This window comes from Astatotilapia calliptera, chromosome 6 (genome assembly GCF_900246225.1).
Source record: "Astatotilapia calliptera chromosome 6, fAstCal1.2, whole genome shotgun sequence".
In the NCBI taxonomy this organism is placed as follows: Eukaryota; Metazoa; Chordata; class Actinopteri; order Cichliformes; family Cichlidae; genus Astatotilapia; species Astatotilapia calliptera.
In genome coordinates, this window is record NC_039307.1 from 40320758 (window position 1) to 40392846 (window position 72089).

Below are 72089 nucleotides of genomic sequence, written 5' to 3' on the forward strand. Positions count from 1 at the left end.
GTGAGCTGTTCCAGGCATGTCCCACCCGGGGGAGGCCCCGGGGCAGACCCAGGACACGCTGAAGAGATTATATCTCTCGGCTGGCCTGGGAACGCCTTGGTGTTCCCCCGGATAAGCTGGAGGTGGTGGCTGGGGAGAGGGAGGTCTGGGACTCTTTGCTTAGGCTGCTGCCCCGGTGACCCGGCCTCGGATAAAGCGGATGAAGATGGATGGATGGATGGATAGCATAATGATAATACTAGTTATTGTAAACTTCACGTACATAACCTAATGTCAGCTAGACCGAAATTAAAATTTAATATATTGTTAAAGTCACTAAAATGGCGCCTGAAGCCTGTTGTGGCGTGAGTTCTGTGTCTGCTCTAGAAACTCTGAAATTCTGTAGATCTGAGCCATACATTAAATACTCACATGAACCTGCACTTTGAATTCTGTATGAGCTGTATAAAATACAGCTATGCATAAGTGTTTTGAATGAATAATTAGATTAGATAACTCTTTATTGTCTAATATAGAAATGAATAGAAATGTGACATGAGAAGGTGTGTCTTTGTCTGTACCTGCATAACTTATTTTTGGACTAGTTGGCAAGTTATGCTCTGGTCATTTGATGTTTCCAAGCTAATGTTCTTTTGTAATATAGTTAAATTTTCTTTGTATATTTCATTTATCCACCATCATACATCATACATACAAGCTAAGAAGAGGTCGTTATACTAACAAGAGGTATCAACGCTGGGCCAAAGTTCAGCACATGGTTAAAGTTTGTAATCCAGCCAGGGTGTAAATATCACTCAGCAGCCAGAGCTGAAGCAGGTAGCATCAACACATAAATCTACTCTACCCGGCTTAAATCACAAGAGCACCTCTGACCAAAAAGCTGTAGATTTTTCTTGTTTGCACAAATTAATCCAGATTCACATTAATTGTGTTCACAGCTCCAACAAAATGAGGAAGAGGAGGGGGAGAAACACAATTAGGTTGAATTACAATTGTATGGAAGCTGAGGACAAGGAGAAGGAAGCTTAGGATGAGGAGGAAGAGAAGCAGCAGGAGCATCTTTAGGGATCCCTATGATGTCATTGAGGTTTGTTTCATTAATATGGTCCTCTCACAAAGAAAGATGACTTGTTTTAGTCCACCTACTTCCTGTATTAAATAGTGATGTGCAAAATGTTGTGAAAAACCATGGAGCAGGTACGTATAGTGCATCTGCAGGTAAATGAACATCAAATCTCTAAGACAGACTGAAATCTGTATATTTATCACCCTTATGATAAAACCCATGTCAGCCATTGGTTTATGGACTTTGTATTTTGAAGCCTCAACATTTGCTTTATTGCTGTTGCTATGTTGGGACCATATTAGGATGAGGGATCAGGATCTGGAGTCATGCAAACTATTGTTTCATTTAGTGTGTATCCATAAGATTCGTACAGCAGATCCAAGTTGTGCCTTGAAAACAGGAAAGTCGTCTGCATAGAGGAGAACTGTAATAGCAGGCTTGTACAAAGTGAGGCTTTGTGCACTCGTTTTACTTCTGTCACCCTGTTTTGATGCAGAATTCACTTGAAATCAGGCAAGAACTGGACTTTTTTTATGTGTTCTTGTGAATTGATTGTGTATCGCATATGTTTGATTTGACTTTCTGCAAGACAACAGTCGTCCGCTGGCCAAAAAAGTTTTCCAAATACCTCCACGTGATCTAGCCTGGATTTAGAAAAGAATAGCAAAAAAAATCTGCACCTCCTGCTTCAGATGCAATTTGTGTTTCTGTGTTCAGAGGCAGCGGCGAGAGGGGAGACCTCGGCTCATCCAGCTGTAGAGCCTGACCAGGAGGAGTCGAACATTAACTCAGCTCTTCCAGGGCACCCTGCAGACTCGGCTGTTGGCATCGGCGAGGGATGACGTGAACGCCAAACTGGAGTCCATCACAGGTCAACTGCAGGTATGCGAGTCAGACCTTCTGAGGAGGGTTTCACTTTTCTCTCTTCTTTATAATTGACTCTTTTCTCTCTCTTTCAGCTCCTTGTCTCAGAGTGGGAGGGATTTGAAGCACAAAGGGAGGAACTTGTCGTTTGGTTGGCTGATATGGATGTCCGCCTGAGTGAGGTTGACCAGCTGACAGGAAACACCTATGAAAAACTGAAACAACTGCAGGTGTGGGCTTGTTTTGATATGACATATATTTGATATGATACATACGTCAGAGACATTGTCCTAAACTGGACTAACAAAGGACCATGAGTACAACATGAAACGTACATTACATAGCATAAGGCTGAAGTTCATTGATCATTTTAATCATAAACTTGTTGTTGAAATGTTTTTACTGAACATGCAAACATCTGCTGATGAAAATGTGTTGATTTATTGGTCTGTTATGAAGCTATTGCTATTTCTAATGTGTTTTATCACTTTCTGATGTTTTATTAATTAAACAATATATGCATTAATTGTTGTGTTATCTGTAGATATAGTATTTATATATATTTATTTATAGTATAGCAAATATATTTAATTATTACTGTTTAAAACACTAATATGTGACGTGTATTAGTAGTGATGTTGTGCTGAGGGTTAAAATGCCTTTTTGTCTTTTGGTAACTGCAAAATGACAATAAACCATTAATATGTCTATGCTGTGCTCGTATTTATTTTTACCCTACTCAAATTCAATTTATGATACATTTTATTTTGAAAGATTTAAAATGTTTTTTAAAGAACCATTTGAAGGATCTTTTTAAAAATGGTCCCCACTGTCTTCCTGTCAGTTATTTTCAAGCTTTACTCTTCCCCCCATAACTGATGTATCTAATCTCATTAAAAAATCTAAGTCATCAACCTGTCAACTTGACCCTCTCCCTACTGTGTTAGTTAAAGCCTGTCTTCCCTCGTTAGCTCCTCTCATAACCAATATTATTCATTCCTCCCTGAACACTGGACTTGTTCCTGAAGCACTGAAAAAGGCTTCTGTTATCCTAACTCTCAAAAAGCCTGGTGCAGACCCCAATAACTTTGATCATCTTCGCCCAATATCAAATCTCCCCTTCATTTCAAAAATTCTTGAAAAAGTTGTCGCCGCCCAGCTTCATTTACATCTCAATGACCATAATCTCTATGAACGATTTCAATCTGGTTTCTGCCCCAATCACAGCACAGAAACTGCTTTGTTAAGGATTACCAATGACCTTCTGATGGCAGCTGATTCTGGTCTCCTATCCATCCTCATCCTTCTTGATCTTAGTGCGGCGTTTGATACCATTTCTCACAATATTCTCCTGAACCGGTTAGCTTCCATTGGTATTAGTCACACCCCCCTTGCCTGGTTTACCTCATATCTCTCAGACTGCACTCAGTTTATCCAATTTAAATCCCATTCTTCAACTCTCTATCCTGTGTCTGCTGGTGTGCCCCAGGGTTCAGTATTGGGACCTCTTTTATTCATTACTTACATGCTCCCTCTTGGTTATATATTCCGAAAATATAATATAAATTTTCACTGTTATGCTGATGACACCCAGCTCTACATTTCTTCTAAACCCAATTCATCCCTCCCACCTTCCTCCCTCTCAAACTGTCTTATTGAGATTAGACCCTGGTTCTCCTCCAATTTCCTCAAACTCAACAGTAATAAAACTGAAGTTTTACTTGTTGGTTCACCATCTATCTTATCCAAATCCCACAGTTTTTCCATTAACATTGAAAATTCTCCCACCCTTCCCTCCCCTCAGGTTAAGAGTTTGGGTGTCATACTTGATAATACTCTTTCATTCCAGTCTCACATTAATTACATAACCCATCTGCTTACTTCCACTTACGTAATATTAACCGACTCCGCCCCTTCCTTCCTCCCCATGCTGCTGCCGTCCTTGTCCATAGTCTTATTACGTCCCGTATTGATTACTGCAATTCCCTCCTATTTGGTCTCCCTAAAAAGTCCCTTCATAAACTCCAACTTCTTCAAAATTCTGCAGCTCGGGTCATAACTTGCACTCCGTTAAGTGTTCATATTCCCCCAGTTCTTCAGCAGCTTCACTGGTTGTCCGTAGAAGCCAGGATAAACTTTAAAATCTTACTTCTTACATACAAGTGTCTCCATAAATCTGCTCCTTCATATTTGTGTGACCTGCTCCATATCACCACTGTTTCCCGCCCTCTTAGATCATCATCTGCTATTCATCTTACTGTTCCATCCTCACATCTCATCACTGTGGGGAGCAGAGCTTTCAGTCGCTCTGCTCCTCGGCTCTGGAACTCTCTTCCTCCTGTACTAAGAAATATTGACTCCCTCTTCACATTTAAGACACAGCTCAAAGGACATCTGTTTGAACTGGTTTATTCGCTTTAATGCTGATTTTATCTGTTGTCACGCTCTGTTTTGTAATTTTAACTTATTTTATGTATTTTATGACTATTGTTCCTTTTATTAATTGTGTTTTTTGTAAGGTGACCTTGGGTTTCTGAAAGGTGCCCTCAAATAAAATGTATTATTATTATAATTATTACTATTTAACTAGATTTGTCTCATTACAATCAAAAACTCATATTCAATTTGACATATGTTCCCACATGTTTGCTGTTCCTCCTGAAATGAAGGTAAAAACAATAATAACATTTATCTAAGTAATGAAACTGGACACATTTTCTCAGTAATAGGATTAAAACCTTTTACAACATCACAATTTGATTCACACAGAAAATGTCCATCGTGCTCTGAGCAGAGACAGGAAGAGAGAGAGAGAGAGAGAGAGAGAGAGCGAGAGAGCGAGAGAGACAGAGCGAGAGAGAGCGAGAGAGAGAGAGAGAGAGAGAGAGGAAACGAGATTGGTATTTTGCATGAAGAGAGGAGTAATGGCATAGAAAGGCGCTGCTAAATGTGCTGCTCGTACTAATAACTCATTTTTCACGACACATGAAGCCTGAAGTAACGAGTGAAGAGGAGCAGCTGAAATTAAAAGTGACTGAGCTCCTTCACACAGTGATGAGCTGCAGCTCCTGCGTTCTGTCTTGGATCTAAATCTGTCGCTATCTTTCCTATTTTCAGATCATCTGGAGTCAACTTCCAGCTTTTTTTATTTCGATTCTTCACACAGTGGAATTATTTTTCTAACAAAGGCTTGTCAAGCACAAATACTGCCAGGATGTGGTCTTGCATCACAGACTTCTTCACCTATGAAACCACTAAGTCGGTGGTTGTGAAAAGTTGGACTATTGGAATCATCAACCGTGTTGTCCAGCTCCTCATCATCACTTACTTCATTGGGTGAGTGTTTGCTTGGACTTGGACAGTACCGACATTTATCTGGTTGAATAAAACATCATAACACAAACATGTATTTTAAAGGCTTTGCTGTTCAGTGTTCTGGATTAGTTGTTACATTAGGAAGGTTTAATTCTTCACTTTATTACTTTATATTTTATTATCTTTATAAAGCCACAGTTGTGTTGGTTAAATACATCGTTCATGTTTTACATAAAACCTCTTTGTTACTAGGAAAAGTAACCCATTCACTCAGCTGTAAAAGAAAGCTAACGAAGCATGCTTAATCATCCAAGTAAGGAAACCCCAAAAAGTTGATTTGGCTCATTTGAACGTAGCATTTTGAATGGTCATGATCATGAAACTGAGCTCACGAGCCATTGTTAGTCAGTGTACTAGGTTTGGTCTTCATACAGATGTACTGTAAATCTAACAAACCTTCATGTATTACTACAGTTTGTGGCTCTGAGAGTTAGTGTCTCAGTCCGAGTACTTAGGAATTACAACTGATTACTCGCTCTAATTTAAACGTCAGCAACTGGTGAAAAAATTGAAATTGAAACTTGATCCTTTTCGTCATTTGAGGCAAGAAAGATGTGATTTGTATGCATGCATGCTCTGCTTATGCTGGATTCTGTTCATCGTGAGCTTCCTTACACACTCTAAACCTCTTACTGTCGGGTTGGGTGGTTATGTCGTAGACTCAACCTCTGGTATGTTCTTATTTATCAGGCTATTCTTATTTACAAACTAGCACCCATCAAAAAAGTATGGGAAGCTACTGTTTTGGGTGCCAAGAATTGTTCTTCTTTCTCAGAGATTCACAGTAAATTTGGAAAAAGAGCATGCAGCTCCTTCCTCCTGGAATCAGCTGGGGAACCAACTGGTCTCACTCAATGAATTTAAAGTAAATGTAAACAACTTGAATGCAGTTAATTCAGGCTCTTTGACTGTGCTTTACTGTTGTATGGATATGCATGCTCTATTAGTTTATGCAACGCATGATTGTCCTGCTGTCCGTCTTGGCCAGGTAAAAGAGATTTTTAATGTGAAGAGTTTGTCGTTTTCCTGTTTTCATAAAGGTAAAAATAATAATAGCAATACTGTGGAGAACAGTCAGAATTGTTCTTTTGGTCCATAGCTGATGAAAAATGGAAATAGCTTCTTGGTCTGAAAGTACCTTGAACATGAATTATTTGTAGTAGCCAGCAGGGGGCAGAATCCTCTGGTTCTGAAAAGACTTGTACATATTTTCCTGTGACTGTAGAGGTCAACAAACAGGATTGTCCAGTCCCACTGGCTAATGTCTTGCAATTAAGAAGTAATTAGCCTCTGAGCATGTGGTGTCCACACTTACCCTGCCTTTTTTTAATCACAGTCTCCAACACTGAGGTGCTGATGTGAACATTCTGAGCTTAGCTTCCTCACTAATGCTTTTCCAACCAGTTACTGTGAGAAGCCACTTTTTTTATGCCCAATTTCTGTTGGAGTCTCTGTCATGCTGGAAGCTAGCCATGTTTCCTCCTTCAAGCACAGGCCGGGGAGGACTGGTGGCAGCTATCTTTTACTCCAGCTCATGAAATAACCAAAGACCCAGACAGGAAGCAGGAGTTTACATTTGGAAGCTTGACTCTAAGCCTCGAATACACTAATTAAAAAACTCTAAAAATAGTTTTGTTTGTTGCTTTCTGTTGCTTATCCCCTTTAATCAGAGTTTCTATTTGAATTCTCTTTTACCTGATTTAATGCTCATTTCAGATAAAATAATTATAGTGGGTGATTAAATTTTCGTATAGGTACTGAAATCAACAGCCTAAACACTGCATTTAATCTATTATTAGACCCAGTTGGCTTTAATCACACTCTGGGCCTCATTCTGACACAAGGCATAGGAAATGGACATTAGTGAATACTGTTTAATGTCTGATCTTTTCTTAATAAAGTTTACATGTGCAAAAATGGACTACAAGAAAAAAAAAAGAGAACCTCAAATCAGAAGTGCTTGACTTCCTTGTACAACTTACAGACACGGGCCTTAAAGCAGATAGCTCTAGAGAGCAAATGGCATCTCACTAATTTAGAAATTCGTTTTTTCTTTCTTTTTAAGGCCATCAGTGAAGATAGGACTTATTTATCACTGAGTGAAGTAAATGAGTACATCTCCAGGTTTCTCGTCAGAGCTGTAACCAGGCTGATGAAAACTCAGAGCGCTGTTCAGCCCAGCATTCCTTTATCCTTAAACAGTAACCACTCCATCAATTTCTTCACAGATAACATTTTAACCATTAAAGAAAGAAATATTGATGACCATCTCACAGACATTATGTCCAAAACTTTCATTACTACTGATATTTATTTAGACTCGTTTTCTTAGATTGTTTGAGTAATTTGATTACTTCCTCCAACATATCTTTTAGACCCCATTCCTACAAGACTGCTCAAAGACATCCCACCATTAACAGCAGGTGTTTCAATATTGACTCATCATATGTAAGAGAATATGCACAAAGCGAATTGTCAGGAAAGAGATGGCTGTTTGGAGACACACCCCTTTTATTAATATTTTGAAAAACAAGTTATGGGTACATATTTGCACATGTGCTGTGCTTCATAAATGAGTAACAAATGTAGTACATAACAGTAACCTACAGCACACCAGAAAAATAGATTCAGACTACCTTTTAGGCTCAGGTGCAGTGACACGGCTTTAACAAGAAGAAAAGTCAGTCATTCACCACCATCTTCCTGCGCACTAAAACCACCAAAGTCCTCTTCTCCAGTGTCGGAAACGAACAGGCTCAGGATGGCTTCGTCATCCACTCTCAGCTTCTTTCCTTCGTTGTCACTTTCAAAACCAAAGATAATCCTCATTGTCATTGTCAGTGTCGGAGTCGAACACCCTCTGAAGGGCCGTGGCGGTGTCCTCCTCTTCATCATGCAGCAGTCCAGCCCTTCGAAATCCGTTGGTGATCGTGGATGTTTAATCCCTTTATCTTAAATATGATCAAAATATCTTTACTCCCTAACTTCTCAATATCACGTGACCAGCTGTCTTATATATCTCTGACCTTCCTTTTATCAATTGTTGAACGAGTAGTTGTAAAACAACTGTTCATCTGTAGATATATGGTTTTGTTGAAGTCAGTCAGAGCTCATCACAGCACAGAAACAGCACTAGTGAAAATACTGAATAATCGTACGGCCTCTGACAGTGGACTCATGCCTGTGCATGTCCTGGTAGACCATCGCTGATCTCAACATTGTACTGCACAGATTAGAACATGCCGTGGGTATGAAGGCCACTGCAGTGGTTTGAATCATGTCTATGTAACAGACTCCAGTGTGTTTATGTAAATGTCTTCTTCACATACCGAGGTTAATTATGGAGTTCCACAGGGTTCTGTGCTGAGACCAGTTGTCTGGCCATCGTGGCTCAAGAGTTGGGAGTTCGCCTTGTAATCGGAAGGTTCTCGACAGTCTCGGTCGTTGTGTCCTTGGGCAAGACACTTCACCTGTTGCCTACTGGTGGTGGTCAGAGGGCCCAGTGGCGCCAGTGTCCGGCAGCCTCGCCTCTGTCAGTGCGCCCCAGGGTGGCTGTGGCTACAATGTAGCTTGCCATCACCAGTGTGTGAATGTGTGTGTGAATGGGTGGATGACTGGATGTGTAAAGCGCTTTGGGGTCCTTAGGGACTAGAAAAGCGCTATATAAATACAGGCCATATTTACATTATTTTACATTATTACTGCTATGCAGATGATACTCAGCTTTATCTGTACATGAAGCCATATGAGACACACCGATTAGTTAAACTACAGAAAAAAACACTAATAGATGAAGAAAACTGAACTGAATTGTTTATGCTAGCGATTCCTTCTTAGACTTAGTCTCTCCTACACCGATTGGCACATAGGATAACTAATGACTTCCAACGACTCCGGTCATTTGTGGTTAGCTCAGCTTCCCAGATGATGCCAACAATGTTCAGATCTTTAATGTCTTCACTTCAGTCTACGACATGGTTGCTCAGTAGCCACTGATGCCTGTCCCAAACCCAGAGGTTAGAAGGAATGGGCATGCACCCCGTAAAAAGTTATCTTGCTACAGAATCAGCTCATGATATCTCGATGTTAGGGATTAGTAGACTCCATTTCTAATTTGATATTAGCTGCTGCTGTTGACTGAAGCCAAAACTGAGCATGAGTATCACGTTCTGTTTTTATTTATTTATTTAACATAACACAAAAGGTTTTTAACCTCCTAAGACCCCAACTCTTCCATGACATGTATTTTTAATTTCTCTTTGATATTTGGACATATTTGGGCCCAATGAATGTAAAAACAAAGAATTACCAGATTCTTTTTTAACCTTATTTTTGTTTTTAAGAAAAATAAGAGCCACATATGAGGATATTCGTTTTAAATTTTGATAGAACAGTAGCAGTATAATGTCCTCGTAAGTGGATGTCAGGCCCATGTAGAGCAAAATTGAGTATTTTAGCCTAAAAACCCCAAAATGTGATGTCCACATATGTGGACGCCAGGTCCTAGGAGGTTAAGCGATGAAAAGGCCTGTACAAAGCATTTCAGAGGGTCGCCAGATTTTTTTTAAAGTTGAAAAATTCCAAACTCTCAGGTGACGTCTTGCAGTTCTGTAAGTAGAACATGCAATAAGTCCAAATGGCTTTGGTGGGAACGGACGCCCATAAACCATCCGTTCTAACATGCAGTCAAAACTGTGAAAGGGTTCATTTTAGACCTAAACAAGATGTTTTATTAAACTGACAGTTTTGCTGCACACACCACAGCAAACAAGCACCAAAGGTAAGAATCCAATAAACCTGAATACTTAGTGAACTCTGTCAGAAAACATGGTTTCCATTGGTAGTATGAATCCTGTTCTCCTGGCTGAAGTCTCACATTTAACAACTTCTGTTTCTTAATGTGGATTTTTGATCTTTATACTGCCTCACTAGAGGCTAAATCACACTGAGAATAATGAGAATAATATGAGAGTAATCACACTTGTCTGCTCTGCAAATTCTCATAGTGACTTCTCAATAGGTAATTCATTTCATTATTTATTTCCAATCAAAAGACCTCAACTCTTAATTATTCTGAAAAGAAAACTCTGAGCTAATGATCACAGATTAGCAGATCTAACTGAATTCCTTTGTAGTGTCTTACAGCGAGCATTTTCAGTGCACTATCCCTGATTGTAGCTAGTGGCAAGAAGGGTTGTTTTTTTAAGTATAATGATGCTTATGATTACATTTTGGCATGCGTCACTCTCTATGTAATGTTTCAGATGGGTGTTTCTCACTGAGAAGGCCTACCAGATTAGAGACACGGCGATTGAATCCTCTGTGATGACCAAGGTCAAAGGCTTTGGAATCTACAATAACAAGGTTATGGATGTAGCAGACTACGTCACTCCTACACAGGTGTGTGTGTATGGACGAATGTAAGGACTGACTGAGTGAAGATGAGATACTGACAGACTGCATTTGTATCTCCTGCAGGGAGCTTCGGTGTTCTGCATCATCACTAAACTGATTACTACAGAGAACCAAGTCCAAGGATACTGTCCTGACGTAAGTCATCATCACCACGACTAACAGATCATCACTCAGTCCTGGGGCTCATTTACTTTACAGATACACAAAGCCAATGTTGGCTACGTGCTAGTTGTAAACACAATGCTTTCCCTTTTGGAAAAAGCAATAGTATCTCACCCTGTACAAAAAAGGACAGCGCTCCATTACTTTAACCAGCTGCTGTGATGTGATATAAAGATATAAAGGAATTTGCTGCATTTCTAACTGAAGTCACGATAAAATATGACTCCTTTCTTATTGTTGGGGATTTTAATATTCATGTGTGCTGTCCAGATAAGCCCATGGTTAAAGACTTTTTGAATCTTACTGATTCTTTTAATTTAGTTCGATGTGTGTCTGCACCCACGCAACAGTGTGGCCACACTCTCGATCTGGTTTTAGCCTACTCATTGCCTGTTTTTAATCTGAAAGTCTCCGATCCTGTTTTCTCTGATCATATGCCGGTTCTGTTTGACATCTCTTTGTCTAGAAATGAATTCAGGGGGCTTGTCCCTGCAAAGACATCTCGTTTGTTAAATTCTTCCACGGCAGCACGGTTCTCCACCTGCTATAATCAGTTCTCCATTCCTGAGACACTCCAATATGTAGAGGAACTGAGTTTTTGGTTTCATACCACTTGTCAGACTGTCTTGGATATTGTTGCTCCTCTAAAAATTAAGCATCCTAAGACAAAGCTTGAACCCTGGTTGAATGATGAAACCCGTGCTGCGAGGCGTGAATGTCGTAGGGCTGAGCGGAGATGGAAAAAAGATAACTTACAGGTCTCTTTACAAAGTTTAAGAGAGTGCTGGGCCTTATATCAGCTTACAATAAAAGAAGCAAAGCGGAAACACTTTGCAAACATTATTATGGTGAATTATCAGAAACCACATATATTGTTTAAGTCAATTGAGACTATTTTAAGCTCTCCCTCTGCTCTTAGTTTTGAGCCTTCACTTGAAATGTGTGAAAGGTTTCTGCACTTCTTTATAAACAAGGTAGCCTCGGCTAGGGCGCAGATTATTTTGCCCACATCTGACCCCTCTGATCTTCCAGTTTGCTCAGCTGTCTTTCAACAGTTTGAGTCGGTTACTCTTGCTCAGCTACAGGAGGTGGTAGTTCATTTAAAGCCTGTAGGCTCACCTTATGATCCTATCCCTCCCCTTTTTCTGAAAGAAGTTTTTTCTACCATAGGTCCAACCATTTTAACCATTTTAAATAGCAGCCTTACTTCAGGTGTGGTTCCAAAGAATTTCAAAGATGCAATTGTGCAACCACTTCTTAAGAAACCTGGGCTAGATACAAACGCTGTTGAGAATTTTAGACCAATATCTAAGCTGCCCTTTTTATCTAAAGTCTTGGAAAAAATTGTATATGACCAATTGATCTCATACTTGAATGCACAAAATGTTCAGGAGATTTTTCAATCTGGTTTTAAAGCAATGCATAGCACTGAATCAGCACTTTTAAGAATTTTTAATGATATATTTTTATCATATGATTCTGGTGAAAGTGTCATTCTCATTTTACTCGATTTAACTGCTGCATTTGACACTGTAGACCATGAAATTTTAATCTCACGTTTGGAGCAGTGGGTCGGTATAACAGGTGTGGCTCTGAAATGGTTCAGGTCTTACTTAACAAACCGAACCTTTTCAGTTCGCTTAGGAAACTGTGAGTCCTCCCGAGCTCCGCTGTCTCATGGAGTACCACAGGGTTCCATTCTGGGCCCTATCCTGTTGTCACTTTATTTACTTCCATTGGGCTCAATTTTTAGAAAACACAGACTCTCGTTTCACTGTTATGCAGATGACTGCCAGATTTATGTTCCTCTTAAAAAGAAAGATGGGTCGTCTGTAAATCGTTTACAAACATGTCTGGAGGACGTCAAGTCGTGGTTGGCGCTAAACTTTCTTTGTTTTAATGGTTCTAAAACTGAAGTAATGGTGTTCAGACCTGCCTCCACTGCTGTTCTGTGTGTTGATTTGCAATCCCTGAAATCATTCTGTAAACCAGAGATTGTTAATCTGGGTTTTAAAATGGATCCTGAGCTTAAGCTTGAAAGCCAGATTGGGTTGGTTGTAAGGTCTAGTTTCTTTCATCTGAGGCAACTGGCCAAAATTAAGCACTTTCTTACGAGACAGCAATTTGAAACAGTAATCCACGCTTTTGTAACCGTTCGGCTGGATTACTGTAATTCTCTTTATTTTGGGGTGAGTCGGTCTTCTGTTTTTCGACTGCAGTTAGTCCAGAATGCTGCTGCACGCCTTTTAACTGGCACTCATAGATACGAGCATATCACCCCAGTTTTATATTCACTTCATTGGCTGCCCGTGCATTTTAGGATCCATTTTAAGATGCTTTTACTTGTTTTTAAATGTTTGTCCAATGCTGCCCCTGTGTACCTCTCTGAGCTTCTTCATCCATACATACCTTCCCGGTCCCTCAGGTCGGCAGACCATCTCCTCCTGAGTGTGCCCAGGACTAATCGTAAGCTCAGAGGGGATCGGGCGTTTGCTGTGGCAGCACCAAAATTGTGGAATGAGTTGCCTTTACATGTTAGACAGGCACCTTCCTTATCTGTTTTTAAATCACGTCTTAAAACATATTTATTTACCTTGGCTTTTAGCACAGCAGGACTTGTTGATGTCTCTTAATACGTTTCTTATTAATTATATTACTTTTAATTTTAAGATATTTTATATGTAATTTAAACTGTTTCTTCTCTGTTTTATATTTGTAGCACTTTGGTCAACATAGTTGGATGTAAAGTGCGTTATAAATAAAGATGCTATGCTATGCTATGCTATGTGAGTGGATTTAGAGAGACGTCGGTGTCAATACAACTGCTGCACATGATGAGAAAATTAAAAATTAATTATAAAATGTATGCACGTATTTGAGGGATGTAAAAAACCAAACACTGTACTGTAAAACAGCTGTGATGCAGCTTTAATGTTCTCTTCACATGTCACTGTATTTTATCCAGAGTGAAAAAAGAAAGTTTCTTTGTACAGACGACAGAAACTGCACAAAGCACATCAATAAGCCGGCAAGTTATGGTGAGATACTTTGTCTTTATCATGCAGTAACAATATTTCACGTTAAAATGATCTGTTGATGACTAGATTTATGTGCATTAATATGTTGAAGTGTTTTACTTTGGACCTTGTACCTGTATTTTCTTTTCTACTCAGGAATTGCTACAGGGAGGTGTGTTCCTTTTAATGCCATGATCAAGACGTGTGAGATTAAGGGTTGGTGTCCTGCTGAGATCGACACCATCAAGCCGTAAGATGATGCTCTGCATGTGGTAAAGAGCTTTTTAGTAGTGATGTGTCGGAAGTGAACGATGCTCCTTATCGCGAGCCGTGGGGTTTTTCTTTCTCTCTCTCTCGCACTTTTTTCCGCTTCACTCCGCATGCAAGCCGTGTGCTTTGCACTGGGCAGAGGGGGGAGGGGCAGTAGTTACACTCGCAGTAGCACAGGAACAGAGCGGGAGGGAAGGAGAGAGAAAGAGAGCCAGGGACAACAACGTCACATTAGAAAGGTATAGTAATCATCCACAACTATTTTCAGTTGCAGATGATAAAGGATTCAGAAAGTTTATTCATGCAGGCCCATATGAGAGAAAATGTGCATCTTCTTTTTGTTTTCATATTATAATTTATATTTAATTGTGTTGTGGTTTGCAGTGTTTTGTGTTGTTTCACTTTAAATTTGTTTAAAAGGAAAAAGCTGAAAATTTTAATAGTTAAAAGTTGAAATGTGAATAGTTGGTTTTTGTATTATATGATTTATTTATTACATTTTATGTGGATTGAATAAATAAAAGTATATTTACGGTACCCTAGAGACAAAGCACATACAAACTCCAAAACATGTAAAAACTGTACAAAAGACAACAGCGGTGCTCCAGAATGCTGGGCGCAGTGGTGAGCGTTTGTTACCTAGTGGCTACACAAGCCAGGAAGTACCAAGTTTGTACGTGCTTTTTGGAGTTTGTACGTGTTTTGTCTCTAGGGGGCACCGCATATATTTATATATAAACATACATAGATAAAACCACTTTTTCTTTTACATTAGTAATTCCTTTTGTGCAAAATTTTATATTATTGTTAATAATAAATTAATTAAAGCAACAAAACAACCTGAAGATCCGGTTCGGAGCTGAAAGAACCGGTTCTCTAAAAAGAGCCGAAAATCCCATCACTACCTTTTAGCAGGCTTTCCCATATGGAAAAGATATTTATAAATCTTATAAAGTTTGTATCTGTCTTGTGTGAAACTTGTACGAAAAGCATACAAGAGTGAAAACAGATATAAGATCCCTAGAAAAATTTGATAAATGAAACTTGTATGTTTTGGATACTTCCTGGAACAATATCTGAAAGTAATGAGAAAGTGGCCACATGAGTAAATCATATAAGCCTTATATGATTCACTATATGAAGTAGGCCACATCTGATGCAAGTTTTTACTATTCCTTTTCAATTCAATTCAATTCAATTTTATTTATATAGCGCCAAATCACAACAAAAGTCGCCTCAAGGCGCTTCATAGATACAGAGAAAAACCCAACAATCATATGACCCCCTATGAGCAGCACTTTGGCGACAGTGGGAAGAAAAAACTTAACAGGAAGAAACCTCCAGCAGAACCAGGCTCAGGGAGAGGCGGGGCCATCTGCTGTGATTGGTTGGGGTGAGAGAAGGAAGACAGGATAAAAGACATGCTGTGGAAGAGAGACAGAGATTAATAACAGATATGATTCAATGCAGAGAGGTCTGTTAATACATAGTGAGTGAGAAAGGTGACTGGAAAGGAAAAACTCAATGCATCATGGGAATCCCCCGGCAGCCTACGTCTATTGCAGCACAACTAAGGGAGGATTCAGGGTCACCTGGTCCAGCCCTAACTATATGCTTTAGCAAAAAGGAAAGTTTGAAGCCTAATCTTGAAAGTAGAGATAGTGTCTGTCTCCTGAATCCAAACTGGAAGCTGGTTCCACAGAAGAGGGGCCTGAAAACTGAAGGCTCTGCCTCCCATTCTACTTTTAAATACTCTAGGAACAACAAGTAGGCCTGCAGAGCGAGAGCGAAGTGCTCTAATAGGGTGATATGGTACTACAAGGTCATTAAGATAAGATGGGGCCTGATTATTTAAGACCTTGTATGTGAGGAGCAGGATTTTGAATTCTGGATTTAACAGGAAGCCAATGAAGGGAAGCCAAAACAGGAGAAATCTGCTCTCTCTTTCTAGTCCCTGTCAGGACTCTTGCTGCAGCATTTTGGATTGAAGGCTTTTCAGGGAGTTTTTAGGACTTTCTGATAATAATGAATTACAGTCGTCCAGCCTGAAAGTAATGAATGCATGAACTAGTTTTTCAGCATCACTCTGAGACAGGATATTTCTAATTTTAGAGATGTTGCACAAATGGAAGAAAGCAGTCTTACATATTTGTTTAATATGTGCGTTGAAGGACATGTCCTGGTCAAAAATGACTCCAAGGTTCCTCACAGTGTTACTGGAGGCCAAGGTAATGCCATCCAGAGTAAGAATCTGGTTAGATACCATATTTCTAAGCTTTTCATGGCCGAGTACAATAACCTCAGTTTGATCTGAATTAAGAAGCAGAAAGTTAGCGGCCATCCAGGTCTTTATGTCTTTAAGACATTCCTGCAGTTTAACTCATTGGTGTGTGTTATCTGGCTTCATGGACAGATAGAGCTGGGTGTCATCTGCATAGCAGTGTAAATGTATGCTATGTCTTCTGATGATGCTGCCTAAGGGAAGCATGTATAATCTAAACAGAATTGGTCCTAGCACTGAACCCTGAGGAACTCCATAATTAACCTCAGTGTGTGAAGAGGACTCTCCATTGACATGCACAAACTGGAGTCTATTAGATAGATATGATACAAACCACTGCAGCACAGTACCTGTAATACCTACAGCATGTTCTAATCGCTCTAATAGGATATTATGGTCGACAGTATCGAACGCTGCACTGAGGTCTAGCAGGACAAGCACAGAGATGAGTCCACTGTCAGAGGCCATAAGAAGATCATTTGTAACCTTCACTAAAGCTGTTTCTGTGCTGTGATGAGCTCTGAAACCTGACTGAAACTCTTCAAATAAACCTCTGCAGATGATCTGTTAGCTGTTTGACAACTACTCTTTCAAGGATGTTTGATATAAAGGAAGGTTGGAGATTGGCCTATAATTAGCTAAGACTGCTGGGTCTAGAGATGCTTTTTGAGTAAAGGTTTAACTACAGCCAGCTTGAAGGCCTGTGGTACATAGCCGATTATTAGAGATAGGTTGATCATATTTAAGATCGAAGCATTAATTAATGGCAGGACTTCTTTGAGCAGTTTTGTAGGAATGGGGTCTAAAAGACACGTTGATGGTTTGGAGGAAGTAATTATTGAAGTTAACTCAGAAAGATCAATTAGAGAAAAAGAGTCTAACTTAACATCAATGGTACTAAGAGTAGCTGTAGATAATATTACATCTGTGGGATGATTATTGGTAATTTTTTCTCTAATGATAAAAATGTTATTTGTGAAGAAGTTCATGAAGTCATTACTAGTTAACGTTAAAGGGATGGTTGGCTCAACAGAGCTCTGACTGTTTGTCAGCCTGGCTACAGTGCTGAAGAGAAACCTGGGGTTGTTCTTATTTTCTTCAATCAGTGATGAATAGTAAGATGTTCTGGCTTTGCGGAGGGCTTTCTTATAAAGCAACAAACTATTTCTCCAGGCTAAATGATGATCCTCTAAATTTGTGACATGCCATTTCCTCTCCAGATTACGAGTCGTCTGCTTTAGGCTACGTGTTTGAGAATTATTCCACAGAGTCAGGTACTTCTGATTAGAGACCTTAGTTTTCACCGGAGCTACAGTATCCAGAGTTGTACGTAGTGAGGAGGTGAAATTATTAACAAGATAATCGACCTCTGTTGGGGTAGCGTTCAGATAGCTGCTCTGCTCTGTGTTGGTACAGGGCATTGAAGATGATAACAGTGGGTGGATTATATTCTTAAACTTAGTTACAGCGCTTTCAGAAAGACATCTACTGTGATAAAGTCTACTTTCCACCACTGTGTAATCAATTATTGTAAATGTAAATGTTATCAGGAAATGATCAGACAGGAGAGGGTTTTCAGGAAACACTGTTAAATGTTCAGTTTCTATGCCATATGTTAAAACAAGATCTAGAGTGTGATTAAAGTGGTGGGTGGGTTCTTTTACATTTTGACAGAAGCCAATTGAGTCTAATAACAGATTAAATGCCATGTTGAGGCTGTCATTTTAGCATCTACATGGATGTTAAAATCACCCACAATAATTATTTTATCTGAGCTCAGAACTAAATTAGATATAAAGTCTGAGAAATCAGACAGAAACTCTGTGTAAGGCCCAGGTGGACGATAGATGATAACAAGTAAGACTGGTTTCTGAGTTTTACAGCTGGGGTGGACGAGGCTAAGCATCAGGCTTTCAAATGAATTAAAAGTCTGTCTTGGTCTTTCATTAATTAATAGGCTGGTGTGAAAAATTGCTGCCACACCTCCCCCTCGGTCTGTGCTTCGAGATTTCTGATAGTTAGAATGACTCGGGGGTGTTGATTCATTTAAACTAACATAATCATCCTGCTGCAACCAGGTTTCTGTAAGGCAGAGTAAATCGATTTGTTGATCAATTATTAAGTCATGTACTAACAGAGACTTGGAGGAGAGAGACCTAATATTTAATAATCCACATTTCACTGTTTTACTCTTTGGTACAGATGTGGATACTGTATTGTTCTTTCTTTGTAATTGTTTATGTTTAAGTTGTTTGTTGCTGGTTTTTAGTTTGTTTTTTGTCTGTTTGGGAGCTGACACAGTCTCTATGGAGATGGGTTTTTGGGGGGGTAGCAGGAGGAGAGAAGCTGCAGAGAGGCGTGTAAGACTGCAACTCTGCTTCCTGGTCCCAACTCTGGATAGTCATATTTTGGGGGGTTTAATAAATTTGTCCATATTTCTAGAAATGAGAGCTGCTCCATCCAAAGTGGGATGGATGCCGTCTCTCCTAACAAGACCAGGTTTCCTCCAGAAGGTTTGCCAATTATCTATGAAGCCCACATCGTTTCTGGGACACCACTCAGACAGCCAGCAATTTAAGGAGAACATGCGGCTAAACATGTCACTCCTGGTCTGATTGGGGAGGGGACCAGAGAAAACTACAGAGTCCGACATTGTTTTAGCAAAGTTACACACCGATTCAATATTGATTTTAGTGACCTCCGATTGGCGTAACCGGGTGTCGTTACTGCCGACGTGAATTATGATTTTACTGAATTTATGTTTACCCTTAGCCAGCAGTTTTAAATTTCCTTCAATGTCGCCTGCTCTGGCCCCTGGAAGACAATTGACTATGGTTGCCGGTGTCTCTAGCTTCACATGTCTGAGAACAGAATCACCAATTACCAGAGTTTGACCCCCGGCGGGTGTGTCGCCGAGTGGGGAAAAATGGTTAGACACATGAACGGGTTGGTGGTGTACCTGGGGCTTCTGTTTAGGACTATGCTTCCTCCTCACCGTCATCCAGCCGCCCTCTTTCCCCAGCTGCTTGGGGTCTGCCGGGAAACAGCTAGCGGGGCCTACGCTATCTTCGGCTGCACCAGCTACAGGGGCCTGGCTAGCTACGGGTGAATGAAGGGTTCGAATCAGAGTCTCCAATTCAGTAATCCTGGCCTCCAGAGCTGCAAATATGCTACATTTGTTACAGATATCATTACTGCTAAAGGAGGCCGAGGAGTAACTAAACATCTGACACAATGAGCAGGAAAGTGCAGGAGGGACAGGTGAAGTAGCCATGGTGCTAACGAGTCGGCTACGAGCTAAGCTAAGCTAGCGAAACACCAAAGACACAGTGAGCTGGTAGGCGTACACCCGCTCTGACTGCTATGCTTATAAAAACACTGACAGTGTGAGAGGTCGGATGATCTGATATCCTCGTGTTGGTGTTGTTCCCAGACCATCATGAAAATGTTGTTCCAGGTTCAACATTGCAAGTGACCAATCACATTGTTGTGACGTTATTCCTTTGCGCGCCAAGCCATTCGTGAATTTATGAAATTCCAATGTTGCAAGGACAATATTAATTCTGCTTACTGTTTATTAAAGGGTTACGGTTAGGGTTAGGGTCAGGGTCCGTTGATCGGCGGACAGAGGCGGTTTCACGCAGCTTAAGTACAGTTTTTTGTTTTACGCCGGTTTTTCCCGAAGTCACAAAGGTATGACGTCACAACATTCTGATTGGTCACTTGCAATGTTGATCCTGGAACAACATTTAGTATGATGATCTGGGAACAACACCAACACGAGGATATCAGATCAACCGTGAGAGGTCACAGTTATCCTGATAGCAAGAACAATTCTGCAACACTATGATCCATGACCAGTGAGACCAATGCTCACTGGTCAGTGTTGAAACTGACCTCCCAGCCCATTGTTCCTTCAGTGCTGCTAGTTTCAGTCATCATGCAAATGTCCCGTTTATAAGGTTGGAAACCTGCAGTCAGCTGAGACTGAAGATGAAACGTTTCTCAAACATCCAGATGAACAGAATCAGAGACAAGTTTTATAAATCACTAACTTTGGTCCACCAGTGTAAACGAGGGGGGAAAATAGACTTTTAAAAAAAATATTTCAGCACCCCTACTGTAGTGTCTGTAACACTATTAAACTGCAGTTTTGTGTATTATATTTTTCTAGCTTTATTTTTATAGAAATGCAGAGTTTTGTTGGCCGATTCTGTTTTCCAACGTTTTTGTTAGTGTGACCAACCAGTTTGTGTTTATACTGGTTTTCTTTCTAATAACTAGAAGGAAATATGCTTATCTTTAGTGTAAGGTATTATTTTCATAGCTAAAGTAATGATTAGAATTACAACTTTGCCAAACTGCAGCAGGTTATAGATTTTTCTGCTTTCATCCGTCTTATTTTACCTCACCCAACAAAAGCAGTTGCAGCAGATTTATGTAGCAACATTTGTATCACATACCTACAAGATGCCTTAAAAGATACCTGTTTCTCTTTTTCATTCGTGTCTTTCATTTTCCTCATAACTGGATCCTTTATCTCAGGGGCGGGGCAATCCACTGTCCTGCAGGTTTTAGATGTCCCCCTGGGACGGCACACCTGAGGCTTGGAGTTCCCCACACCTGCTTTATCTTATTGATTATTTGTGCTAGCCTGTGGCTGGCTTCAAGCTCCAGCTTTAGTTTTAGCCACTTTGCATTTTTTAGCAATTAAAATAACCATGTTCAGCTGCATGAGTATAATATCTGATTAGGTTTGTTCTTATGAACATTATCACAGTGGTTCCCCTGCATTTTACTTTGGTCTGTGCATCTTCACTCACAGTGAAGAGCTTCCACACTAAGGACATATCAGTGCGTGCACGGCTATTTGCATGGGCTGCTGTGTGGGTGCTGTGCATGCATGAAATGGATGAGCTAATAATTGGACAAGCATGATACAAGCGAGCCGGTCACCAGCCGAGAACATCGTCCGGTTCTCGTCCCCGGCAGTCAGTCGGTGCATTTTTTAATTAAATATATGTTAAGTAAATTCTGTCTTTCCTGTGACTCTGTGTGACGTTTTCATGTTTGTCTGTTCTCCCCTATGCAGCACACCAATGATGGAAACAGAAAATTTCACCATCTTCATCAAAAACAGCATCCGCTTCCCGACCTTCAACTACACCAAGTATCACACACCCTTATATGTTGACATTAAGGCTCGTCTGGAACATCTGTTTGTTTGTTTAACAAGGACAAATTATTCTGTTTTCACATTATTGCTCACTTTAATGAAGAAATGTTATATTCAGACTACTGAGTTGTGAAGAGAACGCTTTATCCCCGATAACTGTCACTCTGAATGCACTGGCACTAACACTGGAGTTGACATTTGCAAAGCATTCAATGCAAAACACTGTCAGCTCTGCATTCAAGCCAAGGATGCAAAATGAATATGAATCAGTGTTGATATAACTGCACAGTACCGCCAATTTAAAGGGAAAATTAAGGACTGTGAATAGATGGAGAGATCAGTTTCACTGAGCAGGAAAGGGTTCTGCTGTTTTTGCAGGGATGAAACCCCAACAGGTGACATTAATTAGCTAGCATTAGCATCTGTGTAATTCACTGTTTCACTCATGCTTCAATGTAAAGTGTAATGTTAGCCAAGCACCAGACTGAGCAACGGCAGCCTGCTCTGACAGGATGAGACACACTGGCTAATTCAGTTGAAAGCTGTTATGTCGTTATCACAGAGAAGTGTGTGCTACAGGAGGAGTCTCCATCTTTGTGCATACTTGTCACGTCTCAGATCATCAGACACATTTTATATTAGCCAAAGATAACTTGTGTGAATACAAAATGAGGTTTTTAATGATTGTTTCTTTTATAAATGTAACAAAACCGTTCAAAACTGGCCTGTGTGGAGAAAATCGCCCACTAAACCTAATAACTGGTTTTGCTACGTTGGCAGCAAGGCTTGGAATGAAGAGTTTGTGATAACTGGTCACACTAAAGCATCTCAATCTGGCAGAAGTCGGGAATTTGACTTGGTGTTCAGAGAATGACTTCCTGGTGTGTTTTGGATGTCCTGCTTGCACCGAGTGCACAGCTTGTTGGCTGAATAGTCTGCTTCAGGACTTTTTGGTAGTGACCAGACCATCACACCACCATCACCACTATGTTTGATGTGTATTTTACAAAATGCACATCATACCAAACCTTTAATGGGATGCAAACCTTCCAAAAGAAATACAATCTTTGCACCACCCCTTGAAAATTGCTTTGTAACCCTTTCCACACTGACAGATATCAATGACTTTGATTCTGAGCTGTTTCTTTAGGTACTGGCATGCTGCTGTTTGAGAACTCTTAGGCTACTTCACTTTGTTAGACAGGTAATCAGGTAATTTCTTGAATCAACAGTTCTGGCTTTAATCAGATTTGAGTCGAACAAAGTGAACTCTGCTTTCCAAAAGAAGCGGTTAACCACAGTAGTACATAATCGAACAACATTTATCCTCCGATTAATAAAATCATGACTTAAACAACACATTTTGTATTCAGTCAAGTTATGTTTGTCTAATATTACATTTTTTGATGATCCGAAACATGCAAGTGTGACAAATATGAAGCAACTTGAAAATAAGAAAGGGGGCAAATACTTTTTCATGTCACTGTATCTGTTCAGAGTTAAGCCACAATTATACTTTTGTAAAAGTCAATCTGAAAATGGCACAATTATAGTTCAGAGACGCTTTGGCATGTGGCCATTATGCACAGCTGTAGCATGTACTTTTTGGTGATCATTTGGTGACATTACTGAAGTCATTTGCAAACCACAACATGCAGTAATATTTTAGACATTTTCATTTAAGACAAAGGACTTTGTACCAGGCCAACTGAGAGGAAATGTACTTGTCCAAAGGGCAGGTGCCACAAAAGTTAGTGTCGAGCCCAGAAATGATTAAATCTTACTGTTAGAATGATTGTCATATTTAAGGCTGACATATTGATGTGTTTGTTGGCAGAGGGAACTTCCTTCCTAACATCACGAAAAAATATATCAGTGAGTGTAACTTTGACATGGTCAACAACACCTACTGCCCGATCTTCAGAGTGGGAGATGTCGTCCGCTACGCCCAGCAGAACTTCACTAATCTGGCAGAACATGTACAGACCAAGCCTGTGTGTGTGTGTGTGTGTGTGTGTGTGTGTGTGTGGGGGGGGTCCACTGGTTTTGGTGGGATTTTACCAGGATGGAAACTGACTTACGAGTGCTGGTTAGCTATTGCTTTACTTCAGTTTTATGCAGCCCTAACTATAAGCTTTATAAAGAAAAAACTTAATAAAGCCTAATTTTAGAAGCAGATGAGGGACTCTCTCCTGAACACAAACTGAAAGCTTGTTCCACAGGAGAAGAGCCTCATAGCTAACAGGTCTGCCTCCCATTTAACTTTTAGAAACTCTAGGAACCACAAGTCAGCCTCCAACCTGTTTGGTAGTGAATAGTCTTTAAGAGGCTTCATAGTTTCATAGTGCAAATGCAAACAGAAAGCAGACCTTAAAAGTAGTTCTTGGAGGAGCTGCTACCAGGTCGTTGCCCACAGGTGCTGCAGGGAGTCAGCTGAACTAACCCAGTGACTGAAAAGGAAGTCGTTTACATGTGTCAAAGTAGCAAGACTGGACCTGAAGTGATTGTGTCACTTACACAATAAAGCCTGTATGTACTTCTGTCAGGGAGGAGTGATTGGAATAAAGATCGGCTGGATGTGCGATCTGGACAAGTCGGATGACCACTGTAACCCCTCGTACTCATTCACCCGACTGGATGCTATGTCACAGAACAACACTGTCTCACCTGGCTACAATTTCAGGTATTAATGCCAAGAAATATGCAGACTCTGACTGACCATGAAACTCCACATTTACAGAGGAAATATGAGACTACTATAAATATCAGAAAAATCAAAATCTCTGATTTTCTCAGCTGCAATTATAATCAATCAATCAATCAATCAATCAATCAATCAATCTTTATTTATAAAGCACTTTTCATACAAAAAATGTAACACAAAGTGCTTTACATAGTTAAAAGCAGCCCACCCCACCCTCCAACTCACTCCCCACACTCTCATTAACATAAATGATGTGAATACACACATATCTCCCCCCCCCACCCCACCCACCCACACACACACACACACACACACACACACACACTTAGAGAGTGAAATTGGGCTGGGCACATATGAGCCAGGTGAGGAAACACTATCACAGGGAGCCGTCTGCACCGGGAGCCGGTCACAGACCTCCAGGCTGGGCACACAGCAGGAGGGAGGTGCAGGAGCCCCCCAGCCAGGCTGAGAGAACCCCCAGAGCCCCAGCAGCCACGGTCGATCACAGCCCCGGTGCAGAGAGCCCCCTCCGAGGAAACACTGGAGATATGCCACAATAGGATATATACAGGGTAAAATGATAAAATAAATAAGAACAGGATACAATATAAATATAAATATAAATAGAGTAAGAAGATAAAAAAATGGATAAGAATAAAATCAATAAATATTAGGTAAAGCCTGAATTAATAATAGAATAACCGGATAGAATAAATAAGCATAAAATAAATAAACGCTAAGTAAAAGCTAAATTAAAAAGGTGGGTCTTGAGCCTGTTCTTAAAAACATGTACGTTCTCTGCGGCCCTGAGCTCCTCCGGCAGGCTGTTCCACAGACGAGGACCATACCACTGAAAAGCTGCCTCTCCGTGAGTATGTGTCCTGACTTTAGGGACAATCAAAAGGCCAGTACCAGAGGACCTCAGGGTCCGCGAGGGCTCATATGGTAAAAGCAGATCTGAGAGATAAGAAGGCCCAAGACCATTAAGACATTTAAAAACCAATAAAAGAACTTTAAAATCGATCCTGAAACACACGGGGAGCCAGTGCAGCAATTCTAAAACCGGTGTAATGTGGGCCCGCCCTCTGGTCTTCGTCAGCACACGAGCTGCAGAGTTTTGCAAAAGTTGTAAAGTTGAAATATTCTTCTTAGGAAGACCAGAGAGCAGGGCATTACAGTAATCAATGCGACTGGTAATAAAAGCATGCATCAGCATCTCCGTGTTGCCCCGAGAGAGAATAGGGCGGACTCTGGCTATATTTTTTAGATGATAAAATCCAATTTTGGTCACATGTTTAATATGTGGGATAAAACCAAGCTCAGAGTCAAAAATAACACCCAGGTTTTTCACTTGTAGCGAAGGACATAGTGAAAATGCCTCTAATTTAGACAAGAGTTTCTCTCTCTGAGCCTCAGGACCGACGATTAAAACTTCAGTTTTGTCCTGGTTAAGCTGTAAAAAGTTTTCTGCCATCCAAGATCTTATATCCAAGATACAGTTAAAAAGAGCATCCATTGGTCTGGTGTCATCAGGAGACACGGAGATGTACAGCTGAGTGTCATCAGCGTAACTGTTAAAGTTATAACCACTGTTAGGAAACTGGTAAATAGACTGGTGCTAATATAGGTATTTCCTACTCCAGTTAACCACCCGACACAAATTCATTCAGTGCTGTGCCTAAGCAGCACGTCTAACACTCACACATGCTCATTTATCCTCTGATGAATGCATCAGTATTCCAGTGTCTTTAGAACAGGTACTGTCAATATAAATGCTGACAATTGGAAAAAGACACAATTCATTAGACAGTTTAAAGTTTTTAGACAACAGAAATTACAACCAACAAATGTACGGTCATTTACAAGATGATAGGTTTGATTAGGAAAGTCAGCGTGCAGACAAGGTGTTTGTGCGGAGGACCCAAATGCAGATGCATGGAGGCGGGGTGCGTTCAGCAAAAAGCAAGCTGTTTATTGGCTGATGATGAAGATACCAAGTACAAACATAAAGTTCACAAAGGGAATTTAAATCTTGGACAATCCTGGGAACAGTGAACAGACAAACTGACAAAGGCCAAAACAAGTGTGGAGAACACATCACAGGTGAACTAGACTGCAGCAGATGAGCCAAGGGAAGCAAAAACTGAAAACAAAGCACCACGACAACAGCTCACTAACATCCAGCAGGAAATGTGAAAACTGAAATCCTGCTGATATTTAGGGCAGATCAAGCCTAACCGGACTGCAACAGCCTGATGAATCTGTTTGTGTTCCATGATGCTATAAAAAATGGATGGATGTGTGCACGTTCACTATAATGCTGCACTTCTCTCTGGATAAGCTGGACACCCGATACTTTAAGAGTGCCTCAGTTTTCTGTTGCATGTCTTGATTCTGGAATAATTAACGGAAGCTGTGAGAACTTTGAGGACTGCTCTAATATCTGTCCTTCAGCCTGCACTGATATCTTGGACTCCACTCAGACTGTCTGTGCTAAGCCATTGTCAGAGCCATGGTTCAGTGAACATAGGTGCACCCTTAGACATGATTGTAGATGTGCTGAAGGTAGATGGAAGAAGGATAGGATGTATGTTTCTATAAAGATACTTAGGGACTGTCTCTCTGTTTACCAAATAGCCACAAGCCTAATCATATCATCAGTACAAGTAATAATGTTGGAGCTTAGTATGTGTGAGGCAGTAGGTGACGAGACACAAGACCTAATAGCTGAAACTTGGTCAGTAAAAAATGCCAAAAAAATCGTCAGTGTTCCTCCTGTGTGCTCAGCTGTCTTGGAGCAGTTTGAGCCTGTTTCCCTGAGTTAAGGATCTGTGGTAGTTCATCGCCTAAGATAATCACACTGCCCATCAGATCGTCTCCCCCCAAACCTCCTTAAACATAATTGGGCTTTATATCCAGAAATTAATTGACACTTTGTGTCCCATCATTTTTTAAACAGCCTCTTCTTAAAAATCACACTGTGGACCCAACTGTTCTGGTTAATTACAGGCCAATCTTGAAGCTCCCCTTTCTTTCAAAAGTTCTAGAGACAGTGATCTGCTTACAGTTGGAGGCTCACCTTGATCTTAATGAGATCTCTGAAAAGTTTCCGTTTGGTTCTAAATCACTACACAGCACTGAGACAGCACTTTTGAATGTTTTAATGACATTTTCTTAACTCTGGGTTGTAGCAGCCCTGCTGCCCTCTTGATGTTGAGCCTTTTATCCTTTCACTGTAAGACAAATGTTAAAAACCTCGGTGTGCTGTGATGCTTCCTTCAAACTGTGTAGGCAGGTGAGCGCAGTAGTCCGATCTAGCTTTTTCCATCTGAGACAGGTAGCCAAGGTAAAGCCAGACCTTCCAGCTAATGTCTTTCAGTGTGTTATTCATCTCTTCATTATGTGAAGATTACTGCCATTCTCTGCACAGGCCTCTCTTTATCATCTCCAGTTGGTCCGAAATGCCGCCGCTCGTCTGCTAACTGGCATTAAAAGGAAGGAGCCTGTGACCCCAGTGTTGGCCTCTCTACACTGGCTTCCTGTTCCTCATAGGATCCAAATTTAACTTTTTGTTTTTAAATCACTGAACAGTCGAGCCTGCTCTTACCTGTCTGAGCTCCAGAAAGAACCACGAGGTCCAGGTCAAAACGAATGCTATCCATTTCACAGTCTTAAATCTGGTGGCAACAGAGCCTTCTCTGTGGCAGGTCCCAGACTCTGGAAGAGTCTGCCTCTACATATTAGATCTACACATGTTTGGGTTAGCACACACTGACCCAAACCTCTCTTTGTTTTAACAGCCTTAGTCATTGTTGTTGTAGTTGGTTTTTGTGTCTAATGGTTTTATTCCTTCTCTTTTATTGCATCATTTTTGTGCATTTTAATTTGTAAAGCATAATGTGCAGCATGAGCAGCACTGTGGTAGGCAGTGAGCAGAGGGCCCAGTAGAGGACGTCGGGCCCTCAGGCCACGATCATGAAATCCATTTCTAATTGTTTGGTCTGAGACATTGACACTGGTGGCCTGCTGGAGGGCATCCTGTAGAGCTTTGGACATGCTCATTTTCTTTGTCCTTGCACAAATGAGGAGATATCAGTCCCCCCGATCGGTTAAAGGCTTCTACAGCCCCGTCCAACTCTCCTAGAGTAACTCCCTGTCTCCTGGACTCTCCTCCATGCTCTTGAGACTGTGCTGGGAGACACAGCAAACCTTCTGGCAATGACACATATTGATGTGCCATCCTAGAGGAGTTGTACTACCCGTGCAACCTCTGTAGGGTCCAAGTATCTCCTCATGCTACCAGTAGCAATGCTCACCCTATCCAAATGCAGAAATACTGATAAAACAGTCAGAAAAGATGAGGAGGGACAAATGTCAGTGGCCTCCACCTGTAAAACTATGCCTGCTGATTATTTCATTAACACCAAAGCTGCTGAAACTGATAAACTCCTTTGGTACTCAACTGACCAGGTAATTACCTCAGAAGTTTAACTGACTGTACTCTGATAAAAACTGTTCTTTTAATTGTATTTTGGAGCAGTATATTTAAGTTACGATAAGGTACGATCGTGGCTCAAGTGTTGGCAGTTCGTCTTGTAATCGGAAGGTTGCCGGTTCGAGCCCTGGCTCGGACAGACTCGGTTGTTGTGTCCTTGGGCAAGACACTTCACCTACCGCCTACTGGTGTTGGCCAGAGGGGCTGATGGCGCGATATGGCAGCCTCGCCTCTGTCAGTGCGCCCCAGGGCAGCTGTGGCTACACCTGTAGCTGCCTCCACCAGTGTGTGAGAGTGAAGTGAAATTTATTTCGGTCAACAACACAGATTATCATTTTACATAAAAGTACTCAATCATACAGCCTGTGGCTTATAATTATCCTATCCTTTACCCCATAGGAATAATCAAATCCTTAGCCAAGAAAATAAATAGCATTGACAAATAAGTTATATAACAGTTTGAAAATAAATCAATGATAAATCAAGAAATGAAATCAACACAAAGTTATTCATCAAACCAAATTTCCATAAGCTTGAATGATACCAATTTTTAAATTCTTCCTGAAAAATGACAAAGAAAAACACATCTTCAGTTCATCATTAAGTCCATTCCATAATTTCACTCCCAAAACTGGCACATCTATACCTAACATTGGTTTCCACTTTAGGTATTTCAAACTTATAAGACCCCCTCAAATCATATTTTCCATCTCTTAGTTTAAACATACTTAGAATACAAAGTGGAACATTCTTTTTCATCACTCGATATATCATTTCTAAAGTTTTACAATACATAATGTCCATGAATTTTAACATAGATGATCCTACAAAAACTGGTTGGTGGACTCCCTATACGCAACTTTATTTATTATTCAGATTGAATGAATAGTGGAATTGTAAAGCGGTTGAAAAGCACTATATAAATGCAATCCATTATTATATGTGGCCAAATAGCATTAAGTAAAAACTAGCTTTAATTGTGGCATATAAAAACAGTGTTTGATCTTTGTCTAATCATATCTACATGTCTACAAGAAATGTGTTTTTTTGTCTTGTTTTATTGATCATTCATGAACCTTCTAGTAAATTGAACAGAATAGATGTCACTATAAGAATGATGTGATGTTTCTTTCTATTTAGATTTGCAAAGTATTTTAAGATGGAAAATGGGACTGACTACCGCACTCTGGTCAAAGCCTATGCTATCAGGTTTGACGTCTTGGTCAATGGAAATGTGAGTGTGTAGTTTCACTGTCAGTTCACTGAATAAAGAAGTTTACATCCACTTACCTTTATTTCACAAACACATTAATGATACAGGAATATAAATATGTGTGTAATTTTTTAAAATATATTTTTAAATGATACATCTATAGTCTTGATTGTCATGTTTCTGTTGTTGTTTGTGAATAAAAGAAGAAAACACAAAACACCAGGACTTTTTTGTACCGATCTTCTCCAGGAAACTGAACCTGACTCATACTCTTGTTTTGCAGGCAGGAAAGTTCAACATGATCCCTACACTCATTAACATGGTTGCAGCCTTTACATCAGTGGGAGTGGTGAGTTAACGTTTAGATTTAATCAAATCGTTATAAATGTTTAATTCAGGAGTTTTGTTAAGATTAGTCAATTCTAAAAAGCAAAAGTTTTCCTCTTATCTTTTTCTACCCTTTAAAAAGGAAAATGGAAAGCCTGACATAAAAAATTTTGGTCTAAGAACTGAAGGTGGCTTTGAAGCAGCTTACACCTCAAATGTAAGCCAAAAATCAGGAAGGGGTCTTTATTATTAAGTGGAAAAAATCCAGAGCTACTTGGCCCTGCTGGATCAGTCGTTGTAGCACCTTTGGGGTATCTTTGGTCAGCAATCAATTTTTCACTCAGAGCCATGTAGGTTTGGGTTTTATTTCCCCGTAATAATAAATACCTTCATTTTGTGTACTTGTGTTATCTTGGCACCTGGACTGGTTCTTACAGAGCACTTTTCCACTATAACTGCTTTTTCTATTTAACATTCACACACATTCATTTTCCAATGGATGCATCAGAGAGGAGCTTGGGGTTAGTATCTTTCCCAAGGACATTTGGCATGCAGACTGGACCAGCCAGGGGAACAAACCACCAGCCTTACAAGTAGTAGGTGACCTGCTCTACCACCTGAGTTACAGCCCCCCCTTAAATTGGTGTGGTGATCCGAAACATTTAAGTGTGACAAACATACAAAAAAATAGGAAATCATGAAGGGGGCAAACATGTATTCGCACCACTGTGTGTGTGGTGTCCCTATCCCATGAAAATAAAAGCCTTTTATTACATATTAAAACCTATCAGAAGTTCCTGGACCACAATCTTTCCAATTTTCTTTATTACTGTAATTCCCTTCAATGACCATTATTGTTTCTTCTTACTTTCTAATTTAGATTTAAAGAATGTTTTGAAAATGCTCATGAAAGTGAGTTCATGAGCATTTTCTGCATCTGAAATTAGAGAAGATCCATTAGTGTCATCGTTGTCAGTCAAAAATATATCAAACATCTGCAACTGCTTGTTTTCAGGATGAAACAACCAACATGTGCAACACCGCTTCATTTTTCCAAATTAAGGGACATTCATATCATTAGTTTATTTGCTGTTGTTTTCTAAACTTACAATAGATTTTCTATGTTTAGACCCGAACTCTTTCATGGCATGCATTTTTAAACTCTCATTGCTATTTAGGCTGTTTGGGACCTGATTAATGTAAAAACAAAGAATTACCAGATTTTTTTTACCTGATTTTTCTTTCTGAGAGAAATGAGATCCACATATGAGGATATTTGCTTTAAATTTTGATAGAACAGAGGCAGTATAATGTCCTCGTAATTGGAAATCAGGCCCTTGTAGAGCAACATTTTGTATTTTGGTCTAGATATCCCAAAATGTGATGTCCACATATGTGGATGCCAGGTCCTAGGAAGTTAATATATTTATTTAGGCCACTTATATTTGGAAGCCAGGATTATTAAATAAATACATAATGGGTTACATTTGAGGTGTGATTAAAAAAAGTCCCAAATTGATGAATATTGACAAAAAGGTAAAGCATCCATGATGCTTCACACAAAATTTTGGTTAGGTTGGAAAAGAGGTTGATTTTATTTCTCAGTAGAAGTTCAAGGTTAGTGGGGAAATCAGTGCTCAGTGTTCAGAAACAGACAGCTAGAGAACAATCTGAAAATAGCAGCTGTGCTTGAAGATGTCTGCACATGTCCTAGAAAATGATCTTAAACTGGTGATCATCAAAAATTCAATCAGGTTAGACTTTTGATTTTTATTGGCCTTAAATACCAGAAAAAATGAACTGAAACTAAATGGAAATGAAGCTGTGGACCAAGGGGTGGTGACAAGTGACATTTTGGAGGTTGAAGGGGCTTGCTTGTAATTATTATTATTATAATTATAATTATTATCATTATTATTATTACGTAGGGCACAGTGCTGTGTGACATCATACTGCTCAACTTCCTGAAAGGTGCGGAGCAATACAAGGCCAAGAAATTTGAAGAGGTAAAATACCCAGCTCTTAATCACGTTTTAATGTGCACGTTATCTGATTTTTATTGGTGACCATGTTGCTGACATGTAAGGTTAAAACATTATTACATTAAAACACAAAAAGGCTCAAAGTTCAGCAGAACGCAATTTGGAAAAAGTGCGTTTTAAAAAATGGTTTTAAAAAGGACACCCAGCTTGAACCCCTTTCACTTTTGGCAATTCATTCAAATTCTTGGGGTCTTAGATCATATTTAACTCTTGACTCTGTTTTCTGAACTAATCAGATTTCAGGCCTGCTTAAAGAACAACTGTTGCGGGTTCAGATATTGAGGGTGAACACAAAAACAATAATGGTCCAGAAGAGCTTCGGTCAAACAATGATTTTAATGAACACATGCGTGGGGAGATGAACACTGCACACAGACAGCATCGATCTCCAAATGGTGGAGCATTACTCAAACTCTTATAGCCAGTGTTGACCCCCACCTAGTCGTAAAAGCCTAAACATTCACATTTTCCTAACTCCTAGCGAGCCTGACTTATGGCCTTGGCTCCCTATTTTGTCTGCCTTTAACAACGGTGGGAGTGAAGCTCCCGTGGAATGTGCTCTGTCTCCTCTACTATCAGAAAAAGCAAAGTCCTGACTCTCTGAAAACAGTATTTCTTATAACTATAACAGGGAGTGCAGAATTATTAGGCAAGTTGTATTTGTGAGGAATAATGTTATTATTGAACAACAACCATGTTCTCAATGAACCCAAAAAACTCATTAATATCAAAGCTGAATGTTTCTGGAAGTAGTTTTTAGTTTGTTTTTAGTTTTAGCTATTTTAGGGGGATATCTGTGTGTGCAGGTGACTATTACTGTGCATAATTATTAGGCAACTTAACAAAAAACAAATATATACCCATTTCAATCATTTATTTTTACCAGTGACACCAATATAACATCTCCACATTCACAAATATACATTTCTGACATTCAAAAACAAAACAAATCAGCGACCAATATAGCCACCTTTCTTTGCAAGGACACTCAAAAGCCTGCCATCCATGGATTCTGTCAGTGTTTTGATCTGTTCACCATCAACATTGCGTGCAGCAGCAACCACAGCCTCCCAGACACTGTTCAGAGAGGTGTACTGTTTTCCCTCCTTGTAAATCTCACATTTGATGATGGACCACAGGTTCTCAATGGGGTTCAGATCAGGTGAACAAGGAGGCCATGTCATTAGTTTTTCTTCTTTTATACCCTTTCTTGCCAGCCATGCTGTGGAGTATGGGCAGAAATCTGTGCCATCAGAAACTGAATTTGAATAAGTTAAATTTGAATTTGAATTGCTGACGACACAGTGGTGTTGGGTGCCATCTCCAACAACGATGAGGCGGCCTACATGGATGAAGTGAAGAATCTGGCATCGTGTTGCCAGGACAACCACCTCCAGCTGAACGTCAGCAAGACCAAGGAGCTGGTGGTGGACTTCAGAAGGGGTCAGCACAGAGACTACAAGCCCATTATCATCAATGGAGCTCCAGTGGAGAGGGTGCAGTCCTTCAAGTATCTTGGTGTCCACATCTCCTCAGACCTGACATGGGCTGCCCACATTCAGGTCCAGACCAAAAAGGCTAGGCAGCGCCTGTATCACCTACGACAACTGAGGAAGTTCAGGGTCTCTCCAAAGATTTTCTATACAGGCGCTGTGGAGAGCATCCTCACACAGAACATGACATCGTGGTTTGGGAACAGCTGTGTGAAGGACCAAAAAGCTCTCCAGAGAGTGATCCGTACAGCAGAACGCTGCTGCAGGATTGCTCTCCCCCCGCTTCAGGACACCTACACCAGGAGATGCCGGACTAGAGCAGCGCAGATACTGAAGGACCCGTCCCATCCTGGCAACAAACTGTTCCAACTTCTGCAATCTGGTAGAAGGTTCTGCATCTTCCGGGCAAGGACAGAGAGACTCAAGAGGAGCTTCTATCCCCAAGCCATCCGTGCCCTAAACACACACACCCGCCCGCTCACATCATCTATAATTGACTGAGACAGGACTCTTCCAGACACTAAACCAAGGCACAATGTACATTTCAATTCCTTTAATTTTAAATATGTTTATATTGTCTATCCTGTAAAATAGTCAGATGTCTATTCATATTAATGTACAGAATTCACCTGCTTGCTGCTACTACTGCACATTCACCCAGTATATATATATATATATATATATATATATATAATGTTCCTCCTCTACACCCCCCCCCCAATTTTTGCACATGTCGAGGAGCGTGTCAGGCTACATTTCACTGTGTGTTATACTTGTATAACTATGCATGTGACAAATAATAAAGAACCTTGAACCTTGAATCTGAATTGTAACTTGAATAAATGCTTTTGAAAACTGAATTTGAATTAGTCTAATTTGAAATTGAATTTATGGTTTGAAAATGATCATCACTAAATTGAAATTGAATTTTATATTTTGAAAATGAATTGATTTGCTTTGAAACTGCATTTTATCCTTTAAAAATTCAGCTCTCGAATAATTTCAGTTTCAGTTCCAAAATTCAGTTTTTTGGAACTTACATCCGGTTCCGGTTCAAGCGCAGATTAATAGAACTACGTTTTACTAGCGGACCGAAAGTACTGACGGGAATTATAATTTCACCCTCAGATGAGCCAAGCTACGACTGTCAGGGAAGGTGATGTAGGTTCAGAGCATATGAGAGTGGTTAAGTTTGTCTCTTGTCTAGATGAAGGCACAAGAGGGATCAATGGCAAGGCGTAGAGATTCAGTATCTTCAGTCTTCAGTGGACACTCCATTTCTGGCACAAAACACCTGTAAAAGATGGTCGATTTAGGAGGTGACCCGACAACTTCAGCCTGTCAAACATAGTAATGGAGCAGTGTGTTTTAAAAAAAAAAAAAAAAATCTAATTAAGCATGCACTCAGTACCCTAAAAATTATTATGGTAGTTAAACACAGTGATAGTTGTATATCACATTATATCACTTCAAACAGGGGTGATCCAGTAATGCTGCACTAATGAATTAGACTAACTATTCACTTTAGCTAAAGTTATGAAGTTAGCTAAAGAGTTGGGATGCTGTGTAAGACATAAATAAAGCTAAAACACAAAGGTTTGGACACCGTTTTGCATGTTTCCCTACTGTAGGGGTCTCTGCAAGCATACAGAGGGGGTACTCTGAGAGGGTCCAAGATGACAACTTTGGAATTCTACTAGAAACAGTCGATCATATTTGTTTGTCAAAGCTGAATTCAGGGCAAACTACGCTAAATTACCGTTTTTAGCTAACAGCTACAATAAGCATAACAGTTACTGTATGGCTATCATTTGTTAACATGACGCTTGTTCTTATACATGTAATACATTTATTACCAACCTAAGAGTTCATCCGCTGGTCATTCGACATGACGAATGACTTCTGAAGTCTTAATTCAGCTCAAGACGCTGTAGATTCCCGTCGATAACACTTTCGGTCCGCTAGTAAAACGTAGTTCTATTAATCTGCACTTGAACCGGAACCGGATGTAAGTTCCAAAAAACTGAATTTTGGAGCTGAAATTGAATTGTAGAACTGAAACTGAATGGTGAGAAGTAAAACTGAAATTATTCGAGAGCTGAATTTTTAAAGGATAAAATGCAGTTTCAAAGCAAATCAATTCATTTTCAAAATATAAAATTCAATTTCAATTTAGTGATGATCATTTTCAAACCATAAATTCAATTTCAAATTAGACTAATTCAAATTCAGTTTTCAAAAGCATTTATTCAAGTTACAATTCAGATTCAATCTGAGCAATTCAAATTCAAATTGAACTTATTCAAATTCAGTTTCTGATGGCACAGATTTCTGCCCATAGTGGAGTACTTGGACGCGTGTGATGGAGCATTGTCCTGCATGAAAATCATGTTTTTCTTGAAGGATGCAGACTTCTTCCTGTACCACTGCTTGAAGAAGGTGTCTTCCAGAAACTGGCAGTAGGACTGGGAGTTGAGCTTGACTCCATCCTCAACCCGAAAAGGCCCCACAAGCTCATCTTTGATGATACCAGCCCAAACCAGTACTCCACCTCCACCTTGCTGGCGTCTGAGTCGGACTGGAGCTCTCTGCCCTTTACCAATCCAGCCACGGGCCCATCCATCTGGCCCATCAAGACTCACTCTCATTTCATCAGTCCATAAAACCTTAGAAAAACCAGTCTTGAGATATTTCTTGGCCCAGTCTTGACGTTTCAGCTTGTGTGTCTTGTTCAGTGGTGGTCGTCTTTCAGCCTTTCTTACCTTGGCCATGTCTCTGAGTATTGCACACCTTGTGCTTTTGGGCACTCCAGTGATGTTGCAGCTCTGAAATATGGCCAAACTGGTGGCAAGTGGCATCTTGGCAGCTGCACGCTTGACTTTTCTCAGTTCATGGGCAGTTATTTTGCGCCTTGGTTTTTCCACACGCTTCTTGCGACTCTGTTGGCTATTTTGAATGAAATGCTTGATTGTTCGATGATCACGCTTCAGAAGCTTTGCAATTTTGAGACTGCTGCATCCCTCTGGAAGATATCTCACTATTTTTGACTTTTCTGAGCCTGTCAAGTCCTTCTTTTGACCCATTTTGCCAAAGGAAAGGACGTTGCCTAATAATTATGCACACCTGATATAGGGTGTTGATGTCATTAGACCACACCCCTTCTCATTACAGAGATGCACATCACCTAATATGCTTAATTGGTAGTAGGCTTTCGAGCCTATACAGCTTGGAGTAGGACAACATGCATGAAGAGGATGATGTGGACAAAATACTCATTTGCCTAATAATTCTGCATTCCCTGTATAATGCATCATAAACAATATCATTCATTCACAATAAATCAGCAGTCTAATGTAATACAAATAAGTTTAACACATGTAATAGTTATCACCTTCTTCTAATTCAGGAGAATGCAAACTAAAACTACGTAATAGCTTCACAATCCTTAATCAGGGGCATAACATGGCGTAAGATAATATTATAATCTCACACAACCTTACTGTAAATGCAACAAAAATGAGTGAGTGTGCATCTGTGCAGCTATGCTTGGAAAAACCCAGAAACTATTCTGTTGGTTATTCAAGCTCTATCTTTACTGATATTTACTGAGGTGTGAAAACTTCAAAAGGAAACCACTTTGAAAAGTTCACTTCATTTGCCATCATTTGACTTTTCAGACAAATTTTCAGTTTAGTTTTGTCACAGTTTGCCGGGGCAAGCCGTGTGAATAATAATGGATCCAAACTGCAGGCTGCTGAAGTGGAGGGTGAGTTTATTTGCAACCAAAAGGTACAACAGACAGGGTGGCGAGGAACAGAACGGTGAAAACTCTAAACTGGGAAAACTAAATAAAACACTAACCGGAATACGAACGTGACTTGCAGGGAGAATGACCAGAGAATCAACACAGAAGGGTGGAAGGGAAATAACACAGACGAACCAGCAATTACTATGACAGAAGACACAACTTAAATACACTCAGAGAACACAGGGAGATTACATACAGGTGGGAACACAGCTGGGAGTGATTAACATGACGAGACTAGGGAGGCAAACTGAAAACACTCACATAAGACACAGACCTTCACAATAAAACAGGAACTTACACAAGAAAAGACACAAACTAAGAAACGCGGACTAGATACAGGAACACACGGGAAGAACAGAGTAAACACTAACCAGAGAATTAACAGAACCACAATCACGAAGAGAAAACACAAAACGCTGGGTCAAAAGGACCCAGGATCATGACAAGTTTCTTATTGTGATAGCCCGGTCCTGTGTGCAGCTGTGTTCTCTTTCCCTGCTTATCTCATGTGTGTGTATTTAAGCCCATAGTTTTCCTTTTTATATTTTGTGTCTAAGCGTTTTGCTGTGCGACCCCTGTTTAGGACTACCTTTAAAACCTGGTTTCTTCAGCCAGCTGGACTTGCTGCCTCACCTAAATAAAGGTGTATTTTTGTCTATTATTTACCACGACACTAGTGATGTGTTGGTCCCAAACGAACAAACTCTTAGAGCCGGCTCTTTGAAGTGAACGATGCGAGCCGGCTCCTAATTGGGAGCCGTGATTTTTTTTTTCTTTCTCCCATCCTCTCTCTCGCAATTTTTTCGGCTTCACTCCGCATGCGAGCCTTGTGCTTTACGCTGGGAAGAGGGGGGAGGGGCGGTAGTTACACTTGCAGTCAAAGCGTTCTCACTCCCGAGGCGTAACATGTCGACGTTTTGTCACGTCCCGCGGCATTCCTGAGGAACGCGAAAGGAGACCTTCGGCGTTCTTATGGTACGCGGCGGGTCATGGCTGGAATCCAGTGCAATGACGCTCCCGCGGTAATAACCCAGCCCTAAACCTAACCTTATCCCTAGCCCTGACCATAACCTTATTCCTGACCTTAACCAGGACTTTAATGATGTTAAATAGCGTGTTTCTAAGCTATTTGAAGAAAAAGAGCAAACATGTGTAGATTCAGTCCAGACGGTTCGCATATTTCCTCTTTTTTTCCGAGGTCGCCATTTAGGAACGTGGTGGGTAGCCGAAAACGTAATATGGTGATGATTTGTCACCTAGCGTAAAATGTTACGCTTTGGGAGTGAGAACGGGTTGTCGCAGTAGCACAGAGAGAGAAAGAGAGCCAGGGACAACAACGTCACATTAGAAAGGTATAGTAATCATCCACAACTATTTTCAGTTGCAGATGATAAAGGATTCAGAAAGTTTATTCATGCATTGAAGCCTATGTATGTAATTCCAAGCAGGAAACACCCTAGGACTATATGACTGAGAATGTGCATCTTCTTTTTGTTTTGTTTTGTTACGCTTTAAATTTGTTTAAAAGGAAAAAGCTGAAAATTTAAATAGTTAAAAGTTGAAATGTAAATAGTTGTTTTATTGTATTTTATAATTTATTTATGACATTTTATGTGGAGTGAATAAATAAAAGTATATTTACAGTGGCCCCTAGAGACAAATCATGTACAAATTCCAAAACACAGCAGAAATGCTCCAGGATCCTAGTGGCTACACAAGCCAGCAAGTACCAACGACCAGATTTGGTGTGTGGTAGTAACAGGTAAATGAACACTTTTTAAAAAACCATTTGAATATATATGAGTGTTTGTGTATAAATACACAAACAATACACATATGCTTTCAGTTGTGTAATTTAAATGATCTAGGTAGCTGTTTTGGAAGTTTAGTTAACGCTAGAAATGTGTTTTTGTCACGGCGGGGTGCGCCGATGTGTGTGGAAACAGGACCCAAAAGCAGATGACGACGAGGAGTAGTAAGGTTTTAACGGAAAAGTGATCCTTTAATGATAACGGCAAGGAAAAACCAGGAAACCAAAGCAAACTGTCAAAACACTAAGAAACAAAACACTAAGAGGTACTAAGACCAAAAACTATAACTATAACTGTGGTGGAAAATAACAGGCTAAGACTAAGACTATAACTGTAACTCTGGTGAGATAAACAGACGACCCGACAATGGCATGCAGAAAACAAAGGGCTTAAATACATACATGAGGTGATCAGGGGAAGTGGAGACACATGGGGGAACAGCTGACTGACATAAACCTAATGACAGGACCAGGAGAGGAAAGCTAAATACAATGAACAAAGAACACATGACACTGTCAGAATAAAACAGGAAACACTAAAACTAGACATGACAATACAAACTTAACAAACCTAATGCGTGATGAATGATACAAGAACCCAAAACATAGAAAACCAGAGGAACAATAAACAATAACTGCCCAAACTAAAGAAAGATAGGAAATGACACAAAACTAATCACATAACAAAATGAGACAAATACAAACATGAACTCAGAGTGCTGGGTCAGAGACCCAGCCTGTGACAGAGCCCCCCCCTCAAGGGCGGATTCCAGACGCCCGAAAACAACCAGAAAACAAACACAAAAACAAAACCACAACAACCCACCCAGGGCGGGCGGAGGGGGACCAGGACGGAGGGCTGGAAACAAAACCACAAAACACAAAGCGAAAACACAGAGCAAACACAACAAGGGCACAAGAGGCCGAGACCCAGCTCCAGGAGGGCGACCATGAACCCGGCAGAACAGGAGTGAATGGCGAAGCAGTTCAGGTGGCCGCCCCGGAGGTTGACAGCAAAACAAAAGAAAGTTCAAAAGTTCAGGCGGCCGACCAGGAGGCCAACGGTCCAGCAGTCCAAAATCCATGAGCTCAGGGGGCCGAAGCAGGAACAGAGGCTGATGCTGGACCTGACGATGGCGAAGCAGAGGCAGAAACTGGACCAGGCGAAGCAGAGGCAGAAGCTGGACCAGGCGAAGCAGAGGGAGAAGCTGGACCAGGCGAAGCAGGAGCAGAGGCAGAAGCTGGACCAGGCGAAGCAGGAGCAGAGGCAGAAGCTGGACCAGGCGTAGCAGAAGCTGAGGCTGGACCAGGCGAAGCAGAGGCAGAAACTGGACCAGGCGAAGCAGAGGCAGAAGCTGGACCAGGCGAAGCAGGAGCAGAGGCAGAAGCTGGACCAGGCGTAGCAGAAGCTGAGGCTGGACCAGGCGAAGCAGAAGCCGAAGCTGGACCAGGCGAAGCAGAAGCCGAAGCCGAAGCTGGACCAGGCGAAGCACAGGCTGAAGCTGGATCAGGCGAAGCAGAAGCACAGGCTGAAGCTGGACCAGGCGTAGCAGAAGCTGAGGCTGGACCAGGCGAAGCACAGGCTGAAGCTGGACCAGGCGAAGCAGAAGCACAGGCTGAAGCTGGACCAGGCGAAGCAGAAGCCGAAGCCGAAGCCGAAGCTGGACCAGGCGAAGCACAGGCTGAAGCTGGACCAGGCGAAGCAGAAGCCGAAGCCGAAGCTGGACCAGGCGAAGCAGAAGCCGAAGCCGAAGCTGGACCAGGCGAAGCACAGGCTGGAGCTGGACCAGGCGAAGCAGAAGCACAGGCTGGAGCCGGACCAGGCAAAGCAGAAGCACAGGCTGGAGCCGGACCAGGCGAAGCACAGGCTGGAGCTGGACCAGGCGAAGCAGAAGCCGGAGCCGGACCAGGCGAAGCAGAGGCAGAGGCTGGACCAGGCGTAGCAGAGGCAGAGACTGGACCAGGCGTAGCAGAGGCAGAACCAGGTGACAGTGAGGCAGCCACAGGTGGTGGCTGGACGGGCTCCTCGGGCCCCCCAGCTGACGTGGCAGGAGGCTGTGTAAGTTGCAGCAACACACAGTCTATAGTGGGTGAAATGAGTTTGTATGAGTTCTCAGACTGAGGTGTGGCAGAACCAGGCGAGGCGTCGTCCTCAGGCTGAGGCGCAGAAGCAGCAAGCGGTAGCAGGTGGCGGCACGGGAGCCGCAGGTGGTGGCGCTGCAGCCACAGGTGGTGAAACAGAAGGTGGCCAGACGGGCTCCTCGAGCCCGCCAGCTGACGAGGCGTGAAGCTGGACGGGCTCCTCGGGCCCTCCAGCTGACGTGGCATGAGGCTGGTGCGGTTCTCCTGAACCCCCAGCTGACGAAACATGAAGCTGGCTGGGTTCTCCCGAACCTCCAGCAGACGAAACATGAAGCTGGCTGGGTTCTCCAGAACCTCCAGCAGTCATAATACAATTTGTTTTGTCTCACTCGAACTGAAGATCAGGGGTCTGGATCTATAATGATACAAACTCTTTTTCTCTCTTTCTGTAGGTGTCCGACAACCCATCCGAAGGCAATGGACTGTATCGTTCCCAACTGTCTCTCAGACAAACCATGACAAAGTCCAATGACTCAGGGGCATTTTCTATTGAACCTTACAGCTAAATGGACAGCATACATGTTTATTTCATGTTTTATTATCCAGCAGTACCAAGGTGAAACCATGTCTTTATGTTGTTAGAGATAATACGTAGAACGCTGAATTATTGCTGCTTTGCACTGATTCAAGTTGGATACAAACAAGGACAAAGACATAAAATGAAAACAAAAGCATGACTATCTTTGCATGACTATCATTTGGCATGCGACAGGAGCTCAGGATTTCTGATGTGGTCTGGCTTTTGAAAAGAAATGAGAACTGACTGAAGTTACCGTTTTAACAATAAAGTTAGAAACAAGATAACTGTGATGAACTGGTTCTTGTTTAGTATTTCTATTGTGATTTCCACTCTCATTCATTTACTAGTGATGTGCGGATCGATCCTGAAATATCGATTCCTCCGATACCAATCATTTATGTTCTTGAATCGATTCTCACATTAAAATATCAAAATTTTAGTAATTTAGGGTAAATTTGTAGTTTATCATTAACAAGAACACAGTGGAAAGAAACTATAACATTCTAATTGCCTACATTCAAAGGAACTACTTCCTCTTCCGCCTTTCATAGTCATGTGCGAAATACGGCTGTATAAATGTCTCGCAGCCCCTGGTGTGCGCACTCACAACAATGGCTGAGCGTAATTGTGTGGACGTATTTTACCTCCACAAACAGCTGAGACGTGGTTTGCATACATGTGGCAAAAAAGTGAGGTGTTGTGGCCATACTTACCAACCTTGAGACCTCAGAATCAGGGAGACATTCAAAAGGGCTGTTTATTACAGTGTTTATTTATCGGATAAAATACGTTAAATGTCACCGTTATTATTGGCCGGCCCGGAAACAGCGGGGGTGTCCAAATTCAGAGGCTGCTTCCACCTGAGGACCCGGCCTTCGCGGTCTAAAGAAAGCCAGGTAGTACCTCACGAGCTCCCTCGGTGGAGTGAAACTCTGCCGTCTGCTTCTTGCTCTCTAAAATATAACCGGGCGCTGACGTAAACTCTCGACTGTCTCACACTTTGTTTATTTAGTTTTATTCAGCTGTGTGAAAACCCGGAGGAACCCTCCCGAGGGATTAATAAAGTTACATGTAATTTAATCTAATCTAATAACTTTAATCTCAGCCAAACCAATTTAATCACGAACAAATAAAACACTGAAAAAGCCAAACAATAACATTTTTAAGTTATCAAAGTGACTTATATATCATGTTTGACCTGAGTAGCGAAAGACCGCGGGGGTTTGAAGACGATGTGTCGGTCGGCTCAGATATTTGAAGTTTACACAGCTACATTCTGAAAATATGTTAAAAGTGTTTTTGCGACCCAGAAAGAGAAATAAGAGTAATATTAAAACTAAGTCGCTGCCTCCATTGTTGGAAACTGGAATTGGCTGGGCCGCGCTATGAATTCTGCGATATGGTTTTTCAATTTTGTTGTCCGGATGGAAAATTGGAGAAATTCAGGAGAATGGTGGCTCCGGGAGATTTTTGGGAGGGGCACTGAAATTCGGGATTCTCCCGGAAAAATCGGGAGGGTTGGCATGTATGGTTGTGGCAACATCACTAACCTTGTCAAACACCTCAGAGTAAATCATATCACAGAATATGACGAGCGTATGTTGAGACGAACTGAAGAGGAGGACAGGGACAGGTGCTGCTAGGGCGAGACAGACGTCTCTCATGGAGTTCTTTAGTGCTGCAGGCAGGCAACGTGTTCAAATATGCACAACTTCAGGTTTTTATTTCTATATGATGAACTCTGCATTATTAAGTGATAAGAACAAGTAATCTGATGTCCTGTAATCATTATGACGCTATAATTTGAGATACAATTAATAAAATAAGTTTTTGTACAAAGTATCGGTAAATGGCCTATATAGCGCTTTACTAGTCCCTAAGGACCCCAAAGCGCTTTACATATCCACCCATTCACAAACTGGTGATGGCAGCTACATTGTAGCCACAGCCACCCTGGGGCGCACTGACAGAGGCAAGGCTGCCGGACACTGGCGCCACCGGGCCCTCTGACCACAGTAGGCAACGGGTGAAGTGTCTTGCCCAAGGACACAATGACCGAGACTGTCCAAGCCGGGGCTAGAACCGCCAACCTTCCGATTACAAGGTGAACTTCCAACTCTTGAGCCACAATCGCCCCATCGGTATCGGATCAGTATCGTCGATACCACCCTGAATATTACTTGGTATCGGATCGGAAAGGAAATCAGTGGTATCGCACATCACGATCATTTACGGTGTGTAATATAGACTGATTGTGGTTTGGTTAGATGACAGCAGATACGACCTGATATGGTTTTTCAACCATAGTGATGGAAAGCTTGGTATCCTTTCTTCATCTTCTTGTTCTTCTTTGTGCCACAGTGGGTCACCTGCCTCCATCTTGCCCTATCTCTACCATTCTTTCCTGTAACATCAACCCTCTGTGAATCTTTCCTGCAATCTACCTTCTTAACTCCTGCGTGGCAGCTCCATATTCAACATCCTTTGCAAAATATATCTACCACCACTCCCCTGCAGATGTCCGAACCTTTTCCCTTTAACTTTGTCTCCAAAATGTTCAACCTGAGCTTTCCCTCTGATGTATTCATGTCTAATCCTAACCAACCTCGTCACTCCCAATGAAGACCTTAGCATTTTTAACTCTGTCATCTCTAGTTCTGCCTCCTGTCTTTTTGTTGGTGCATTGTTAATTTCGTTGACTAATAATTTTCATAATAGTTTTTGTCAACCTTTTTTTTCTGACGAAAACACAACTGTGATAACACGATGACAAAAACTATGATGAAACTTATTGACACTTTCATCGAGTAATAAAAATGAGATGTAAATGTTCTGGAGTGATGAGATCCAATTAAAACTAATTAAGATGTGTAGAAAGAGGGGATGAGTTTGGAAGTGATCCAAGCAGAAGTTATCTCCCTATGCAGTAAGGTTAGTTTGGTAGAGATGCTCCCGTGCTCCCTGTTTCTCATGAAAAGGTGACAAAATGTGAATACCTGGAAGTATATAGTATCAAATGTGCACATTCCACATTTGATGAAAAAGCAGATAAGATACTTTATAAACCGTGAGGAGCAACTCTCACTGGTTCAAAACACGACGTACTTTATGCTTTAGTCAACTGAATCAACTTCAGATTCACTGTAGCTCTACTATATTTTATTCAGTCAACTAAAAATAGACTCAAAGAATTTAGATGCCTTAATTAATTGAGTAAAACTACATCAAAGTTTTCTGTCAAAATGAATGCTGCTGACTGTTAGGGTGCCTGGGTCATCAACGCAGTTTTGAGTTTTCATTATTATTGAACTTTGATTTTGATATCATTTATCATTTCTAGTCTTTGGTTTCTTTATTAGAGCTCTGTCTTCTGGTTTCTGTCTGTGTTCCATAGTTACTCTCTCTCCCCTGGCTGCTGTGTCCCCTTGTCAGGTCTGCGTCTTTGTGTTATGTTTCCTGTTTTACTTTGAAGTCCGTGTCTCATATTTTGCCTCATTGCGGTTTATTTCAATCAATCAATCAATCAATCAAAATTTATTTATATAGCACATTTTTAAAGACCGAAGTACACCAAAGTGCTTTCCAGTAAAATCATGATACAGATAAAAATCAAAATATAAAATATAAATTACAGATATAAATAAAATATAAAATAATTACATAATCTAAATGCAAAGCTAGATGTAAATTACACTAATTCACCTTGAATGCCAAGTTAAACAAATACGTTTTTAGACGTGATTTAAAAGACTGAATGGAATCTGATGCGCGAATATGAAGAGGAAGAGTATTCCATAACCTGGGTGCAGCAAAGGCAAAGCACGGTCTCCTCTGGTCGTCAGCCGAGACCTAGGTTGCACTAAGAGCAGCTGGCCCGATGATCTTAGCGCTCTCTGAGGGCTATACAGACAGAGGAGATCAGCTAGGTAGTCAGGTGCCATATTGTTAAGAATTTTATAAGTAAACAATAAAATTTTAAAATCAATTCGGTATTTAATAGGAAGCCAGTGTAAATTTGCCAGAACAGGGGTGATAGAATCGTACTTTCTAGTGCCGGTCAAGAGACGTGCTGCGGCATTTTGGACCAGTTGCAAACGCTGAAGAAGAGAAGATTGTAGACCCAAGTAGAGAGAATTACAATAATCCAGTCTTGAAGTGATGAAAGCATGAATGAGTTTCTCCAGATCTTTGTGTGGTATGCAAGGTTTAGCCTTAGAAATTAGGCGTAGTTGGTGAAAGCTGGTTTTTACCACAGTAGAGACCTGTTTATCTAGTTTGAAGGAGCTATCCATGAAAACTCCAAGATTCCTAGCAGCATCAGTGAGGCGGTTAGCAACAGGCCCGAATGTGCCAGTCAGTTGTCCCAGAGGCATATTTCTATCAAAAACAATAATTTCTGTCTTCTTTTCATTTAAAGTAAGAAAGTTACGTGATAACCAGTCTTTGACATCGCTCAGACAATCAAACAGAAGATGTAGTGAAGATGAAACATCCCCAGTCAGGTGGAGGTAGATTTGAATATCATCAGCATAGCAGTGAAAAGAGACATTATGTTTTTCAAAAATGGAGCCCAAGGGCAGCATATACAGAGAAAACAACACAGGACCCAATACCGACTCCTGGGGCACACCACACCGAAAAAGGGCAGAAGAAGAGGAATATTTTCCCATCATGACAGAGAACGACCTCAAACATTTAGTGAACAATTAAGCAAATACAGGTAATCTGCAATAAATTACAGGTAGTAAGAAAATAAACTACTAACTCTTTTACGCTGCATCCGCACCTACACGGGTGATTTTGAAAACGCAGCTGTTTCGTCCACGTAAACGGCGTTTCAAATCACTGAAAACTGAGATTTTTTAAACTCCTTTTTTGCGTTTACGTGTGGACGAGGAATACAGAGTTCGTCACGCAGCGTCAAAGGTATGTGCCTTTTTTCACGTCACGCTGTGGCCACGTTATTGTTTACATGAGATGAATTGCAGAATGGCAGATATTCAGATCAACAGTATTTTGTCTCTATCTGCAGGTTTACACACAGTTACTGTCCCTCCACGACGCCATTTTCTTCACATCAGTTGCAGGGTAAGTTGTTCATATTTACTTATTAAACCAACAATTCGACATTTTAAGCACAGGTAGCACATTAAAATAAGGTTACATTCCTTTTGTCCATGTTTATTATATATTTCATTTTGTACCAGAAGCAAATGTGACACTATCTGTATGCTAATGTAAGGTTGTTAATTAGCTAAAAAAGTTGACTGATATCAGTGTTGGACTGTAAGGCTTGTTATCAAAATTTATTTCAGTGTGTAGTGGTGATTGTGTTGTGTTCTAGCATGTTCGAAATTCCATTAAATGAAACCCTCCATGTGTTGGGATCTACATATTAACATTAGCTAGCTAACTAGCATTTTGGCTAACCTCAGTGCGCGGGCAATTCGCTAGTTATCGTTAAATTTTAAATCACCTAACTCAAGCATTAACTAATTAAAATTGTACACTAAATGTTACATCTTTCTTTTTTTCTTTTTTGATACCTAGGTACCAGATATAGAGGTCGTTTTTAGTAAGGTTATTGTCTTATTTTAACTCGGCTGTCTTCAGCGATTTTACAGTTACAGGATTACAACCAGCAGGTGTTATAAGCTTGATAAAATATCCAAAATGTCCAGGATTCAGTTTTTAATGCATTTTTTTAGTAGTTTGAATTTAAGATGACAGCGTTTGTATTTATTGTGAGTTGATGGTATTGACAAAAGTTACCCTGCTGCTTTCCATTTTGGTTACCAGACTGTTCAGTATGTTAAACTAAAGATGAACAAAATACTGACTCCCTAGTGCTAAGTTAGGTCAGACAAATGGTAAAAAGTAGTAGTTATTATTTTAGTTTTGTATTGAGGATTATATCTTGACATCTTGTTACACTGACATAAAAGTAACATACAGTGTAAGAAATCACATTGCAAGGCTGTTTATGGGACTGTTTTAATATTCACATTTTCTGTTTACTGTAGTTCAATGAAGAGCACTGACTATAAGAAATTACTGTCTACAGGAAGCATGCTGCTTAAAGCAAAACTCGGAGGTGTGCAGAAATTTGTTAGAGTATCTGAGCCAAGCCTTAAGGAGTTTTTGATTGCCGGTAAGAAACCAACATTGTATTAAAAAGGTGTACAAGAGGCTTTAAGTTCTTTTTGTTATTTAGTCTCTTCAAACTGCATTTTATGATTAATTGAAAATGATCTGTGTTTTGGAAGCATCTTAGTTATGAATGTATATTTAGTGGGGGGGAAAACTGCATAATGTGAGTGTCACTCCTTTTAATCTACCACTTATCAAGCATGTTAGTGGCGCTTAATAATTTAGCCTTTGTTTATCTGACTCATTTTTGAAAGAGTATCTTGAAATGATCTTTATTTTAAGCTACAAAACATTAAATGTCATGTCTTTTTGTTTACACAAACTTGTGTGCTTGTTTCCAGCATTTGCAAAGTTTGGTGCGCCAGCCGTAACAGAAGGAGTGAAAGTTTTTGATAGTTCAGGGACTGAGTTGGATGAGGATGTTTTTGAGGATATAGTAACAGATCCCTCAACCGGGGTACTAACCATCAAATATGAAACAGGTTTGTTTGAGTGATTTGTGTTTCATTGGATGTCTTTTTTTTTTTTTTTGGTGTCATTATTACATTGTTTAATCAAAGAGTGTATAAAATGAGTCTATGGAGGGACCATGTAAACTAATTTGTTTTGCTTCTATTTTTAAGGTCTGGAAACATCTGTTGCAGAAGTGTCTCCTGAGCGGTTCCAGTTATCATCGCCACATTCATCAGATTCACAGGATACGGTCATCCTTTCAGACAGCCCTTTGAGGAAACGTCAGAAGCTGGATGCAGAAGCTAAGCAAGTAAGAGTTAACAGATTTCCACATTCTTCTAATAGTGTCTTTTTTGTTTGTAGTTTAAGTGTTCTGAACTGTAGTGGTTATATCAACATGTAGAATGTTTTTATTGTGTTTTCCAGTTGGTGGAATCCATTCTCACAAGCAAACCTGGTGGAGAACGTATAATAAATGAGTACAATCGGACCAAGTCCCTGGTGGATGAAACCAGAAGAAAAATGGTCAACATACTGGTAGCTGACATGACAGAAAAAAATGGGTAATTTATTTCTGGCCCTGTGATTTTTACTATCATTTTCAAATTATTTTAAATCTCTATTAATTCCAGCGAAGCTGACTAGTTCTTTTCCTTTTGATCTTGCAGTACATCACCACCACGGCAGGTAAAAGAAATGTATGCCAGAGGAATTGTAACCTTTTTCCCTTACCTCAGTGACCCGTACTCAAAAAATGGCTATGTAAGTAGCTAACAGCAATAACTGATACAACTAAAATCAAAATTTTAAATCCTGCCAAAATGTATGTCCTTATCAACTGTTCATGGTCACATAACTTACTGATAAATTAATAAACAAAATGTCTGTATATGTCACTCTCCAAGGAACATTATTATGATGGCGAGAGTGGCACTGGGTACTTGGCCTGGAGGATTAAAACCATACAGAGATGCACTGCTAAAGAGAGGCGATTAACATCTGGAGGTAACACTTATAATTCAGTGGAAACGTATAATACAGTTCCAAATTGTGGTTCTGTATTAATAATGGTTATCAAATGTTATTATTAGTTTTGATAAAGTTGTATTTCATATTGTCTAGCACCAGGAGATGGATCATCGGGTGAAGACCAGTGTGGTGGACCAACTGTCAGACAAGAGTTGCAGTTTGTTACAGAGAAGATGCTGAGTGAGGATGAGTGCAAGGAAGCAATCTCTCTGATGGAACATTCAGCTGATGAGGACACAGTCAAGAAGATGAAGTTGACATTTGTTTATCGACACAACATGGTCCTTGACCTCCTGCTGTCACGCAACATACTGTCTGTGTTTCCACGTTTCAAAGATATCAAAGGCTTGGTGAATATTTTTCATTACGTTGACAATGTAAACACATTTTATTTTTTGCAGATAGCAGATATAATTCTCTGTTCTCTATCCCTGTTACAGATCGAACAGGATTTTGTACTGATGTTTGGTGAGGATGTATCAGGCAGGTTGCTGGAGAGGTGGCCAACAACATTCAAAAGAAAGATTATCCAACAAGGCAGAAAGCTTCCTTCTACCAGTGACCTGGAAGAACTCTTGCTGGCAGCTGACTCTCCTGAGGATGCCACTGAAGTTAATGCTGACACTGGTGAGCTGTTATTTCTTTAATTAGAACATTCACAGGATATATAATGTTTGTCACAGAACAGCTGTCCTTTTGTATTTTGGGTCTACTCAAACATTTTGTCAATGCAGATGCATTGAAATTTGTTATTGATGAGGATGATTCAACTTTATTAAAAACAAATATATTTTTTCAGGCTGGGACAGTGACCTCTCAGCGATTCTATTGCTATTACATTTGATTCCACCATCTGGTCAGGGTCGGAAGAGACCAGGAAAGGTGTCAGCTTCTCAAGCAGAAAGGCATCTTGTGGTCTTCAAGAAGGTTTGTTTCTTTTCTATTTTTATGGTATGAATTACCAGTTTAAGAAACACTTGATTCTTATTGCCTGTCTGTATTTGTCTTTTCAGACTGGAACAAATATCCAAGAGCACCTTGATGCCATCACTACCAGCACTCAACCCTACCTCCTGGCTGTTGGGGTGAAAAAGCATGACATCCACCAGTTCTTCATTATTCTTGACAAGAATGCCATACCATGCAAGTCTACCTCTTCACTTGGTGCTTTTGATGAACTGTTTAAAGCACATTTTGTGTTTGGCACATCTTACAACACCATGCTTCACAACATGTACACGTTCATCCAAACCACTGTGTACAATATAGATGTTGGCAAAATCAAAGAAAGTCCCAGAGTTGCTGAAATAAGGACAAGGTTGCTTCGTTAGGGCTTGAAGGTTAATTCTCCATCATGAAGTGTTTTGTCTGTCAAGCTGAGTTTACTGGTTCAAACATGCTTGTTAGGCATTTACGGTTAGTCCATGGTTACTTACCTGGAAGAAACCTTCGCCTTAAATGTGCCCAGCGTGACTGTGGCTGTGTGTTTGGCACTTTTTCAGGTTTTAGAAAACATTTAAATACCAAACACCTTAACTATTTCGACCAACAGGCTGACACTGATGTTAATTTACAGCCTGATGTGGCAGTTAAAGAAGTTAGCACTACAGGGCAGGTGGTGTCAACTAATGTAGAAGAAACACCCACAACATCTGAAATGTTGAAAAGTTCAAATAAGAGCACTTTGGATATGTGTGCCTCTACTGTTGCACAGCTCAGGGCAGCTGGATTAAGCCAATCTTGTCACAGGCTGGGTCTCCGACCCAGCACTCTGAGTTTTCGTTGTATTTTTTGATATGTTATTAGTTTGTGTTATTTCCTATTTGCCTTTAGTTTAGGCAGTTATTGTTCCTGGGTTTTCTATGTTTTGGGGCTTTCTATTTATTTCATCACGTATTAGGTCTGTTAAGTTGTGTTGTCATTTCCTGTTTTATTCTGACAATGTCATGTGTTCTTTGTTCATTGTATTTAGCTTTCCTCTCCTGGTCCTGTCATTAGGTTTATGTCTGTCAGCTGTTTTCCCCCATGTGTCGCCACTTCCCCTGATCACCTCATGTCTGTATTTAAGCCTTTTGTTTTCTTCATGCCATTGTCAGTTCGTCTGTTTATTCTCACCAGAGTTACAGTCATAGCCTGTTTATTTTCCACCTCGGTCAAAGTTATAGTTTTTGGTCTTAGTACCTTTAGTGTTTTGTTTCTTAGTGTTTTGCCAGTTCAGTGTTTTGTTTCTTAGTGTTTTGCCTGTTTGCTTTGGTCTCTTGGTTCATTTCCTGCCGTCATCGCAATAAAGGTTCACTTTTCTGTTAATCATTACTATTCCTCGTCATCATCTGCTTTTGGGTCCTGTTTCCGCACACATCGGCGCACCCCGCCGTGACAAATCTACTGTGAATAGTTTTGTCTCCTCAATGGAGGAAGTGTTTTTTGAGATTCATACTCAGGCTAAAGATGCAGCTTTACAGAGCTTACCTTCACAGGACACTTCAAGTAAAAAGAAATTAGAGCAGTCATTCAAAAACTTTGAAAACCCATTCACACTGTTAAATTCAGAAGCTAAACGAAATAGACACTTTAAACAAAAATGGGCAACTGTTGAACCTGTTGAAATGGTGCTTGGCACAAGATTTGACAGTAGAAGAAACAAGATCACAGGGACTTTTGATCAAGTCATTGTAACCGATAGGTTTGCATATGTTCCTATTTTGGAAACACTGAAAACTATCTTTCAAAACCACCATGTTGTCGACATGTTCAAGTCGAGGAATATGTCCAGAGAAGGTGTGTATGCAGACTTAATCGATGCTGCCTATGTTAAAAGATGTCCCCTATTTTCTGCAGAAAAAGATGCCTTACAAATTCAACTGTTTTATGATGACTTTGAAACTGCAAATCCCCTGGGCTCTAAAAAGGGTGTACATAAATTAGGTGCTATATACTTTACACTAAGGAATTTTCCTCCAATCTTTAATTCGTTGTTGGTCAATATTCATTTGTGTGCTCTTTTTCATGCACAAGACTCAAAGCGTTATGGCTTTAATTCAATCCTTGAGCCACTTGTCAATGATCTGAAAGTTCTTGAGACAGAGGGACTGAAACTTCCCATGTTTAAACACTTGGTTCATGGCACTGTAATCCAGGTCACTGGGGACAATCTTGGCTTGCATAGTCTGTTTGGGTTCGTGGAGTCATTTGCAGCTCGATATTGTTGTCGTTTTTGTCTGCTTGAGAAGGATTGTTTTCAAAGTGTGTTCTGTGAAGATGATTCTGGTGTTGCACTAAGAACTCTTGATATGCATAAGCAGCACTGTGAAAGTGTACAAAGAGATCCTACGCTACCTCATGTATGTGGTGTGAAACGCACTTGTCTCTTGAATTCACTTAAATATTTCAACACAGCCAACAATTTTTCTGTAGATATCATGCATGACATTTTGGAGGGAGTGGCTCAGTTAGAGGTGAAACTTGTGCTGCAGTACATTCAGGAGAACTTCCTAAGTGCTGAACAACTCGCTGGTAGAATACATGCCTTTTACTATGGCTTCAATCAGCAGCGAAATCGCCCACCAAGGGTAAAGTTGTTTGATGGCAGTAATGATTTAGGACTAAATGCAATTCAATCTTGGTGCTTATTGCGTAATGTACCTTTGATGTTTGGCGATTTGGTACAGGTGGGTGATAGCTACTGGCATCTTCTACTTCTGCTTCTACAAATTGTCAATATTGTGTTTTCACCAGTGCTGTCAGAAGGTATGACCATCTACCTCAAACATTTAATTATTGATCATCATCAGCTCTTTAAGCAGTTATTTCCTACACTCAGTCTCCTACCAAAGCATCACTTCATGATACATTACCCTCGCAGTATACGAAATATTGGCCCAATTCTGCACATGTGGTGCATGCGTTACGAAGCCAAACATAACTTCTTTAAGAAGCAATTAAAAAGCTTTAAAAACATTACAATGACATTGGCCAAGAAACACCAAAGTTGTATGGCCATTTATTGGGAGTCTTTTAGCCTCGAAAGATTAGCTTTAGGACCAGGAAAGATGGTGACACTTGGAGAGCTGAAAGAAGGTCCAGAAATTGCTTTAAAATTTGGAGCTGCGTTGTCTACCAGTGTTTTTTCAGCTAAGTGGATAAAACATCATGGTACAGAGTACCGCCCTGACTTTATCATCTGTACAGAGGTAGTGTCTGAGATTCCAGTGTTTTATAAGATCAAAAGTATTGTTGTGAAAGATGACATTGCATTGCTCTGTGGAAAACTGATGGAAACCCTGTGTTTTGATGACCATTATCATGCATTTAAGGTCAGAATGCACCCCAATATGGTGCTGAAGGTGTTGAACATAAAAGAGCTGTGTTACTTCAAACCATTTGATCTTCAAATGAAGTATGGCACTTCTGATTCCTCCCTGTATGTGGTTCCATATTGTCATTTTATGCCGAACTAAATTCATTGTTTTAAAGTGTTTTATGACTGTTTTTGTGTGTGTAGTGTTTTATGTACACTACATGAGATGTTTTAATATTTTGAGCCTGACATCAAAATAAAGCTGTTAAACGTATTATCTAGTTGTGGTTTTTGCTTACTTGTTTTATATTTTAAAGCATTATTAGAAACCAGGTTTTCATGCTGGAAGAGGAAGAGTTTTAGTAACACTACTTGGTGTAAAATTAATTTAAAATTTTACTCTATGAGAGCTAATTTTTCACAAGAAAAAGTGTACGAATAACACAGTATAGAGTAACATCAACTCTCATCAGAGTTATTTGAACCCCCAGTGTTAACTTGAAATAACTCAATTCAGTGTTAAAAATCAGTGGAATTTTACTCAAATAGAGTTAATTTATCACTATGTTAGAGTAAATAATATGACACTACTAGTAGTGTTAGGTTCATTTAACACTCTGCGGTGTTACTCAGTGTTAAATTTTTACTCTATTTAGAGTTAATTTTACTCTAAAATTTTAACACTATAGAAAGAGTTGATTTAACACCAATTCCGAATGGGACCAAATAGACTCGGGACCAGTGTTAAATTTAACTCTTTAAGTGTTATTTTAACACTCCGAATTTTACTGTGCATGTAGTTGTTTTTTCCTGTGTAATAATATTCAACATTGCTATCAATACATTTTTCAAAAAAATGCCTCTCTGTGCAAAATGTGTTCAAAAACATAAACAGCTGTAGGATCCTGTTTGTCTGTGATTTGGAGAGCCCAGCGCTGCTCCCGACGAAGGGAAAATCTGCAGGGAGACCTACCTCATGTTGCGAAATCAGTTTTACCCCGGTTCTTTTTATTCCTCGAGCATCCAGAGATGGCACCGGACTCAGTAGTCATTTTCACAAAACCTTTATTCATCTTTACTCATCTTCATTTATCTTTACTCTTCTTCATTTATCCTCATTTAAGCATGCATCTTCTAGAAGGGAAGACGAGGCCGGTGTCCCTCTCCAAATCTTCACCCCTTTGTTCGTTACAGCCAGCTTTATAGAGGCGTCCCCATCATAAAACCCCCCACGGTGTGCTGCAAACTCTGTGTCTGTATCTATGTGCACGAGCACATGAATGCCTACATGTGCGCTTTCCCACGTGTCTATGTGAGTGCTCGTGTGTGACTGTGTACGCATACCTGTGTGTATGTGTGAGTGCACATGAGTGAGTGTGCGTGTGGATGTGTGTGCGTGACAGGTAAAACACTGTGGGTGTAGGTGACTCCCTAGAGGTCATAAAACCCATCTCCCTTCCAGACCACAGTTATCCAGTTACAAATGTTGAGACCCCCACCCAAACATTCTCTGGGAAATTTCCACTCAGCATTAACTCTTCTCTGTTTTACTTTCACAGTTCAAGTGGGGGAGGGGTCTCCTACAATCTACTCCTAAGTTCATGACACAGTGAGGCCTTTATTATATTGAGGGCAGTGTCTCTACAATAGTTCTACATTCTATGTTAACACATTTCTAAACTCTAAAATCAGCTAAACACTCCTACACCCAGCACTTGTGCAGGTGAAGCCAAAGGGCAGATTTGCTTCACCATATTTTCTAGTCTGTGGCTTAGAATGCTTCATCTCCTCCTTTGCGTTTTGTGTGGGAGCCCCGTGCTAGCAGTGTCCAAGCATTGTTTTTGTTTTTTCCCTTTTCATACCGCGCCCCCCCTGCAATGGCTCCCCCGTGGGGGGCGGGCCCACACTTTGGGAAGGTCTGTGTTAATTCATCTGGTTTTGTCTGTGAAGGTTCTCAGTCATCCAGGTCATCGTAGTCAAAGGAGCTTGCAAAGAAAAGCGTCTGGACTTCTTTAAGTTGCTTGAAGAACTGAAGAAGCTTCTCGGATGAGAGGTGAAACGTCTTCAAGCAACTTAAAGAAGTCCAGACGCTTTTCTTTGCAAGCTCCTTTGACTTATCTGGTTTTGCTTACCTTGTCTCGTTAGCCCTGATTTTTCCCAGCTGTGTTTCCCTCCTGTATCCCATTCCCTGATTGCTCCCTCTGTGTATTTAAGCCCTGTGTTTCTCTTGTCTGTGTTGTGATCACCCACATCCCACACTGTGCCAACCTTCCCGTTCACTCTAGCTATCTTTCTGCCACAAATCACCCCCTCCACTCATCTCCACCCACTCCACCCTGGCTCTTTCTTTTGTGAACTGTGAATTGTTACGCATGGTTAGCCCCAGGTATTTAAACTCATCCATCTTCTCTGCTCCTTGCATCTTTACTGTTTTTTTTTTTTTTTTTGCCTGTCCCGTTTGGCTCTTTTGCCATCAGATTTATTGTCTAAAGGTGAAGAAAGATGCCCAACGGATTTACTTTACCAAATAGACCATCCCAGCCTTGCCATAATGGTCCATTTGATTCACCTTTTATTGTTTATTTTATTTTTTATTTTCACTTGCTGAATACGGGACAGACTTGACTGGGGGAAAGAAGGGGAGAAAGAAAGAGGGAAAGAAAAACAGCAGATAAGATAAAGGGCAAAAAACAAAAACTAACAAAATAAGCAGACAAAAAAATCCATATAACAATCACCTGGATCACCTGTTGAGAATGAAAAAAGAAAACAAGCAGAAGAGAACAAGAGTAATAGAATAAACAACATCACAATGATATATGGGAATATGACAGTAAATACTAAATATTAAACATTATTGTGCAGCACATAAGATCAACAGCACACAGTGTGCTTTGAGGTAGGAGCCAAAAAGGGTGTAGTTTGTGGGTGTGATCACCCGTGTGTACACCTGTGAGCATGGACGCGCTTGTTTTTTTTTTTAAAAAAGGTTCCTTCATGTAATGATCTGCTAGGGAGTGTGGGGGGGCCACAGCCCCGTCCTCCAGGGCATGAAGCAGGTATGGAGGAGATCAAAACTCCAGACATCCAGAGGCCCCCAGAACACAAGAGACCAAGGAAGACCAACAGAGGGGCAGCTGCGCCACTGTCCCAGAAAGAGCTGAGGAGAGTCCCAGATGAGGGCTCACTCAGCAGCCGCGGAGCAGAAGCCAGGGGGAGTTGCAGTGACGCGCCCGTGAGCTCCGCCGGCAGCCAGCCGTGCCTGAGTGACCGAGCCCCAGGCCGAGAGGCCGGGGGCACCCCACCTCCGAAGTGGCCCGAGCGAGCCCCAGGCTCCAGGCCCCGATAAGCGGCCACCAAGGAATGAGCCGGTGTGTACCTGGACGCCCATCCCCGGACACAAAGAACCACCAACGCACCGATGTCTGAGGGCGTCCGCCACTGGCAGGGGAAGTGGTGGTGGGGGGAGATAGACCTCCATATCTTGGAGGGCCTGAGATGTCCCCAGAGAGGTGGCGTCTGATACCCAACCTGACATATAGACACAGACATACAGGCACACATAGATACAAACATCCATTCCCACCCTCATGCTCTCATATGCACTTACCTATATAGATGTGAGCCGGAAGGAGCGTGTTTGGAGGTGTTGTCCCGCTCCTGATATCCCGATACTTAATCGCCAATACACTTGTTATCAAATGCTGAGTTTATCCACTGCTGACAAATAACTCTCCAGATTGCAGGACAACAGGTTAACTTTTGTGAAATGATAGATTAACAGAATTGGGATGAAAACAGGCCAGGCTTTGGCTTAAAAATTTGACAGCTTCACCTCTCATTCTGTCCTTATCCTGAGAAGAAGCTTAAAGGACAGTCAATCTCCTGATGAAGACAGAAGACAGACAGAGCAACACCATGTACTTGAAGAATTAACAGCAGGCAAAAGACAGCACAACTGACCTAAAATACTATGAATACAATTGTGGATGGAACATGCACTCTGGATTACAAGCTGGGAAGTTGAACAGTGAGATGACTGTGTGAAAGCACTGGACAGCACTGGACACTGATTTTCATATTTGCCATGCTGGGAGTTAACCTCCAAGAAAAGACTGAAAAGATAAAGAGAGAAGGAATGGAGAGAAGAAACAGCTGATTTGGGCCTGTGTTTGATCTGGGAGGCCACACAGGAAACTGTGAGAACAGGGACGAGGACCAGTGAGAGGTGAACCTAGACGTGATAAAATGAAAGCATGTGGGAAATTGGATTGAAGATTGAGACTGAATTCATGGAGGTTTAGAAATGTCCAGAGCATCACAACAGAAAGGTTAAAAAAAAGAGAGAGAGATAGAGAAATAAATGAACTAACAATTACATGAATGTATAGAAAAGACACATATACAAACTGGCATATGTGAAATTATTTTTGGAGAGAAACAGAAGTGAAACAGTTTGAATCCAAAGCTCACATCGAGGCAATGAAGATCAGCTTACACTCAATATTATTCTGAAATAATATTAATTTAGTAATAATAATAATAATAATTTAGTAAACCTAGTGTTAATCAGCAAGCCTCAGTCCATTAAATACACCGGGAGTTGTTCTGAAATCACATACGGATGCGTCACTACTTGGTTACCAAGTTCAGTCTTTAAAGGTGTTGTGACAGGCAGCGTCATTGGAACCCCAGAGAAGCCGACTACACTGACTTCGTCTACTAGGGTGGTGGTCCCCATTTTTAAGAAGGGGGACCGGAGGGTGTGTTCCAACTACAGGGGGATCACACTTCTCAGCCTCCCTGGGAAAGTCTATGCCAGGGTGCTGGAAAGGAGAGTTCGTCCATTAGTCGAACCTCAGATACAGGAGGAACAATGTGGTTTTCGTCCTGGTTGTGGAACACTGCACCAGCTCTACCAGTCTACATGTGTTTTGTGGACTTGGAGAAGCCATTCGACCATGTCCCTCGGGGTGTCCTGTGGGAGGTGCTGTGGGAGTATGGGGTGTCTGGCCCATTGCTACGGGCCATTCGATCTCTATACAACTGTTGCAAGAGCTTGGTTCGCATAGCTGGCAATAAGTCGGACTCGTTCCAGGTGGGTGATGGGCTCCGCCAGGGCTGCCCTTTGTCACCAATTCTGTTCATAACTTTTGCCCACTCCGGGTCGGGGACGAGTTCCTGCCCCAAGTGGAGGAGTATCTCGGGGTCTTGTTTGCGAGTGATGGGAGAAGGGAGCCGGAGATCGACAGATGGATTGGTGCTGCAGCTGCAGTGATGCGGACGATGCCACCCATCTGGTTTCCACTCAAACTTAGTAATCACCGAAGCATTTGGGTTCGGGTACTTCTGTCTGATAGCATTCCCCACTCTCTCCTGCACACGGCAGTAAGGTGTGGTGTCAGGAAGATCCACAACTCTTGCTATAATCTGTACTGCTTCTAATGCTGTTATAGTAATGCATCTTCCAGCTATGGCCCTGAAGTCCTCCAGAGCAAGTAGGGTGCCTGAAGTCACTATCCAATTGTCTCAGTAATTGGAGGCAGCATCTGTACCAAACCGGTACGTAGGCGCATACGACAACCCCCTTTCTCTAGTACTCTCTCTTCCTCCTCACGTCGCCCTCTCTGTCCCCACCTATAGAATACTTCATACTCTTCAAGTTCTTCAGTCTCGGTGAAGTTCAGTCGCCATTTCATAGGATCCTCATTCTCCTCCACTGCAGCTGTCACCCAACCGCCCCACAAATCGTCATCCCATTCTTTATCATTTGTCTTCATTTTTTGCTCCATCAGCAGAGTAAACCCTTTCTGATATTTTTCCCGACTCCCTCACTCCAGACCTCCCTCTAATTCCTTTACCAGTTCCTTAGGGGCCGGAGTCACAGCAGGAGTATCCACTTTTCCCCTCGAGTTCTGTATCCAACTCTTAAATGCATTCAGACTCTCTTCTTCCTCCTGGGTTGGACTGCACCCTCTTTCCTCCTTTTGTGTCTGAGCTGGAGTGGGTAGTTCTGAACTGAACCAGCTTTTCTCCCTCTCCACTTGCCTCCTTCAGCGAGGCCCCCTTAAAGCCCTCTCCTGTGGCCACTTCCCAATGTGGCATTGTTTGGGCCTGAGTTAGAAGTCGTTGGAGAGATTTTATTCAGGGGCCTAGGTCGCTTAGTCGGCTCATTAATCTCCTCCCCCTTTGTAAGTGTGGACACTTCATCTCTTTGCTCTCTAAATGCTTTGCTTCTTTTATTGATTTTTACCGATTTTTATGCTGATTTTTTCCCTTTTTTCCGTATGAGCTTACCTGCGATAGCTTCTGGACACTTATAGATCATTAGGACTAAAGTGTTCTTAACAGAAACAGCAACATTTTTATAGTTACCTTATCCTCAGCGCTCCGTGTGTCTGTGGCCTACACACAGCTGAAGCCTGATTACAGCGTCTGGGCACCGAGCAGCCTCAATAGCCTAGAAAGGTGCTAACCGCTAGGCTAACTAGCAACAAGATGCCTTCCCCCTCCACAGATGACTACCACAGCCTCCTGCAGAAGATTGCAGCACTGGAGACAAAAATTCATCGCTTAGAAGTAAACGTGGAGGTAAATGGACTGTGTGGAAATGAAACAACCTTGCCTTTGACTCAAAACAATGGCGATGAGCAAGCTAGTACACAGCTAAGGAGCACAGATAACATGACCAAGAAAGTAGACTTTGTGCACTATTATAAATCCTCAAGCGATAATCCCCCCTTGGACTGTCTTGGTGCAAAACCAAGACATAGTCTGAGTTATGAGTTATGAGTCCAGTCCAGTCTATTGTTCAGATGAACACCAAGGTACCTGTAGCTGTCCACAGCCTCAATGTCCATACCTTGGATGTTCAGTGGTTGCAGTGGAGAATGCTTGTGCCTGCGGAAGTCTACCACCAGTTCCTTGGTTTTACTGGCGTTGATCTGGAGGTAGTTCAGCTGGCACCAGTCCACAAAGTCTTGGGTCAGACCTCTGTACTCCTTGTCGTCCCCATCAGTGATGAGGCCGACTATTGCAGAGTCATCAGAGAACTTCTGCAGGAAGCACTGGGTGGAATTGTGGGAGAAGTCTGCAGTGTAGATGGTGAAGAGGAACGGAGCCAGAACCGTTCCCTGTGGGGCCCCCGTACTGCAGACGACCCTGTCCGACACACAGCCCTGAGTCCTCACATACTGTGGTCGGTCGGTGAGGTAGTCCAGGATCCAGGTAGTGAGGTGATGGTCCACTCCAGAGTTCACCAGCTTGTCCTTTAGAACCGAGGGAAGAATGGTGTTGAAGGCACTGGAGAAATCAAAGAACATGATTCTCACAGTGCTTCCAGCGGTCTCCAGGTGAGCGAGGGAACGATATAGGAGGTGAATGACGGCATCATCCGCTCCAATGCCAGGCTGGTAGGCAAACTGAAGTGGGTCCAGTGATGAGCTTATTAGGCGCCGAAGCTGAGCCAGGACCAACCGCTCCAGGGTCTTCATCAGGTGGGATGTCAGAGCCACCGGCCTGTAGCTGTTGAGGTCCTTGGGGCGTGAAGTCTTTGGCACTGGTACAACACAGGAGGTTTTCCAGAGCTGTGGGACTCTTCCCAACCTCAGGCTCAGGTTGAAGAGGTGCTCCATCACCCCACACAGTTGGTCCACGCAGGACCTGATGACCCTCGAGCTGATGCCATCTGGACCCGCTGCCTTCTTGCCATTAATCCTCCTCAGTTCCCTCCTAACCTGGGTGGTTGAGAGAGACAGGCTGGAGCCTTGTGTTGAGTGTGTATTGGATGCTGTTGTTGGGGGTGGGGGGGAGTGAGCAGGGTGAATAGAGGAGGTGTGAAGTGTCTGAGGTGGAACAGCAGCAGTGGGGGTGGGTGAGTCTGCAGCCGATGTTGTAGACTGCCTCATGGCTGAGTCAAATCTGTTGAAGAAATGATTCAGTTCATTTGCCCATCTCACATCCCTCCCAGGCAGAGAGTTCTGCTGTTTGTGGCCCGAGATGGTTCTGAGGCCTCTCCAGACTTCACCAACGTTGTTTTGTTGAAGCTGGTTCTCCATCTTCTGCCTGTAGCTCTCCTTCCCATTCCTTATCAGTCCCCTCAGCTCTCTCTGCACCCTTTTCAACTCCTCTTTGTCTCTGGATTTGAAGGCCCTCCTCTTCTGCTTGAGGACGGTTTTAATTTCTGGGGTAATCCAAGGTTTGTTGTTGGAGAAACACCGTACAGTCCTGGTAGGTACAGTGTTATCCACACAGAAGTTTATATAGTCAGTAATGCATGTAGTAAGGCTGTCGATGTCCTCACCGTGGTCATCACAAATCACCTCCCACACAGTCGACTCAAAACAATCCTTAAGAGCCTCCTCGCTCTCCTCTGACCATCTCTGTACTGTGCGGGTGGCTGGTGGCTCCCTGCGCACTAAGGGCTCATACACAGGGACAAGGTGCACCAGGTTGTGATCAGATCTGCCCAGGGGAGGGAGAGGTGATGAACTGTATGCCTCTTCTGCATTGGCATACAGTAAGTCCAGTGTTTTATTGACTCTGGTTGGGCAGGTCACATACTGGGTGAAGGTGGGCAGTGTGGAGTCCAGTGAGGCATGATTAAAGTCCCCTGATATTATGAGAAGGGCTCTCGGTGATTGTGTTTGCAGTCTGCTGACCACAGAGTGGAGAGAGTCACAGGCTGCATCCGCGTTGGCCGAGGGGGGGACATACGCTGTTATCGCGATAACATGCGAGAACTCCCGGGGCAGGTAGTACGGACGCATGCTAACGGCTAACAGCTCAATGTCTCTGCTGCAGAGTTGCTCTTTTACAGTGATGTGCCCAGGGTTACACCATCTGTCGTTCACAAAAACTGCCAGTCCCCCTCCTTTCCTCTTATCGCTGTCTCTGGTCCTGTCCGCTCGCAGCAGCTGGAATCCCGGTAGTGTCACGCTTGTGTCCGGAGTTAGCGATGTTAGCCACGACTCCGTTAGCATCATGATGCTACATTGCCGGTACTCCCTCTGTGACCAGGTTAGCGACATGAGCTCATCCATCTTATTGGGCAAAGATCTTACGTTTCCAATAATTACAGAAGGAAGAGATGGTCGATAACGTCTCCTTCTCGGGCGACGGCGCTCCTTCCCAGCACGACACCCCCGTCTTTTCCTCCTCAGCTCGCTGGGAATATCGGGTCTGTCCGCCGGCAGTACCGCTGCAGGACTCAGCGCTAACAGCTGATCCTTACTGTAAACAAAGGATCTCTGCTCTGGGTCCCCAGACACGGGTGAAAAAAGTAGAAATAAACTGAGAAAAACGACCAGGACTAGCACAAAACGGTAGAACATGGTTGCAGAGTCTAATTACTAATACGTTAGTTATAAAAAAATTACGAGAAAAAAGATAAGAAAGAAAGAAACTCAGAATGAGCAGAGCTGCTGTAACAGGCTGCCGCACACGGGGGGTGCCGGAAGTTTAGTAAAGGATGTACAAAGGATGTGCGGTAAGAACACTAAAGTCCTCTGCTGAGCGCACCATCCGCTCCGAGCTCCCTGACCTGCACTCAATCTACAGCAGGCGGTGCTGGACCAAGGCCAGGAAGATGGTGAAGGACCTCAGGCATCCCAACAACAGACTGTTCTCTCTGTTGAGGTCAGGAAAGCGATTCCGCTCCCTGAAGACCAACACAGAGAGACTGAGGAGGAGCTTCTTCCCGCAGGCGATACGGTCTCTCAATCACACCACCACACAGTACTGACCCACACATATGGTTCTTACACACACACTGGACATTCTGGACATTGTTTTGCACAACACTGGTCACTATATTCTTCATTTCCGGTTAATACTTGTACAGCTGCTGTTATTGTGTATATATTTATTTATATTTATATTTCTTCATACATTCTTATATAGTTCTATATTGTGTATTGTGTATTTTGTTGTACAGTTATTTTATTTTCAACTTTAATTTATATATTTATCTTTATCTTATTCTTTCCCAGTTAAATTTACCCTTCATTCTAATTTGTGTTGTACAGTTATTTCATTTTTAACCTTAATTTATATTTTATTCCTTCCTAGTTAAATTTACCCTTTTTAATTTTTCATATTTATTTCCTATCTTATTCATAGCCTTTTCCTTTTTTGTTCTCTTTAGGTCACGAGCAGTTGTCCAAGCATTTCACTACATATCGTACTGTGTATGACTGTGTACGTGACAAATAAAATTTGAATTTGAATTTTGAATTTGAATTTGCTTTCCTAACGATATGGTCAACAACCTGAAGGAGAGAATTCTTCAAATTGCAGATGAATATCCAACTGTGACAAACATTGTTCTGCATACAGGGTCAAACGATGTGTCCAAACAACAATCGGAGGTTCTGAAACGGGACTTTACTGGATTATTAAATACTGTAAACTCTCTGAATGCAGCTGTATTCATCAGTGGACCTGTACCGCCGGTCAGAGGAGGAGACGAGAGATTCAGCAGGCTGTTTACACTGAATAAATGGCTCATATCAGCATGTGCTGACCACTCAGTGCATTTTATCAACAACTTTAATATTTTTTGGGAACGCAGGCATCTGTTTAAAGCAAATGGATTTAATTTTAACAAGTCAGGGGTGAAACTGTTCACCTCCAACTTGTTTTATTCCATACGTCATCCATCTGTGCTTGGAGCCAAGGCTGAGATAAACGAGGAGTTATCTCATAAAGAGGAACAAACAGTCCCCCGGCCCAATCCCTCTTTGTCCCCCATAAACCCCCCACCAAAGCACCCAAAGGTTCGCCACCGAGCCCCACCCTCAACAGAGCAATCGAAGTCACATTGCCCAGCCTCGCCCCCCTTAGTCCCTCTTCATGCCCTGTCTCCGCAGTCTGATGTGTGATGTGTGGAGGGTCCGGGCTGCGTGGATTATGGCAGTGATGACTTTTCCCAGGAGAAGCTGGAACCCTGTTTACTAGAAGGTTTTAAAATCTCTGTACTTTTAGGTGACAGAAGGAGACATGTGGCCTGGTCAAAACACAGAGAGCTGCACTCTAAAAGATCTTTAAATATAGTAAACATACCTCGTGTGCCACAGACTGCTCCCAAACATGAGGGGACAAGTAATACCTCTAAAACACTTAAGTTGGCTTTATTAAACGTTAGATCTTTAGCTGGGAAAACATTTTTAATTAATGATTTAATCATTGAGCACAGCCTTGATTTTATGTTTCTAACTGAAACTTGGTTGGACCAAAGTAACAGTGGAGCTGTTCTCATCGAGACGACCCCTCCTAACTACAGTTTTATCAGTGAGGCCAGGGTGAGCAGGAGAGGAGGGGGGGTCGCTGTCTTATTTAATGAATCATTTCAATGTAAGCAGCTATCTCCTGGAAGTTTTCAGTCTTTTGAATATGTGGCTTTACAGCTGAAGGCCCCATCCAAAGTTGTGTTTCTTAATGTTTACAGGCCTCCCAAATACTGCACAGACTTTTTAATGACCTCAGTGAACTGCTGTCTGTGATCTGTGTTGATTTTGACTGTGTAATTATTGTTGGGGATTTTAACATTCATGTGGACAACCCTCAGGACAAAGGGACTAAAGACCTGAGTAACACTCTGGGCAACTTTGGGCTGACTCAGCATGTAACAGAGGCCACACATAATAGAGGACACACTCTTGACCTACTGATCTCCAAAGGCCTGAGCATTTCAAAGGTTACTGTGTCTGATGTGGGCCTGTCTGATCATTACTGTGTTTTCTTTGAAAGTAAAATCTCAGCCCACACAAATATATCAACAGCAGTGATCACAAAACGGTGTATAACTGAAGACAGTAGTGAGATCTTTAACCAGGTCTTCCCATTAACACCTGACCTGCCCAGAGGGTCAGTCAATGAGCTCGTCAATAGCTTCAATGCTAACATGTTAAATGTAATGGACACTATTGCTCCCATTAAGGTGAAGGTTATCTCTGGAAGGAAAAAGTCTCCATGGAGAAACTCCACACTGGTGAAAAATGAAAAAAGAGAGTGTAGGAAAGCTGAGCGCAGATGGAGAAAAACAAACCTCCAGGTTCATTATGACATTTATAAAGAGAAACTTCACAATTATAATTTACAACTGAGGAGTGCAAGAAGGTCCTACTTCTCTGACATCATCACTAAAAACAGCCATAATGCTCGGGTCTTATTTTCTACAGTTGACAGGCTAACAAACCCTCCTGTGTCAGTGGCAGCTGAACTTCATTCAACCATGGCCTGCAATGACTTTGCCAAATTCTTCACAGACAAAATCCAAAAAATTAGACAAGCAATTGGTACATCAACAGCAGATCCAGGATATGTACTGTGTCCACCGAAAAACTGTTTAAACACCATGAAACAGTTTCACCCTATTAACAGCAAAGACCTGGAGGACATCTTAGGTCAACTGAACTCCGCCTCCTGCTGTTTAGATGTCCTGCCAACAAGTTTTTTCAAAAAGGTCTCAAAGACTTTAGAGTCAGACCTGTTACAGATCGTCAGCTTTTCCTTAATGTCAGGTGTGTTTCCAGAACCACTAAAAACTGCTGTAATCAAACCTATACTGAAAAAGGACAATCTTGACAAGACACAAATGAACAACTACAGGCCGATCTCAAATCTCCCGTTTTTAAGTAAGATCATTGAAAAAGCAGTTTCTCAACAGCTCAATTACTTCTTAAAACAAAATAACTGCTATGATGCCTTCCAGTCAGGTTTTAGACAGAACCACAGCACTGAAACCGCTCTGACCAAAGTGTTTAATGACATATGTCTGAATACAGACAGCGGAAAAATGTCAGTCCTAGTTTTACTGGATCTCAGTGCAGCATTTGATACAGTTGACCACAACATATTACTCAAACGACTGGAGAACTGGGCAGGTCTTTCAGGAACTGTACTAAACTGGTTCAAAACATACTTAGAAAACAGGAAATACTTTGTATCAATAGGTAACTTCACATCTGAGCAGACAAGTATCACATGTGGAGTTCCCCAAGGTTCCATCTTGGGACCCCTTCTGTTTAACATTTACATGCTCCCACTGACACAGATTATAAAGAACAACAAAATAAACTACCACAGCTATGCAGATGACACACAAATATATATCACAATGTCACCAGGAGACCGAGGCCCTGTACAGGCTCTTGGTAAATGCATTGAGGAAATTAATGACTGGTTGTGCCACAATTTTCTCCAACTAAACAAAAACAAAACTGAAGTAATAGTCTTTGGCGCCAAAGAAAAACGATTACAGGTCACCAGAGAACTTCAATCTATATATCTAAAAACCACAAACCAGGCGGGAAATTTGGGTGTAGTGATGGATGCAGACCTAAACTTAGAAAAACACATTAAGACAATAACAAAGTCAGCTTACTATCACCTCAAGAATATATCAAGGATAAAAGATCTGATGTCTCAACAGGACCTGGAAAAACTAGTCCATGCATTCATCTTTAGTAAGCTTGATTACTGTAACAGCATCTTTACAGGTCTACCTAAAAAATCAGTCAGACAACTACAGCTCATTCAGAACTCTGCTGCTCGAGTCCTCACTAAGACCAAAAAAGTGGACCACATCAGTCCAGCTCTGAGGTCTTTACACTGGCTGCCTGTCCGTCAGAGGATAGACTTTAAAGTCCTGATGCTGGTCTATAAAGCTCTGAATGGTTTAGGACCAAAATACATCAGTGACCTCCTGACCCAGTATGAACCTTCCAGATCCCTCAGGTCATCTGGATCCGGTCTTTTATCAGTTCCCAGAGTCAGAACCAGACACGGAGAAGCTGCATTCAGCTTTTATGCTCCTTATATCTGGAACAAACTCCCAGAAAGCCTCAGATCAGCTGAAACACTCAGTTTATTTAAATCCAGGTTGAAGACTCACCTGTTCTCAGCTGCATTTGAATAAAGCACCAAATCCACACTTTTAAGCTTAAATTTCAAAACTTACATTTAACTACTGATTTTATCTACTGTTCTGATTTTATCTGTTTTGATTTTATATACTTTTGTTTGTTAATTAGTTAAGCTTAAATTTCAAAACTTACATTAACTACTGATTTTATCTATTTCTGATTTTATCTGTTTTGATTTTATATACTGTTTTGTTTGTTTGTTTGTTTGTTTGTTAAGTGGGTTTAGAGCTCTGGGTAGCTCCCCAGCTGGGTCTAGACTGGGTCTAGAGAGTATTTTAAATTCAGGGAATTTAAAATAGAAAGTAGCTCGTCCACAGAAGGACTGGTAGCTCCCCTTACGATAAGGGTTCAGATCGTGCGAACAGGTGTGAAATGTGTGTGTTTAGTTTGTTTGTTTGTTTGCTTGTTTTAATCAATTTTAAATCATGCTTTTTTATTTGTTTTGGTTTCTAATGTCTCTGTAAAGCACTTTGAATCACCTTGTTGTTGAATTGTGCTATACAAATAAATTTGCCTTGCCTTGCCTTGCCTGGCACAGAGCCTCACCACTGTGCCATCCTCATTCTCCATACTTCCGTCCATATCAACCGTCACCCCCTGCTCATCACATATTTCTTTAATTTCTCTCCATATTTCCAATATTTTCCCATCCTTACCTGTATTGTTTCCAGTGATGGTGCTCTTCAGAGCTTTTCCCAATTCTTCTCTCTGTTTTTCAATGGTTTTCCATTTGCTTCCATCTTCTATTTTAGCCCTGGGCTCTTCTCTAATGATTTGTTTTAAATCTGCCATTTTCACTTTTTAATTGTAATACTTACCACCATCCACCAGACGTCACCATTGTTCTTTTCTGTCTTCCTCGGCGCTCCTCCTCAGTTATGCCCTCGCGCTCAACTCCACTCCTCTGAGTTGGGCTGCCTGCTCCTCCTCTTTCTGTCTGTCTGCTTCACTCGGCTCTGGAAGACACTTCCTTCTCCCTCGCACTCAACATACTATACAGAGCACGTGTCTCGCTCTACAAACCCAAACATGTGGTTTTAGACGCAAATTTCAATCTTAAGCCTAATATACTAACCCAAAATTGACCCACACTGTCTAGAGGCACTGCAGCGGGCCAAAGATCTCAGCTCGGAATGTAACCGGCGAAAGAACTTAGCCCCACTGTCTGGCAGACTGTCAGCTGTAGCAAATTTTAACTTTTTGGGGTTTTTTATACACACACACACACACACACACACACACACACACACACACACACACACACACACACACACACACACACACACACACAATCTAAAGACATTGTAGCAAGATTCCCAATCTCAGTTCGGAATCTAACCGGCGAAAGAACTTGGGCCCACTCTCATACAGGCTGTCAACTGCGGCGAATTTAACTACTTGATTTCAATCGAAATGTGACCTCTCGCCCTTTCACATACACACACAATCTAGAGGCACTACAACGAGTTTGCTCCCCTCCACATGGAATCTAGGCAGCCGAAAAACATGGGCCCGCCCTCGTGCAGGCTTTCAACTGTGATGAGGATCCCACACCTCGATTTAGCCGTTCAGGGGTCCTCAACTTCCCAGATTGCCACCCTAGTTCCCGTCCCACGGGTCTCGCCTCGCGTCCAAAGTGAGTGGAGCAACCATGCCTAAGGATAATTACTCCTACTCTCTTAATTTCAGTCGTTATCCACAACAACCAATTCGTTTACTCGGCTTATTTACTTATTATACTCACAATTTAGTTGCTCTAATGCATTGGGACGGATCACACACCGCCTCTTTGTCTACTGCAGCAAATTGACAACAACTTAGCGAACAGACAATTTAGATAAGCTCCAATGTGCACACTTTTGATTAAAGGTGGTGCTTACCTTTTTAAGATGACCCGGAGTGCTTCGTATTAAAGCACGTCAAGTAATATCATTCTAACACAGGCCTAGAAGAATTTGGAGAAGACAAGAGGTACACAGAAGGAGAGATATTGTTCCTCACCTTACTAACTTTTTCAACAAAGAAAGAAAGAAATTTTTCAGTCATCATTTGATGAAATTGGGACAGCTGGTGGAGCTGGAGCAACAATATCACTAATGGTATCAAAAAGTACCTTGGGGTTACCTCTACTCTTTGAGACTAAGTCAGAGAAATTGTTAGGTTTTGTATTGTTGATTGTCATTTATGCTTAGAAATATTTAACCATATATGCTTAGAGGTGTATAATCAATTGTGTAGTGATAGGATGTGTGATCTTTAGCAGGCTGCCTACATCCTGGGAGCATGGGAAGAGGTCGTACCTTGTCTTATTGTTTTATGGCAGGATAAACGTGGCTGTATTTGTTTTAGGCTAAGTGCCTTTTGCTTAGATGAACTGTTGGACTTCCAGACCAGCAGGTTTAGGGAAGTTATTTATGGGGTCACACACACACACACACACACACACACACACACACACACACACACACACACACACACACACACGGTATTCTTTGTTCACATGTATACCTATGTAAGATGTTATATGTTAATGACCCTATGCATATTCATGTAACCACAATAAAAGGAGTGCTATGGGGAACCTGGCTGAGAGTCTGACGGAGGTCAAGTGGTGGAACGACACTTGGCTCCAGCCAGGTCTCCCTCATGCATGAGTAACACGAAGAACTTTGGTGCCTTGTGTCTTGCTTTTTCCTGTGTAGCAAGTTGTCCTTAACGTTCCAGCGAATAGGTTTATGCTACAAACCTATCAGAAATAGGCAGCCCTTGCATTTCGAATTGAAGGATTAAAAGAAGCTAAAAGGTTGACATGCACGTTTTAAGCAGCGAATGTTGTCGTTTATCCAGGAGGATGATTTTAAGACAGGAGCTAATCTGGATTTAAAAGGACAAATACTATCTAAAATAGAAAGACTAATTATTAAAAAGATTCTTAATAAATCAACATTAGAGACAGACAACACCAAATTAAAAACATCAGAAAATTAGCAGTAGTAGAGAAATATAAAGTTAAATATAATAGAATAAGGGTCAAAAGTCAATGGTTAAGCCTAAAGAAAAAACGAGGTCCAGTGTGTGTCCTTTGATATGTGTGGGTCCAGACACATGCTGTGTAAAATGAAAAGAGTCCATGATGCTAAGAAAACCTCAAAGACGTCATAGTCATCATCAATGTGTATGTTAAAATCCCTAATTATAACCAGTCTGGACAGCTTCAGGGTGGAAGGTAAAAAGTCACTGAACTCCTTTAAGAACTGACCATTTGGGACAGGTGGATGATACACTACAGAACAGTAACACAGATCTTTATTTCCAGTTTTAACCAGATGTAGTTCAAACGAAAATTTTTTATTATTATTATTTTTACTATTAATGAGCAACAATACATCCAACTTCGATACACCACAGCAAGACCTCCTCCTCGACTGGACATCCGAGGCTGGCTAGTGAAGGAGTATCCACCCGTGCAAAGTTTGATGAGGGATGAATAGTCACCGCCGCACTGCCAAGTTTCAGTTCTAGGATGCCCTCTGGACCCAGTGGAGGTGGTGAGTGACAGGAGAACGGCGGCTAAGCTGTCATCCCTGTTGGACAACATCTCCCACCCCATGCAGCAGACTGTGACAGCACTGAGCAGCTCCTTCAGTGGGAGACTGCGGCACCCACGGTGTGGGACGGAGAGATTTCGCAGGTCTTTCCTCCCCACTGCTGTCAGACTCCATAATAAAGACTTTAACTGATCAAGCACACACATCCATACATATGCAATAATACTAAGTGCAATAATCCTTTCTGTCATCGTTGTATTTTTACTCAGTTGTATATAGTATTTGTATTTGTATTCTATTTTTATCTTATTGTATATTTATTTTATTTTATTCTACTGTATATAGTATTTTATTTTATTTTATTCTATTCTGTACAGTTGTGTACTGTATTTATTCTTATTGTATTCTAATTTTTGCCTCATAACTTTTGCACTGTCCACTTCCTGCTGTGACAAAACAAATTTCCCACGTGTGGGACTAATAAAGGTTATCTTATCTTATCTTAAA

General features: G+C 41.4%; 3 protein-coding genes across 4 annotated transcripts; all 3 read left to right on the plus strand.

The window, feature by feature from the left end:
- Positions 1-4856: 4856 nt before the first annotated feature.
- Positions 4857-42459, plus strand: p2rx3b (purinergic receptor P2X, ligand-gated ion channel, 3b). Of its 2 annotated transcripts, XM_026172151.1 has the most exons (13): positions 4857-4960; positions 5048-5266; positions 10570-10705; positions 10784-10855; positions 13848-13920; positions 14056-14149; positions 21543-21620; positions 23464-23605; positions 24173-24309; positions 29966-30059; positions 30322-30387; positions 32294-32371; positions 42053-42459. In XM_026172151.1, exons 2-13 carry the CDS (start codon positions 5145-5147, stop codon positions 42164-42166), a joined length of 1206 nt encoding a protein of 401 aa, XP_026027936.1. In that variant the 5' UTR covers positions 4857-4960; positions 5048-5144; the 3' UTR covers positions 42167-42459. The 2 variants fall into 2 exon arrangements, with proteins under 2 accessions (XP_026027936.1, XP_026027935.1); XM_026172150.1 differs by having other exon boundaries at positions 4857-5266.
- A 4764-nt stretch (positions 42460-47223) lies between these two features.
- On the plus strand, positions 47224-51207 carry LOC113024804 (uncharacterized). The gene is made up of 11 exons (XM_026172148.1): positions 47224-47268; positions 48245-48331; positions 48672-48812; positions 48954-49093; positions 49210-49346; positions 49452-49545; positions 49689-49788; positions 49906-50162; positions 50253-50439; positions 50612-50739; positions 50826-51207. Exons 2-11 carry the CDS (start codon positions 48250-48252, stop codon positions 51141-51143), a joined length of 1584 nt encoding a protein of 527 aa, XP_026027933.1. The 5' UTR covers positions 47224-47268; positions 48245-48249; the 3' UTR covers positions 51144-51207.
- Positions 51165-54366, plus strand: LOC113024803 (uncharacterized). Its single transcript, XM_026172147.1, has 2 exons — positions 51165-51549; positions 52193-54366. The coding sequence occupies exons 1-2, from the start codon at positions 51167-51169 to the stop codon at positions 54267-54269; spliced, it is 2460 nt and encodes an 819-aa protein (XP_026027932.1). The 5' UTR covers positions 51165-51166; the 3' UTR covers positions 54270-54366.
- The last annotated feature ends 17723 nt before the right edge of the window (positions 54367-72089 follow it).

What these genes read in the sequence shown, in the direction of transcription:
- p2rx3b (XM_026172150.1), top strand. Translation starts at nt 5,145, where the DNA reads ATGTGGTCTTGCATCACAGACTTCTTCACCTATGAAACCACTAAGTCG. An exon ending in CCGACCTTCAACTACACCAA is followed by an intron (nt 21,621 to 23,463) that starts GTATCACACACC and finishes GTTTGTTGGCAG; the next exon opens with AGGGAACTTCCTTCCTAACA. An exon ending in TCACCTGGCTACAATTTCAG is followed by an intron (nt 24,310 to 29,965) that starts GTATTAATGCCA and finishes CTTTCTATTTAG; the next exon opens with ATTTGCAAAGTATTTTAAGA.
- LOC113024804 (XM_026172148.1), top strand. Translation starts at nt 48,250, where the DNA reads ATGCTGCTTAAAGCAAAACTCGGAGGTGTGCAGAAATTTGTTAGAGTA. An exon ending in TAAGGAGTTTTTGATTGCCG is followed by an intron (nt 48,332 to 48,671) that starts GTAAGAAACCAA and finishes GCTTGTTTCCAG; the next exon opens with CATTTGCAAAGTTTGGTGCG. An exon ending in TCAAAGATATCAAAGGCTTG is followed by an intron (nt 50,163 to 50,252) that starts GTGAATATTTTT and finishes TCCCTGTTACAG; the next exon opens with ATCGAACAGGATTTTGTACT.
- LOC113024803 (XM_026172147.1), top strand. Translation starts at nt 51,167, where the DNA reads ATGAAGTGTTTTGTCTGTCAAGCTGAGTTTACTGGTTCAAACATGCTT. An exon ending in AGGGCAGCTGGATTAAGCCA is followed by an intron (nt 51,550 to 52,192) that starts ATCTTGTCACAG and finishes CCGCCGTGACAA; the next exon opens with ATCTACTGTGAATAGTTTTG.